The sequence below is a fragment of the Barbatula barbatula genome, assembly GCF_947034865.1.
Source record: "Barbatula barbatula genome assembly, chromosome: 3".
Classification (NCBI taxonomy): Eukaryota; Metazoa; Chordata; class Actinopteri; order Cypriniformes; family Nemacheilidae; genus Barbatula; species Barbatula barbatula.
Genome location: NC_136764.1, coordinates 8,439,708 through 8,511,796, shown reverse-complemented (window position 1 = coordinate 8,511,796; position 72,089 = coordinate 8,439,708). Strand labels below are relative to the sequence as shown.

The window sequence follows — 72,089 nt, the reverse complement described above, 5'->3', positions numbered from 1 at the left end:
TTTTGAAAGGGGGAGGAGGGTGTTGATGTTGATATTTTCTATGGCCATGAAAGCATTTGGTTTGTTATGAGGACAACAAGTTTGCGCTTAATATTAAAAGGTTTAGAGGTCGACCGATTTATCGCTTTTGCCGATTAATCGGCACAGATAATCATAATGTTTGAAGATCGGCAATAATCCTAACCGGTAGTTTTTCCTGGTTGCGTTTGATCCAGATGCAGCAGGGAAAGCTCTACTGTGATAAGCGGGTGGAGAGTTCTGAGTATAGTGTAAAACAGCAGCCTCTAGAGGTGGAAATAAAACTGACAGCCTGTCTGGTTTGGGAGCGGAATACATCAAATGAAGGTTTAAAGGTTTCACAACGACAAGGCAGAGCCAGTTGCAGTAAACATGATGTTAAAAAGAAATGAATATATAGACTATATGCTGCATTTAATGGGGAAAAGCAGTATTTTTGCCGACAGGGCTGAGTGCGCGCAACCATTAGTAGCATATTAACATTAGCTTAAGAAGTTATAACATGGTGACAAAAATACGCACAGAAATGTTAAAATTGTATTATTGTCACTATGGATAGGCATTTGTCAGTATTGTGTGTGTGTGTGTGTGTGCCTCCAAAATAGAAAACAGATGACAGAGACAGCACAAACGGCTAATGTTAATAATATTTGTTTTAATGTAAACAAACATGCATGTGAACACGATAGTATGTATTGTAAAATATTACAATGGATCCGTCCTTCTGCTAGTTTGATGCCAAGAAAGTTTTAAATTATTAAAATTGTAGAAATGACCTACTTACAGTTTTGTTTAAATCATACACTGGAGTTTAATATTTACTAATGTAGTTAATATGTATGTGTTTTATTTAAAAGTACAACACAGTTTAGTGGTTCAAGCAACTAGTTAATTGATGTAATACACTTCATTGCTAATTTACCTTGTGTTTTTTTATTTAATTGAAATAAACCATGAAAAAAAAACTATCCGTAATTAAACGTTATCAGTAGGTACTGACCACCTTAGTTATCGTCAAAATCCAATATCGGTCGACCTCTAAAAGGGGTCATAGGCCGCGAATATGGGTTTTTCTGTGTGTTTGGTATGTTTATAAGTAACCTCCATGCGTGTATCAGACACGTAAAATTGCAAAAATTTTAGTGTTGGAACAAAAGATGCATTCTATCTAAAAGAATGTTCACCCAGACCTACCTGAAACGCCTCGTGTAACCACATCCCCACAAATCTACGTCAGTTCGTGGTATAATTTGATTTAGACCGCCCAAATGTATACGCAGTAAGGTGGGCGTACCTATCAGTACACTTGCTTTGAAACCTGATGTTCCAAATATGGTAAGAGGCGTTACATTTCCGTCACACGCTTGCAGAATGAGACCAATCGCTAAGCACTGGTAAACTGGCCAATCATAGCACACCTCGCTTTTCAGTGCGATGAGCTTTGTCAATAATCTGTGCGTTTCAGAGAGGCGGGGCAAAGAGGAGATACAAACATGGACGGTATGTCGAAAATACAGTGTTTTTAACCTTAAATCATGTATACACATTGCATTACATCTAAAACAAACTATAATATTCGTTTTAGCCATGTCATATGACCCCTGACATTTTCCTCCACAACCTTTAATTGTTTGTAATGTTTCCCAATAATCTTTATAATATTACACTTTCGAAATGTTAAATAACCTACCATGTACATCAGGATATCTCTAATCATGACCATGGCCGTCTGGTGATCATTCCACGCCTGATTTAACGTTTGCAGGAAATTGTTGTTTAATGAGTGTAGTACGTCTTCTCTTACCTTAAAACAGTTAAAAAAATTGATATTATTGCAAAGAGATAACTTTGAACGTCCTGCACTTGTGTGATGGTCACATCACCGTGAGAACATCTTCCCCAGGACCAGGCAGGAAGATCTGCATCTGTGACAATATCCACAAAGAGATAACTCCCCAGAGACTTCATTAAGACTGTATCTATACATAAATAGGCAGTATAATGTATATCTGAGAGCTTTACTGTGTAAAATATGTACATACATAAATAGAAGCAGTGCTCGAAGTTTAATATAGCTGTAACACCACACGTGTCTTCTCCAGATCAGATCTACCTAAACCACACAGAGCTGAGGATGAAAATCAAGATGTGAGTGTAAAATAGGAGCTCATACTTTGTTGATGAGGTGTTCAGTGACCACCTCCCTCAGGCCTGTGTAGAGCTTCTCCCCATGTTTGTGTAACACCATGGTATACGCATTCCTGTAGAGCTCCTCGAAGCTAAGCCCGCTGTTGTTTTTCCTCTGGATCTCCTGTATGGCGTTCTTCAGAAGATCCCAGATGTTATTGACGTACTTCTCATCCATGGTCATCTACAAAACAATAAATCATACAATCAGCCAAAATCTGAATCTGTCATTTAGGCAGTAACAAGTGAGCGGGTACAAAATAAACAATTTCTGCACAATTCCAAGCAGGGCTGTTCATCACGATTAATAGTATCAACTATAAAAGTTTGTGTTTAAATAATATTTGTCTGTGTACTGTGCATATTTGTTATAGACTCATACACATTCATGTTGGAAATATTTGCATGTATGTATTAATATTTATATATTATTTACATTACATATAAACATTTATTCATTTTGTCATATTTTTATAATTATATGTGTTTATAATTGAATGTGTTTATGTTAGGAATTTCAAAATACACAGACATATTATGTAAACACAAATTTTTCCTGGATGTTATTAATCGCAATTAATTGTTTACATTTAGTCATTTAGCAGACTCTTTTATCCAAAGCGACTTACAAAGAATTCAGGGAGCAATAAGCGATATGTCATAAAAGAGCAATAGTACAATAGGTGCTAACACAAAGTTTATAGTTTCAACAAAAGCCAGACAACTACCTTTGAGAGAAGAGTGAGGGTTAGTGTACTTTTTATTTTCTTCTTTCATTTGTCTGTCAAGTATTCTACCTCCGACTAGTATACATTTTGAATGTATACTTCTTTATATATTTGATTTTAAGAATTTAAGAAGAGATTAAGAATGATCTAAATGTCATAAGATCCCAAAATGAATTGAAAGCAGAATTGAGCAACAATTCTGAAAAGTTATTTAATTCCAGTAATTGATTACATAATAATGCATCACACCCACACTGCCCATTTAGGGAAGAAGTTTGATACAAGAATGTCCGCCTGTCAGACTTTATGACTCTAGTATTAAAGGGATAATGTACAGGCAGGCGGTTGTTATTGCAGAAATAAGTCCCAATAGTGTGATCAAGAGCCCACGCGAAGCGGAGGGTCTTGGATCACACTGAGGGGGCTTATTTTGCAATAACAGCCGCCTGGTTGTACATTATCACGCTTATTACACGGCTACTTGCCACATGAGGAAAAAAAACTGTATAAAATAATATTCTATTAGCTAATTTTAACCGAATGCAGACCTTTTACTTTAATCATTTGTAAATATAAAATCATATCTGTTATTAAAAGACATATTTATATTTGATTTGCAAAAATAAATCAAAAAGATTTGCTGCATCTGGGTCACCGTGTGTTATTAGTTTTGAGAGGTTGGGATCGGGGAATAACAAACCTGCAAATGTCAGAACCTAGGCTGGCCAATCAGAATCTAGCATTCCAACGAGCAGTGAAATAATGACTTTGTTCACAATAAAATATCACAATGTTCAAACTGGTGTTTTGTGTGAGCCGTAGCACAGTTTACTCTTCATCACTTACCCTTAGCAGATGCCAGGATAAAATAATCTTGACTACAGGGCTCGTGATACAGTAGTTCAAAAAGACTCAATACTTCACCATAAACTAGTCGGACTGGCACTTCACAGCTAATTATATTGTGAATTACATTTTTCAACATCTGTGACCAATTATGCATGTCAAAACATTACACTTCGCCAGAGCTCGACTTCATTATGATGCTCGCAAACCCGGCTCCCGGCTCCAGAGGACAGGTAGAATGGGTCAAACGTCGCTCACTGTATGACTTTTTCTTTCGAGCAGATCTTGAAAACAACAGACCGGTGCAGACTAGCTTTTGTCTGATCAAAGACAAAACGGGCTGAGCCATTAACAAGGGCAGAACTGTTCACAGAGATCTGCTTATGTGCTATAACCGAGTATTTAGGGCTGATCGATTATGACACAAATCATAATCCCGATTATTTTGGCCAATATTGAGACCCCGATTATTTAACACGATTACTCATTATCCTTATTTTTACATAGAAAAAAATACTTGGCTTTTTAACTCTGAATTTAACTGAAAGATAAATGTAAAGAAATAGCACTGCTGAACCACTGTAAAGGAAAGGTGTGCGCTGTGGATTTATACTACAAGAAAAGAGAGGATGCTTGACAACAATGCACCCAGACAACAATGCTTGGTAAATTCCTTCACCAAAATTATGTGATAGAAAAAATCTGTCCAATCAGGTGGTGACCTTATGCAAAGGTTCGGTATTTTTAGATTTTGACCGCAGTCAAAACAACACAACACGTATTGCATTCGACAAACAATAACAATAGAAAAGGATTAACCGCACCTATACTTAAATACGATCTAAAATAATCATGGGAAGGTGTCCAAGTATAAGTGGCTTTATGAGTTTCATGTGCTTTCCATCCTGACATTAGCTGGACCTGTATGAACAGCATGTCTAAACATTTGGTTTACTTTGTGGTATATCAAGCCAGGGTGGGACGTTATGAGTCAAGGCAAACAAATGTGTTACAGTTTATGATTCAATAATTCAACGATTATTAAGCAGGAATGTAAACCAATGAGAGATAAAAGAGGTGCAGAGTTTTCCCACAAATGTTTTAAAAGATTATGCTTATATTGGATTCATACAACATTAAGGATCGATTTGGGCAGCAAAAGCAAGAATTTTACATTCCTGTTCATAACCGGGGGATCATTACACAAAGTAGATTTCGTAAAACGTTAAACTGACCAAAAAAAGAACCAGTTTTTCAATAAACAGAAACCCCTGCAGCTAAATGTATGCAAAAGAAAATATGCACATACACACTATGTAGTTGGTTTCTCAGGGATAGATCACCCAAAAAGATAAATTCATCATTATACAGCCATCCATGTTGCTTAAAACCTGTTTACAACTTCCTTCCATTAAACACAAAAAACGACCCAATTAAATGAAATGTCCCATACCATAGAGCTCAATGGGAGGCAATGCTCTTACAAACAAAGAAGTGCCACAACCAACACTAATGCATTAATAAATTAGTCTGTGAGCTAACGGACACAACGGTGGCGGAAAATTTAACTTCAAAGCGAAATGCAAAAGCACCTATTTGGAATAAATGCCAACAGGGAACCAGTAAACTTCGCTTGATGAAGGTGGCAGCATCCGGAGGTCACACTTTGAATGTACACGCACACATTCAAGCGCACCACAAAAATTAGGCGTCCAAAATGGGCCCAGAGGCAAAACATCAGCCGCAAAACCCCGAAACACACAAATACAACAATCGATTCGTGGTGCGTTTGGGAAATGTGCAAAAACATGAGGATGGTCATCCCAAAAGCTCTGCTTCTTCAGACGAGTTATTACTTTTTCCCCATATGGGATTTCCTACGTGTACAGCTTTTTCCCCACAATGGGAGTTAAAGTCTAAACCACTCACATGTACATTGTGGATAAAACATTTTAGACATTTTAACAAAACACCTTAACGTGGAGTTTTTATATTCGTTTTTTATTTGTTTGTCGCACAATGTGTGCAGTGATTATTCATCTTGTTGATAAAGGCACCTTATTTAACATTAAAAGTTTTAGTTAAAAGTTTTTAATATTCGTTTGTTTCATATTTGATGGTTGCAGGATGTGTGGAGTGATTTTACGTTTTGTTGATAAATGCACATTTTTTAACATGAACGTTTTAAATATATATATTTGGCATGGTGTGTGTGATTATTGGTTTTGCAATAAAAGTGTATGTAATATAAGCGAGGGTCGCGCTGTTTTCTGTATTTTTATTTAAAAAAAAATAATTAACCCATCATGAATTCCAGGAAATGCAGCTGAATTGCTGCTAATGAAGTAAATCGAGACGTGAGCACATCCACATTTTCAGCCACCCGGAAAGCCCCGACACGCAACCCCGGGTAGACCGGTACCACTGTTGTTTTTACACCTCTATTAACCGGTGAGAAGATTCCGTCATTGCAACATCCATAGTGAGCATGCACTAAATGCTACATTCCTAGCAACATTCTAAAAATACGAATAATCTAAATGATGAGATGAACTTGTGCCTAAATGCAACTGAATAAAAAAGCCATTAAATGCAGTGACGCTATAGAGCTGCACTGTAAAATACTGAGAACAGGTGGTCCATCAGCACAGACCACATGGAGGAAGTTAGGAGGAGGCGATACCACAAAAAAAGATCATAATGCTGCTGTGAGATGTTTAATGAATCCCTCTGACACGTCACATCTGAACAAGAACAACATATTTTTCAGCGTTTCTGATCATGAATGACACTTGTCAAGCCATGTTGACTTTCTGGGATGGGAAAGGGGTTTTCCAGACCCTCAACATAAAACGGACACAACTGAAAATAACTAGAGCACTGAAAACGGTTTAGTTTCTGAGAACACAAATCAATAACAAATACACCATAAATAAAACAAAACGCTAAGCGAAACATCACAACCATCCCTGTGGTGACAAATAGACAAACCAACATCCCTGAAAAACTCAATAATATCCATTGGGCTAAAACTACTAATACTACACCCTCTCCTAAAAACAGCAAAATAGCAATCATCAGAGAACTTTGTATACTAGCTTTGTATACTGTGCTAGGCTTTAATGGACTAGTTTTGATGCACTTATGTATTTTGTTGCCTATGTTGTTATAATTGTTTCCTCATCTGTAAGTCGCTTTGGATAAAAGCGTCTGACTAAATGTAATGTAAAATGTAGAACAGGTCCTGATAACAGTACGGGCTTGTTTTGCTGGCCCAGTCAGCCCAGATTTTGACTTGCCCTGTAAGTTATATTTACCATGCAAAACTGGTTATATGTGGCAGGTTTCATTTTCTAAACCAAAACTCTCTTCTTCTGGCCATGCTTTTGTCCGATAACAGCCCTTTGGACTACACAAGTAGACTACACAACTTCTACCATCAGTGGCACAATGAACCACACAACATCAACAACAGCCACCGGCATAACAAAACAATAGTAGACCCTAAACATATCAACACACTGCGAGAGAACAAGATCAAAAGACAACATATTTTCCGCAAGACCTGGGTTGCTACAGTTAAATGAGCAACATATACAGTTTGTGTACATACACTATACTAACTACTAACGTTATACTTCATAGACTGAACGTTTCTGTGTTCAACACTTTTCTATTACAGCTCAAACCACCCCCTCTCTTTTTGCGAATCCATTTACATACACGCTTACAATCTACACACGAAAGCCATTATTATCATTTCACGCGATTTACTCCAGAACTTCCGCAGATCTGTTTTAACTCGTTTTACGAACATCTCAATCCGACGTGGCCTGCTTTTCTGCCCGACCCCGGCCCTCGAGTGATTGTCGCCGCCGCTGGAGGCGCACTCATTCCGGCCGATACTCACGGGGAAGGCGCGGATCCGCATCTTGGTGTCCTTCTTGGGTTTGAGGTTGGACATGTTTGGGTTAGGGAGCGATGCCATCAACAGACGTTAGGACGGGTTTGCTGAGGGCAAACGCGGACAGATTTCGCCCTCTTTCCCCCCGGGTTTGAGTCCCTCTATCTCACTCACGGGCTCTACAGCGATGGCGGATGGCGAGTTCTCGCGAGAATGCAGCATGCGCGCACTGTATCGTTCCCACTATCGCGAGAGCGGAGGCCAGCTGGCGTTGACATGTGGTAAACAGCGGAGCGGCGGTGAGATGTTTATGGATCGAAGGAAATCTTCATATAAACTTTATAACGTGAAGTTTAAACGTCACATTGTGATGCTTTAGCATCGCATGGGAGTTTTTTTTATTTGTGCGGAGCTGTTTGTTTATTCTTTATTACTTTTATTAAAGGAACGATGTGCGTTTGACAGGTAAATTCCTCTGTGAGTGTTGCTTGTTTAAATGCAACAGGGTTGTTGACAGCAGAAAATGCAAGTAACTAAACTCGATTTATTTCGCCTGCAGGTCACCATTCGTATCTGCTTTGGAATGGAAAAGGAAACAGGATGCTGGATTGTTTGTAAGTACTGTACCCAATGCGCAAAAACATTAATGTGGTCATACAACTAAGATGACATTTTAATCACCACTAGGTTTGTAGTAAAGCATCGCTTGCTCAAACACGCTCATTTCAGTCCATTGTCGCATAGCAACCAATTTGATACGTCTATAAAAGTGCTGAAACTGCAAACCTGACCCACACTGGGGCAGAGATTGTGGTCTGGTTTTGGGAATCATGGGAAATGATTTAGCTCACATCCTTGTACCTTATCAGACATGTATGTGATTTGGCTCATATGTGTTGATATTTTTTAATATGTAGGCGAGTGCTGATTCATTTTCATATACCACAAACTGGCTGCCCAAAAATGAAAATTCTCACCCACCCGCCATGCAAAAACTCACATTACTTTCTTTTCTTTTGTGGCACATTAAAGGAAGATTTTATGATTGACAGGCCAAATTCATTTTTATTATATGTTATTGCGTTCTTGGGTTCCATAGTTAAGACTGTCATAATGGTTTTGAATAAAAAATGTCATTGATGAGTGAACCTTTTATACCTCGAGCTGCTTTTTTATTCACTAAACAATAAACATTTGATTCATGCAGTGCTTTAATGTTTTTATTTCTGCACTAGGCTTGCTTGTCTATAAATATGCAAATCTAAAACATTTGAATAGTCGTTGATGTTAGACTTGTTTGCTGGGCAGAGATCAGCGGACTAAAGTTTGTTTAATCCAGTTTCCTCAAATTACACATTAAACGTTCAACAGCTCATTGTTTGATCCGTTGCCTAAATTGAGATTGCTTTATTATGATTCCTACCTAATTTGCATATTGATATAAAACAACAAAGCCTTTACTACCTAAATGTATATTAACGGAATTGTAAGTACCCACAAGGAGCACCAGTATAAATAGTTATGTTTGTAAAAAAATATATAATACATTAGATTTTAGAAAGGTGCGTTGCAGGTCCAGAAATGGCATTCTGATGCCAATGTCAAACAGCAGGTGGCAGTGTAGTAGTTTAATGGCTATTGGTGTGACAAGTATGCAAATGTTGATGCAAATCAGTTGGATGGATATCTTAAAGGCTAGGCTTCTATTTGATATAATTAAATATATGTGTAGTCGTAATATAAGTTTTTCCACCAACACATGCATAAGCGGTTACTTTGATTTATTCTGGTGGATCTGAGCTTCTGCTTGAACACCTCTATGCACAAGCTAACACATAAGCATATTACCCGCTGGTGCATTACTAAAATGGCGTGAAGCTAACTTAAATAGATTAAAAGTAAGAACCCAGTGGCTGTAATGTACTGTCAGCACTGAACTGTTATCGTAACAATGTACAATACGCATCATTTCATAACTTATTTTTAAGTGCTATTAGTTTTTAATTGCTTTCTTTTATAAGTGTGATAACAAATAAATGGTGAACGGTGAACAGTGTAAATGTGATGCGGTTGAAATTTACCATAGGCTGTAGTCTAGGCCTACACTATATTTCCCAGCATTCAATGCATTTAATCAATTATGTGAACTGCGGTTTATTGCTTGCTGGTTTTATTTGCGCGGTTGTTGCTGTTGTGTTTCTTATTACTCACATGTGGTCATTATTTAGTGCTTGCCTTTTTTACACCATTGCTGTGATATTATGTTACAGGTAGGTGTTGGCATTTGTGTGTCTATTCTTTTATTTTATCGGTCTAATGATCAGATGATAGTCTGTCAGTTTTAAAGAGGAGTTTACTTTGCTGTTTGTATAAACTGCCCTGTAAAACATAAAGGGAGGGAATGGGATCATACAATATATAATGTGAGGCCATTTATGAAGTAATAACTCTGTAGTCAGTAAATTGTTTTTGTTATGTAATGTGCATGTTCATTTAACTAGAAATATGTGGAAATAACAAAGCAGGCCACGCAAATAACGTCTGATAAGTCATTTGATATTTGGTTAGTGTGTTATTCATTTGTTGTTCAACACACATTGCTAAGTTAAAAGAGCAAATATCTTTTTGAGCAACACAGAAACGATACAAAATCTGCTTTATGATATGAAGATTGATGTGACATTTTAAGAAAGACAGCTATTTAGATTTTGGGGTGAGACGGATACGCCTGCTTGCAGTTCTAGCTAATGAACTTAATAAACATATTTTGCGCAGCACTTGGTGCATTGGTGTGATCTTTTGGAAACCTCACGTTCAGGTGTGAAATTGTTGTTGCTCAAGAGACACAAACGAAACAGACAAAGACAAAGCGGCGATCGGGGTGTGGCTGCATGGGCTTCTGTACTGTCTGATACATGTGTCAGCAGAAGGGGATTTTCATGTGGTCATTGCTAGATATACAAACTTACATTGGTCAGCTACATGTATTTTTGGAGTTGGTCGTGGCGCTTGGCTTGCTGCGTAACCAGCCGTCTTGCATTTCTGTGTGTGGAAGATTAGATCGGTTTTCTCTAGAAAATGCTCAGTAGACGCACAATTATGTACAGTAATGAGAAATTCATCAGTTTAGAAACAGTCAAAAGACGCGTGGGTTTACACATGGTTTACAGGAGGAGGAGATAAACCTGATGACAACTCTCAAAGAAATATCCTTGATCTCTTGACAGTCCCCTCGGGCTGACAAATCTTTTATTGTTTCACTTTAGCACGATGAGGAAAAAGTACATTCTCTCAGTGCATTTCATAGTCCAAAAGTTTTGATCCGTTGTGAGGAAATCACTCGAAAGATGTTTTCCATTCCTTTAGCTTAACGAAACAAATCATCACCACAATGGATAAAGTCTGGACACGCACAGATTAAATGCACTCAGTTATTCATTATAACTCATTCAAAATTTATATTTCAAAAGGATTTCTGTCCTGTTTTAAATGATCACGTCCCTAAGTATGGTCTGCCTTTGGAGAAATTAGTATTTCCAAGATTATTTATGTGTTTTATCACGATGGCGCTAATAGTGACTATGAACTATATTTTTAGATGTTACGTTGAAAGCAACTGAGATGGAAATTAATATTGGTTATAAATTCTAAATATAGTCCTTTGACTGCATCAGCATTTCTATGCAGGGGTCAGCATCATACAACATTGGACGCTAATGAAGGAATGTATCAGCACATTGCTGTTTATTTTTTCTTTTGCAACCTGCAAGTGCTTTGATGCCATTTTTTCACATTTACATTTTACATTCACATCTCAGTATGCTAGGACCCAGACAATTGCCCTAGAATAATGTATGGTGATGTATCCTGCCAAGAAAGATTAGGATTGGGAACACGTGATGATAGACATACATCTGCACACGCATTTTGTCTATACAAAGACACAGCTTTGGTAGATTTTAGCAAGCAGTTTTAGATCTTCATGCAACACAATAGCTTAGATCTCTGTACCTTTGTTTAAAATAGATGATAAATATCACGTTACATAAAAAACTGAAAAGCTTGTAGAAAGATTTTTCGAATTTCACTTTATTTGGTCTTAGCAACAGTAAGTTTCATGACCCTGGAATAAGAAACGGGTGCAATGTGGGATCCAGGCGGCTGTTCCAGCTTGCTTGAACTCGAAGACCATCTGTGAATTTAAACAACACTTTCCACAAATAATCAATCATGTTTAAGGCAAAATCAAAGAGAGAGCAGTCACGAACCAGACTGCATGGTTCCTCGCACATCATCTCTCTATCTCGCTCTCGCTCTCTCTCTCAGATCCTCTTCTGCTGAGCCCACGGCCTTCGATCCATGTAAAATTGTGCTCTTTGCAGAACCAGGCAAGCCTGATTTTATTTTTGTGAGGCTTGTTCATCCGTCAGCGTTATCAGTCGTCAGGTTGTCTCGTCTGATTGACGGCCTGCTCGCTGCATCACTCCACTTGATTCTGCAAATGAGCAATAATATCAGACAGAACTTGGACCTAAAACCCACCTCAGCATTCAGTTTGAGTAAACCGAATCTTAACACGCTTTTCTTAGTGTAATGAGAATTAACTTCATTTTATTTTACTGGGTAACTACTTACTAGACAAAGCTTTAACATAATTTAGAATCATCTCATGCTAAATGAAAGCTAACCAGTAAAACTACAGTGAAAATAAAAAAATATATCAAGTATTACAGTATGCATAACCTGTTTGAGATCCCAGAAAAAAAGGGGCCTCAAAAGCTGTGCTTAAAGTGGATAAATGTTATTAGATATCGCAAAATTCTAAAGACCGATCAAAGCATACTTTCAAGCCAAACAATAGAAAAAAATGCTGTTCTGAGCCTTAAGAAGGTTGGATTTAATGCTGGCTTCTCATGCTTAACACGGTCAACTTGTCAAAAAACGAGTTGGACATATCAAGTACTATTTCTGTGCTCGAGACACTCCCTCAAGGTTTGTATCAGTTTGGGAACGTTTTTTTCGAACATGAAAAACCGTCACGGAACAACTTTTCCTTTCTTGGGCAATTCTCCCAGAAAAGCACACCCAGAGCAAGGCAAAAGAAATAGCCCACCCATGTGTCAACCGACAAGCGATAGGAAGACCCACCTACCATCAAGATTGGCTGGGCCTGCAGCTGCAGCTAGTTACTCTTGAGATAGTGAGAGAAGTTTAGGTGTGTTTGTTTGTTCACGGCATTTCAGTGATGGATGTTATATAAACGGTAGATATAACGCTGGATTTGCAGATCGTTTGAAACATGAACCGCACAAGGAAAGTGAAACTATGTCATATGTCTGTGTTTTGTTGGCAATTGGCACATAATTGCATAATGTAAACAACACAAACTTTTGGATTAAAACAGTTATGCAGGGATAGTGCGATGATGCATAAACTGTATGTACAGCTTTTCTGTAGCTCAGTGGTAAGGTTGTGGGTTCGATCCCAGGTGATTGCACACACCTATGTATAAATGTATAGGATAATGCAATGAAAGTCGCTTTGGATAAAAGCGTCTTTAAAATGTAAATGTATCTATCTTTTTCAAATGTGATCTAACTAAATACTCTTCAAAGACACAAAGTATGCAGCACTACTCTATAGTTACTCAAGATTAATATGAGATTGGCAGAAACTGCCTGTTCAACTGGACCTTTAAAGCAACACTTTGTAGTTGTTCGACCTTCAAATAATGTCTCTAAAAAATTTTCAGTGGTAGAACAACTCTTATCCGGACTAATTCTATGGCCGCTGCTACCTGAGCAGCCTTAGGAACCGTTTACACGAGACCATTTTCAAGTGAAAGCGCAAAACATTTAATGCGATTTGGCTGTCCGTTTACACGGAAACAGCGTTTTAGGGGACTGATAACTCATTCACGGCGACCGAGGGTTTTTAAACGATGCTTTTGGATCAGACCCGACAGGACGAGTAGATGGTGGTACAACTTTGTGGATGGCGGTGTTGACGAGCTTCAATGGAAGGAAACCTTTCGAATGTCCAAACCTTTCGCCATCTTGTTTATGTGCGCACGCTTCTCTTCACTATGAATGAGGAGAAATGCAGCGCTCTGTATTATGGTCTCTTTAGCGACGGAGGTCCGCCTTCCAATAAACTGTCAATCAATCATCAGGGAGTCTGTTATTTTTTCTTTACAAAGTGATGTCGTAATACAGCGTTTTAGTAAATTTTGCGGATTGTTTAAATAACGTTGTTGTGTGTACGTGAAACTTTTCAAAACTGTTTTTCATCGTGTAAACGTGGCCTTATACTGCAGGTTCTGTGTTCGGGTCGGTACACACAGCCCCGCCCATCCCCTGAATGCGATATGGTTTCCAAACATCGTTTCTGCATTCGTCGGTTCCATCAGCTTAGTATACAAATTCACGTGTATTGTGCTGCCCATGGGGAAGCTTACACAGCGACATTATTTAGAACACTGGTAACGGAAAATTGCACTGATCAACCGTGAGCAGAGTTCTATAGCGTCGCTTAAGACTAAAGGTACTTTTTTAGACATTACTGGAACATGTTCTTAATTCATTTCATTTCATTCTTGTGATTCCTCTCCTAGGAGACCTGTGGGGAACTACTTCATGAACCCATTTAAATGAGGTTCAGATAACGTATCTTAAAGTAATTTCTAAGATTTAAGCTAGCTGAAGTTTTCAAACATCATTTGTTTTGCAAAGGGAACTAGGTTTGATGATATTTTGTTTGCTAATGCTTGCGTGCCAACATACTCCTATACCAGTCATTCTGGATAAACAACATTTAATGAGGTAGGCTTATTATAAAAACTGTAATTTTGCACCCACAGTTCAAACATTGGCGTAAAATGAACACTTCTTGCAGAATATATATACTTTGTGTTGAAAAATAAAATAAAAATTTTAAGACACGAGGGTGATCTTACACTTACTGTATAAATAAAGATTCTTCATGGTTATTATAGCATCTTAAATTTAGCGTAGAACTCTATTTTTATCAAGAACCACCCACAGGAGTGACAAATGATAAATGAGATCAGCATTGATCAGCATTGAGATTAAATGGAGAGAAATGAGACTTAATGAAGTCATCTGTTTCACAGATTCTTCCACATGTGTCTTGTACTTATCGAACAACTCGCAAATGCTCAGGTTTGCCCAGACCTGTGAACTGATTTCTCATCAGAATCATTCAAGATTAAATTACATTTATAGCTCCATTCTCTCGCAGTGACACATCATTTATGTCTTCATTTTCAGCGAGTTTTATAAAAAACAGATGCAGTAAAGTTGATGTAAATGAAAAACAAAAGACTCATTAGCCATGACAAGAGACCTTTGTGCATTCTAATTTTCCTCTGGGATTTTTACTGTATGAAGCGAGCCTATGAGTTTGTTGACATGACATTATGGCTTCTTCAAATAAATAAAATGGTTTCTACACCAGTACATTTTTCAAAGTACGAAATCGTAGAACATGATACGGTTCTGGTTTTAAAATCCAATAAACGGTGTAATTGGAACTGGATTGGAGTGCTAAAACTAGACCTAACCTTACATGGGTCTTTTATGTGGGTTGACCTCATGGCCCTGTGGAGTGGATGATAACAGCAGAAATTTCACACGTTACATCATCTGATCACACAGGTGATGTGACTGCGTTATTAAACCCGTGGTGCATTTGGACACCGAGTGATGAAGCCTGTGTGTGGGTTGTGCAAATGACTGTCTTTAGCTCAGCTATTTTGTGGGCTGTTGCTTTCCTCTTATTTTTGCTTCTCTCCCTCTCTCGCCCCTCGTGCACCTAGACCGAGAGGCGCGACAACCAGATTGCTCCCGTTATGATCAACAACATTGTTTATACCCAAGCCAGAGACTCCTTAGAGGTTATCAATGTGAAATAGTGAGGCGTTTGCCGTCTGTGTTTTACGGTCTCTGTAGAATGCTGAAGCTGAACAGTACGTCAAATGTCTGCGACTGCACGGTGCATGAATTTTTAATAAGTCAAGCTTTGGGGCGGTTTATTGTTTGTATGAATAAGTATGAATTATGAATAATGGTGGTAAATTGTTCAGATATCTATAGCATGAAACTTTGAAAATCTGTAATTGAATATATAATTGAATCTAAACCAAATACATTAAGCAATGCATTGTAAATATATTAAGTGTGTGGATCGTAAAATTAATGCCAAATTCATGCCAAAGTGTTTCTGTCTCTCCTTTGGTCTTACTCTCTCTACATCCCACAATGAGTCAAATCTCTGGAGTTTGTTTTTCCCCTTTACGTCTTTTAGTGAACGAATCCTATAAGCAGATAATGACATCCCAATAGAAGGCGTTTGTTGGTTTAGCCTGGGCGTGGCCCTCTGCTATTTTCAGATGCTGTCATGTGATTGGCTCAATGAGGGTATAATTATGTTCAATGCCTGAGAGAGTTCTCTCTCTCTTTCCCTCGCTCTCCATATCTCTCTCTTTTCGTCTTGTTTTTTGCTCATGGTGATGTTGTATCTTACGGTTGCCAGGCTACAAAGTGGCAACTCCTTTGGCATATGAGTGAATAATGTTGTGGCCTTGTTACTGTTTGTTTTGATCAATACATGTGATCTGCAGTTCACTATGAGAACATCTAAACTTTGAATCGATACACATCACCATTATTTCAGGGTTATCACTTTCACTATAATAGCAATGTGTTCCTTTTTCCAAAATTAAAAGTCATGTCATGGTTCTGGTTCCTTTTGTCTTGATTTTCTAGCCTAGTGGCTGAATCATGACAGAGCCACGTGTTTTGTGTGGAGAGAGACATATTATTGTCAGTCATGACATAATATGTGTTCTCTCCGGTTGAGGTTTTTTCTTGTTATCCTGCTTCTTGCTTTTGCCCCATTGTGGGAAGTTTTTGTTTCTTGTTTATACTCAGTTCGTTCCTGTTTTTTTTCCCCCATCGTGGGTTTTTATTTTATAAAGTTCTTGCGTGTTTCCCTACTGCTGCGTGCGTTTGGGTTCTTCTCCCCCTCAACATTCGTGACAGTACAATTCCGGACAGACCCTGACAATTTGCAATGGCCAATTTTAAAGATGGTTTCTTCGAACACATGCACCTGGCTTGAAGTTACCTTTTGGTTTGTGTTTGGTTATAAAATATCAATTTATTTTATCATTTATATTTAAAAAACGAAATGACCCCATTTTATTCACTCTCAAGGCATCCTAGGTGTTTATGACTTTTGTCTTTCAGATGAATACAGTCGGAGTTATAATACCGTTTATCCTTGCTCTTTCAAGCTTTATAATGGCAGTGAATTACAAACAGCTTTATAATGGCAGTGATTACAAACCCAACCACTCCACCCCCATAGCCACAGATGCCGTCTTCCTGAACGAGCTTAATGACTTTTATGCTCGCTTTGAGAGAGACAACAAGGAAACAGCTACCAAGCTCACACCCTCTGCTGACCATTTCTCTACTCCCTTTTCACACTCGACTGCAGGCCTGTGAACGGATCTAACTCCTTCATCAAGTTTGCAGACGATATGACGGTGATTGGTCTCATCAGCAACAACGACGAGACTGCATACATGGATGAGGTCCGGCACCTGGCTACATGGTGCTCAGACAACAACCTGCTCCTTAACACCTCCAAGACAAAGGAGATCATCGTGGACTTCAGGAAGGCGAAAGGAGGCACACACTACCCCATCCACATTAATAGGATGGCTGTTGAACGTGTTTCCAGTTTTAAGTTCCTGGGGACTCACATTTCGGAGGACCTGTCCTGGACCACCAACACCTCATGCCTGGTCAAGAAGGCTCACCAGCGTCTCTTCTTTCTGAGGACACTAAAGAAGAACCAACTGTCTTCAACTAGCCTGGTGAACTTCTATCGCTGCACGATAGAGAGCATCCTGACCAACTGTGTCACTGTCTGGTACGGGAACTGTTCTGTTGCTGAACGCAAGGCACTGCAGCGGGTGGTGAAAACAGCCCAGCGCATCACAGGGACTACACTTTCTGCCATTGAGGACATCCAGAAGAAATGCTGTCTGCATCGAGCTCGCAGCATTCTCAAGGACTCCTCTCACCCCGCTCATAGACTGTTTACTCTCCTGCCTTCCGGTAGGCGCTTCCAGCGCCTCCGGACAAGAACCAGCAGACTAAGAAACAGCTTTTTTCCCAGAGCTGTTTCATTATTGAACTCTGCCCCCCACTGATTCCACTACCTCTCATACCTTTAACTCCAATGCTGCATGACTGAACTGTACACACCAGTACTTCATGGTATCTGCTCTACTGGACTGTTTACACACACACAGCATCATTTGCACTCTATACTGCTCACTTGCACACCAGGAATATTTAACTGAATGCTCATTTGCACTAATGGACCACTTCCATAACTGCACTAACCTATCTACTGCACTGTAATTCTATTAACTGCATCTACTCATCTATTGCACGGTAACTTCAATGACTGCATTAACTAATCTACTGCATGGTAACTCTATCAACTGCATCTACTCATCTATTGCACTGTAACTTCAATAACTGCATTAACTAATCTACTGCTCTGTAACCTATTAACTGCATTAACTTGTATACTCCACCGTAACTTTAATAACTGCATTAACTCATCCATTGCACTGTAACTTCAACAACTGCATTAACTCACCTATTGCACTGCAACTTTAATAGCCAATGTCAATAATGTATGCATACCTAAGTCACTTGCACTATTTTAGTCCAAATTATTATCTGTTCATATCCACCTGTACATTAATGCTCATAGTATATAGTCATCTGTATATATTGTTCATAGTACATACCTACTGTCATATTTTCATAGAACATTCCTACTGCAAAATATTTTTATAGTCCATGCCCACTGTATTATATTCTCTCATATTGTATTCTGTATTTATATAACTGTATATCCTGCACTTGCTAACTGCACTTCTGGTTAGACCTAAACTACATTTCGTTACACTGTATATGTGTAATGACAATAAAGTTTAATCTAATCTAATCTAATGGGGAATGAGATTTTGAAGCTCCAAAGAGTGTATCCATCGATCAAAGAACTGCTCCACACATTGAACACGCATGAGACTGTGGCATTCTGGTAAATGATGCAGGCGTGTCGTAAGTTCAGTTCTGGTGACGAAGTACACAGCGCTGGCAATCTTGCACACGGATAACGGATATTAGACATTACAAGTTGTAAATGTTTCTCTTAAACAATCTCATCAATTCAGTTCAGGAGGCCTTTATAAACCCATGGAGCAGTTTTTGGATTGATGGTTAAAATTTTTGGAGCATTCAATTCCCTATTTAAAGCTAGGAAGACTCAAGATAAATAGTATCAAAACTAAGAGTCTCCGATTGTATTCAGAGCTCATATACACCTAGAATGCCTCGAGGGTGAGATCGCTAAACTATCCCTTTAATATAAGTTTATACTCTTATGTCATTGTATATTAATTGTGTTAAATTTAATTAGAACTACTCAATAGCTCGCGTCGGTCTACCGGAAGTTAAGTTTGGACCACATAACGTTTGTTTGTTGCTGCTGAAACGGTCTATATGCTTCTGTATTAGATATTGTTGATGTGTTTGTTGGGACCTGTATATTGATTCCTCTATTATTTCTTTATCATTTCAACACTAACAAAGGAAGACAAGATCCACATTCATTGCATACATTTGAATACAAAACATTCTCACTGTCCAGACTTGTCAATTTGCATAACGTCTCATCCTCTTTCTAAGCAGCCCACTTTATTTTTACAGTGTGCAAGGACTCGCTAAAGTTAAAATTGTATTGAATTTTTGCGTAAAAAGACCACTGAGAACATAAATGAAAGTGTACAGTATATTCAGTGTTCAGTCTGACTGCCTCTAATCTGATTGGCCGAGCACAAATCGCATTATTTCCTAATTGTATAGTTAGGACAATCATAACTTTAAGGAGAAAGAGGGGTGATTGTGTGAAAACAGTAGAGCATGAAGAATATGATTATGTTTGAATGAAATGGGGGAAAAGCATATCCTCAAGACAGCTTAGTGCTGTCTGAAATCACTTCTCACTGATTCCCTTTCTCCCGTCTAATCCATTTTTATATTTACACGGGATTATATTCATAATCAAATGCATCCTAACAGCTGAGATGCGTCAGTCAGCCATCTGGAGCTCTGAGGATTTTGTGTGTTATGATAATTCAACATTCAATCAGTTCTGGAACTAATTAGAAAGAAACAAATTGCGTTTTTATGCAGTTGTGTCTGATTTTACAGATACTGTTTTTGTTTATCAATATAAAATATATTGCAATGTTTCATAAAGACTTTTGCAAACACAAACACTTGTTATTGCTGTAGTCAACCTATATTATTGTAGGTTTTTATAAATATTGGGGAGGAGCTATTTTCATTTTAGAAAAAATGTAATTGTACAGACATTTTATATGTAAAGACACATTTTAATAAGTTTTTGTCAACTTTTCTTATTTTTTCACAAACCCCACTTAGGATCTTTAATTTATTTGAGTGATAACTTAAAGATATTAAGAGAAGAAAATGTACTTTTTATTACTGCTTAGGTATCACCAAGACCTAGATATCTGCTGATGTATCATAATGATTCTGTTTATGTAGATTACGACAAACAATGAAAAAAAATACATTATGCGATTAATTTGTGCTTTTATAGATCGAGACTCTGATTGGCTGATCAGGATCTGCTGACCTCACGTTCACAATATTAGAGGATTTGTACAGTATGTTCTTACCCTGTGGTCTCTCTCTCTCTCTCTCTCTCTCTCTCTCTCTCTCTCTCTCTCTCTCTCTCTACCTCTTTCTTCATTCGCCTGATCTGTCTCTCATCTCCTCTCCTTTCCTCTTTTCTCCTCTATCTCTCCTCTCTCGATCAGCTGAGACAGGAATGCACCAGCTGTGAGTCGTGCTGCAGTGCCAGGGGACTGTAAATAGGAACGTACCAAACGAGCTTTCTGCCGGCAGACAGCAGAGAGGACTGAAGTCAGGTAAGACCGCAGACTTTGCTTGTGCGTTATTGAGGGCTCGACGCCGATTTCCTTTCGGCCATTGGATATTTCACAGGCTGAGGATATTTGGCATCCTGACATTCGATGTGCCAACTTAGAACTGAGCAGCCAGAGGTCTGAAATCAGGTCTTGAAATGACAGTCTCTTTCTCTCTATTATGCATTTTTCTTTAAGTGTAGTTTTTCATTGCATGCCACATTTTCCATTTCTCTCTGTGCCTCTTTGTTACTCTAAAAAAGGTTCTTCAAAAGGTCCACAAATGAAGAACCTTTTCATATGAAACCTTCACATTTGACTTTCCTGATGTTGCATTTAAAAAGCTTCTCTTACGGCCTCTTTTATAAGTTTTCTTGTGGCTTTTCAAGAACTGTTTATTTTTGTTCGTATTCTTCTGTGCATGTCATTGCAATGAAATAATTATTTGTTTTTGTTATCTTAACTCGAATGACACAGACTTGCCCAGCCTCTAAAATACCTTTCCTTTCGGCTGATGTAACCAAGTCCATTAATGGTTAATGTTTACCAGGAGTCAAAAAGCTGCTTGTACTTTGTATTTGACTACTGTAAGATGTACAGTTATACAGCCTGGCCAGCGTGGTGACACGCTTTGGTAAAAATAAATCCTTAAAGTAGAAGCCGGAGAAATTAAGTGAACGACTGCAAGCTTATTTACATCTGGCTGTTTGCTCGGGTAAAAAATGGCCACATTGCACAACCCAATTGCTTTCAACATTTGTATGTTTCTTTTTGGTTTGAAGAAATTGTTTGAGGTAGAAAATGTCATATTATGGAACTTAAATGGGTTGTGGATGCCGTTTCATGTTTACAAAAAATAGCTGTATGGCATCATAGGAAGGTCAGGTTGTAAAACCTTGACATGTGTTTCTCTCAGAGGTGTTAATAACTCACAAGGGGTTAAGTACGTGAGATGTGTGTGTTTTTGTAGCAGGTGAGCGTCTAGAAGACAAACTCTAAGATCAACCCAGTCATGTGGAAAGTCTGAGCTAACACACCTGGCATGACTAAACTGCAGACCTCAAGTGACCTCTCTCACACACACAGAAATGCATGCATACTTATTCAAATGCAAACGCCGTTTCATTCCCTGCTTGAAAATTCTTGTAACCATCTATGTTGTTTTGTTGGTACCTAAAAGTAAAAGTTTTGTTTATTTATTTTTTGAATGTGGTAGCTTATCAGATTTCTGTCTGGTTGAAGACAGCGCGGTTGAGACGTGGAGTTGCGACACCGGATGTCAAATATTTTGTTCCCGTGTTACGTGAATCCTGGAGCCTTCAGATAGTTCCAGGATTCAAGTAATGTTTTCTCTTTTCATTCTTTATTTCTTTCATCTTCTATTCATTAAATGACTTGCGTCTTTAAATGGGTTAAAAGTTCACCCCAGTCGGCCTGTTTTGCTGTGGCTCAATGTTGCTAGTAATTTCTGGGGACTGTTGAAAGGCTCCATGAACCACAATTGCTGTGAAAAAATGGTTCCATTGGCATCTATAGAGTTGACGCGACTCTCTCTCTCAATGCCTCTGGTTGAAGACAGCTACCATTTTAAGATGAATTTTCCAGCAGGTCTCACACACATACAGCACACAAAACCGTCTTCTGTTGCAAGGTGCTCTGCTATGTTATCTTAACCGTGTATGACAGCTGTTTCCTCTTTTTGGCGCTTTTACATAAGTGCCGTATATTTGTATGAGTTTCTGATCAGTTCTGAGATTACGCAATGTTTTCGCCAGGGGAAACGTGTGTGAATCGAGTGTGCATGTGGTACCAGACTTCAGAACTCTCTGACAGGGGCATTTTCTGGGGTGAAAATGACAGCTCTCTGCGGCTCATACACCCAGATGCAAATAAGATAAAACAGGTTGCTATGGTGATAGAGAGAATGATCGGCGAATGCACACACATAGTTGCCTGTCTGGGCTTTATCATGTGATCACACATTGAAACCATAAACACACGCGCACGTAAGCCTCTTGATGCAGTTTTGCATCTTTCTGTTCTATGTGTGCTCGTGCACTGCGACACAGTTTGGGCGTACTGTAACATCTGACCCAGAATGCATTGCGGTGAGCCACATTGCCTGCTGACCTATGTGTAAGTTCCTGTCACACTTGCAGTGGAGATACAGCTCTTGCACCACGCGCGGGTAAGAACGAACTTAACGCAAATAGGCGCAAATGCACACGTTTACCAAATATATTCTGCTTAGTACATTCTTGCTCTTAAATAAATGATTCCGGGGGAAATTTCTTGACTGGTATTGTGTGTGTCATGTAAATAAGCATTTAGTTATTCTTTAGCTTGTATTAGAAAAGCAAAAAGTTGCACTTTGTGAAGTGGACTTATAGATTTGGTTATTTTTACTTGTGGGTTGTTTGCCGTTTGATGACCAACTTGGGATTCTTTTTGTTTGTGCAGGAAATTTGGAAGTTGTGAAGAAATAGACCTTTCACTGACTTTGTAGAGAATTAAAAATCTTAAAATCAGTTGGATATATAATCTTGCATACAATGCTAAAAAATATTTTAAATGAAGGCTCGAAAACTGGTGATGTTCCTGTGGTTGAATACACTTACAGTGTGAATGAAAATACTACAGGATGTACATTTTAAAGATCGTAGACTTTATGGTTTATAACCACAGACATGTTTTATATTAATACATTTAGTACCAAGTAATACAGTTAAATATAAGTTTTGTTGTTTAATGTTAACTATTGAAAACTAACAGTTTTAAAGCTTGTATTCTGAGATGCATACCTTTCAGTTTCTTTGTCTCTTTGTGAACATGTAGTTTCCGGTATGAACCATTTACATGCTTTTTACGTTCATGTTTTTGCCACCTTGTTCATTTTATTTTATGAGGTGATTGGCTATGTAGAGTCTTAATAGCTATGGATCGTTTTCTGTTTCACCACAACGTATTTGTTTGTATTCAAAGCAAAGCTGAAGAATCAGTGATGTGTATTGTCTGCCAAATGCCATTGGCCTTGTGAACCACAGCAGGGCATCGAAATGCAATTTATTTCATTATAATATCATTGTAATAGCATTAAACTCTATTCTTCCTGATACCTGGGAGAGAAATTGTGATGTCGAACAGCTTCTTTGAATTGTAGTTTTCTTTCCTGCGATACATCTGTAGCCGGTGATAATATTTGGCGGGAGGGTGCGAAGTAGTCGTCCTTTAGTCATATTGAGCTGTATTTAGTTTTCCTTTTTCTCTCAATGTGAAGTGAAATGCTTCTTGCCTAACACACATTAGGTCAAACGGCATTCGAGTGTGTTAGGTTTTGCAAGGCTGTTTTGCAAAAGGAGAACTTCTCAATCGTTGTTGCTCATACGCTTCCTGTTAATTTGCGCTGTTTAAAAAATGTGTCAAGTTTAGTTTCCTAAATTTTGTGTAGATGTAGCAGATATAGTTTTTAACATGCTTAATTGGATGAAATGTAAAATATAATTTGTGTAGCTGGTAACAGCATATGTTTGCAAAAATACTAAGCTGGTTATCATTTTTCTTTATAAACAGCTGCTTGCTAAAGATGGAAATACGTGTCTTAGACCTTGCTACAGACTAAATATGTGTGTACATAGTTCAGAGGTTTAAACAAAAGTATTTAACTTTAAAAATAATTCTTCCCACAGGCATGAGTGATATTTCAAATTGTGCATCTTATTTAGGGGGATAGTTTTTGTTCTTTTCTCGGGGCATTGGAGTTCATTTCATATATATGATGCTAATCATACCAATAGAACAGAGATTTTTAAATTTAGCAGAACATATAATTTTACAGCGATTAGGTTAGTAATTATTAATCTACTGTACAACACCTTATTCACCACCTAGCAACCACATAGCGGTATACTTGAAACCATTTTTCACAAGCAGACAGTGGTTACATTTTCTTCAGAAATGGATTTAGCAAATAAACCTGTTCGAAACCATAACACCCCTTCAAAGGAATAGTTCACTCAAAAAAGAAAATCCTCATAATTTATTCTGAATAATAATTCTGAGTAGTTTATACACCCTGCCATTCCAGATGTAAATGTACATTTATTCATTCAGCAGACGTTTTAATGCAACATGAGACAAATGAGAGAGCACGTGATAGATATGGCTTTCTTTCTTCAGTCAAACCAAATGTTTTTATAAAAATATCTAAGCCGCAAAAGGTTGAAAGTCCAAAAAGCATCCATCATGAAAGTAATCGAAATGACTCATGTGGGTTATGAAATGTCTTCAATAGACGTGTGAGGGAAAATTATACATATATTTTTTAACTCATTTAGCAAACTTAACCCAAAACAGGTGCTAATTCAAATATGGCGAGATAACTTGTAATGTCGTTGGTTCTTGCATCTCTTGAGACGGCCTTTCAAAGTCCCAGTCATTTTAGTTTAAAAAAAGTATGTTCGTCTGAAGAAAGTAAGTTATATATTGTGATGGCATAAGGGTGATGAAATGATTAAAGCCTTATGATTTTTTTCATGAACTTACAAAACAAATGTAGAGTTAAATAGGAAAAAGGATTTTGAGATTTTGTTAAATAAATAGGCTTTTCCTAAACTCCTACCATCAGGATTCAACCGTTCTGAATGAAAGATGAGTTCAAGCTCACTGGGTGATGAAGACATCAAAGTTTCAAGAGTTGGCTGGAAGATTTTGTGTGTTGGGAAACAACCGTCATGGTCACACTGCCCCAAAACACACCAAGAGGGTTAAACACACTGTTTAACCAACAAAACTGTTGAAATTTGAACTTTGACATTCATCTTCCCTGCAATTGGTTATGTATTGCTTAATGACATGCCCACAAATCCTAAAGAACTGTTCTGACATCCGTGTACAGAGTATTTTCAGAGTGAATGCTGTTAGAAGGGCGGTTCTTGACTCAGCTCTGAACATTGATGTAGGGCAGCGCCGGAAACTGTGAATGTGGTAACTCAAGGCCTACTGGTCTCAATGCCTTCCATAAATCAGTAAAGTAGGGCAGCACAATGCTGCTTCTATCAAGGGCATTCGAGACGTAACCGGTGACTTTCAGCCCAACAGTTTGTTGGATTTGTCCAGTCCTGAACCCTGAGCCTCATTTCGGGTCCCGATTGGTCACATACTGAATCTTTCGGGTTATACTAAAGTGTTGTTTAACCTTTACTGCACGTTTTGAGAAACCTCAAAATATTCACAAAAACAGAAATCTTATGAATAATTGAACGGATTGTTTTGCGTCCAGTAGCTCTGTCCAGGTAATGTCATAAATATAAAAGATAAGAGGGACAGGGACAGTTTTTTAAGGTTATACCGAGTCGAGTGACGTGCAGAGTAGCGAAAATCTAGCGAGTTCACACACAGCAGCCGGCGCAATTTACAGCATCCTGACACATACTGATGCTCAGCCGAGAGAGAGAGAGAGATGTTAAACACTAAGATGTTTTTGCACGGTAAAAATTAACCCAGTCTCATTCAGCATATCCTTACTCTTCGAGTACCAAACAGGGCCATTGTGTAATAACCCACAATGAAAAGGTCGATAAAGGTGCTTTGTCCACGCATGCTTTTCATTTCCTCTTCAAAAAGCAAACTTCCTGTTTGCGCTCTATGTTCAGGTGTGATTTTCCTATTTTGCATGACTCCAAATAACCCCATATTTTTTATTCTGGTCTTGGTTCACAAAAGCCGCATGAGTAATACTAAGTGTTTTTTAAGCCCTTTAGGGGAATTTATCTTAAAGTCCACTTTCACTTCACACATTTCAGATCACTGTTATTTAAAGTTAAGGACCGAGAGGCAGCCCGCATCAGAGACACCCTAGTACAATTTAGTATTTACTGGAGTAACTGTAACACTATTATGGCAAGGTTAAAAACACCATAGAGTTTAAAGTACAGTACAGTATTTGTTCATGTTTGAGTTTTTATTCAGATCTAGTTCTATTAAAAATAAATTTTTTCATACATGATTAGCTTTTGAATGTCTGCTTTTTGTGGCTGTAGACAGATCATCATACTGAAATACTCTAACAGGGTTTCCTACCGCACAGGAAATGACAACGTGTCGTTGAAAATACGCTTTGAGAAAAATGTTTCCTTTAAAAGTACTTTAATATGACAACAAAGCTGCAGTTTTTTGCAGGCATGTGAAGATGTGCGGTCGAGGGAGTGTGTGAGAGAGAGAGAGAGAGAGAGGCACAATACTCTGTTCGCAGCAGAGAGTGGAAAGAAAATTCCTTCTGAATGTGTTTGACGTTCATGTGCGCGTCTAGATGTCTGTTCGGTGAGTCAGTGTATTTGGAGTAGAGGATGAAAAAACTGTAAAAAATCTGATGTCCAAGCAACATAATCCAGCAGCAACATAAATCATTTCAATTCAGTTAGTTCTGGGTTCAACTGACATCTCTGTTTTTCATAATATATTAATAGCATAAATAGACATACATACGGTGTAAGCTACTGCAAAATGACGTCCTGTGCATTCTACGGGGAATGGTGGATAAAAAAGGATAAAAAATGATGTTCCAGCTGTTACAGAACCGAATTTAAACTGTAGATGTATTATCAATAAGAATGTTATTATATTTGGCAATTTACATCGAACAAATTAACTTCTTCTCTATTTCGACATTTGTTCTCCATTCAGACGATTACCATTTTTATAGTGCATCAGTCGCCACAAATAAGCACAATGTGTGCATGCTTGCACGTGTCTGCTTGTTTGCACACACGCATACACACCCATTTCAGAAATGCATGTGTTCAACAATGAGGATGCAAAACTCGCCCATTTTCAAAACTTCAGCGAGAGTGGTCGGCCATTTTAACAATCTGCTAATAGATTTTCATTTGAAACACAGACAGAGAAAGAGAGAGAGAGAAAGAGAGAGAGAGAGAGAGAGAGAGAGAGAGAGTAGTGTTTCTGTGGAAAGTATGAACATTTGCAGAGTGACTAAACTCTTTTTGCCACTATCGTCACTCCTAATATTAAAAACAACCTTTCAGAAATATGAGGCTATGAAAAAGCAGAAAGGAAAAGGACAGAAATGATTTGAAGATGGTTGAGACATATTTTCCCCATGTGTGAACGAGTTGGTCAGTTTAAAGAAAAGTGTGTGTGTGTGTGCGCAGTATGTGTGTCCGTGTGTGTGCGTGCTTGCTAATATAAACCAGGGTTGAACTGCATCGGATGCATAAATTATCATACACTCATCGCCAATGCGATGCCAACTGAAGAGTACCTGAACAGGCTAACCAACTGTATACCTGCCATCCTGTAGTTCATATTGCTGTACTATAATTTTTTGAATCTTTTGTAATAATTGGAAGTAGAAAATAAACTGTACTTTTTTGTTGTTAAATGGGCCATGACCAACACCCTGCTGTCTAGACAGACATTCCAGTTGTGCTGTTCATTAATACTACAGTATTATGTATTTTAGTATTATTAAGTTATGGTTGGCTTTTTATTGTTGGTTTGTACGTAAAGCTAACGCAACGGTAGATGATGAGGATATGCATAATGCATAATAGATTTAGTATTGTGATATTTCTGTTGCAATAAATGTATATTTCCCTTATGAAAAATAGGTCATGGTTTATTATAGTAAAAGTGAGCTTGTTTTGTGGTGGATTTTTGATTAAAAGTACAGTGTGTAATTATTTGAAGGATCTATTGACAGAAATGCAATATAATATAAATAAATATGTCTTCAGAGGTGCATAAAGACCTTACATAATGAAGCATTATGCTTTTATTACTTTAGAATGGGCCATTTCCATCTACATACACCACGGGTCCCCTTACATAGAATTCCCCATGTTGTTTCTACAGACCCCCTAAATGGAAAAACTGCTTATAGCGCGTTTTGAAAATACGTTATCTCCTTCGGCAAAGAAGCAAAAAAGTGACGACATATTAGTACCGTGTCATCCACCGTAGTGCTTTGAATGGTCAGGGTGGAGTGGAGTGAGCTGTTGGTTGCAATTCGCAACCTTACTGCTAGATGCCACTAAATTTCATACACCGATCAGAGTGGGCTGACAGATAATAGACAGATGAATCGCCGAACTAATTATTTGACAGTCAGAGCGTCAACTTTTTATTAGAAAATGAAAGTGGTTTTACACCGTGTGTAAGAAAACTTGTTGTTGGACACTCCATAAACCAAAATATTTTTTCTCCTTAACATTTGTATAACCACAGTTAAATTATGGTTACTGTAGTAAAACATAATTGCTATGGTTTTAAAACAAAGAACAACTATGGCTACAATAGTGAAACCATGGTTAATTTTTACAAGGGTGAAACGGCAATCCATTACGTTTGCCTCTATATCGCCCTCTCAGTTTCAAATGTGAAAGTGCAGGTTGGGTTTTATACTTACATTGTCAATATATGCTTTTCTTGTGTCAGACAGCTCAAATAATAGATAATTATCATAAACTTACAGTTGCCATTCAGGGTAAGGTAACATTTGTTTATTTTTAACCAAAAAAAGTTATAGATTCCGTCATTTACAGAAGCAATATCTTAAAGCAAAGACCTTGAAGGCTCGGCATAGTGGTTAGAGTCTAACTGGCAACATTTCTCTGTAATTCCCTTCTGTTCTCCATGATATTTCCTGATTTCTTCTTAATAAATGGCAGTAGATTAACTGTGGATATAGTCTAGCTGTGCGAACTACATTTAGCAAAAAGAAACCCATCTGGAACATCTGTCAACCGAATACATAAATCGTTTTTTAACATTATTCTGCTGGAAACTAAATTTCTACCAAATAGAGCTTTTTTGATGATACCAGTGTGAGCAACAGACTGATTGCTATTATCTCGTTCTTTGCACTTCAGCACAAAATATCTAATATTCATGTTTTATTACAATTATATTTATTCCATTGTGAGGAGTGAGAAACTGAATCGTTTTTCCACCAGTCGGATAGCCATAACCGCAGTCGTTGCTGGGAGAGACTCAAACATGCAATAATGCAGCAAAGTATTTCTCACAGGGTAATGAATTGATATTGTCAATTCCTCATTTGATTGCCCTACGGGAAAATGATGTGTAAAGTTTAGAGGAAATCAGAATTCCTGCTCATGTGGGAGTTTCTTCGCACTAATATCCATGAAATAAAGTGTGCACAACATTGTTAAAGGGATATTTCATAGACAAAATTAAATTTCCCATGTTTTACTCACCCTCAAGGCATCCAAACTGAATATGACTTTCTTCTTGAAGAATAATGCATTTAAAGTTATAACGTATCATTTTACTTCTAAGCGGTAGAATGGGAGTGAATGGGCGTCAACTCTTTGAAGCTCCAAAAAGTGCATCCATCAATCAAAGAACTGATCGACTTGGCTCCATGGTTTTTAACAAAGGTCTTTTGAAGCAAATCGATGCGTTTGTTTAAGAGAAATATCCACATCGACAGCGCTATTAACATCGATGTCTAGAGTCCGTTATGCCTCAGATGCGCATGAACCAGACGAGTGTTCTGTTAAAAAAAATCTCATTTTAAATGCGAACAATTGCCAATAAGACGGTTGTATGACATATTACTCTATGAAAGCTTAAAAATCTAAACTGGCCAGAAATCTCACTTATTCTAGCATACTTACTGTATATAACACTTTTTAATAAGTTTGTATTTGTAAATATTGTTAGTTCATGCTAGCTAATGCATTAACCAATGAGCAAAATTTTTTCCTGATCTTATCGGAATTTGTAGCTATTTTACCAGGTGGCTAATTCGTATAAATTTGTACTTTGTGAATTGTAAAAAAACGATTACTAGAAAAAAGCCATACTCTAACCCCGCCCTTAAACGTCGCTGGTGTGAAAGCAAATCGTACTTGAATGTTACGAGTGAGATCTTGTGAGCCTTGCCTTCTTGTAAAATAGTTACTTGAATATTTCTGTAGGATTTAATATCATCTTAGTTCATGTTCATTTTAGCGTTTAGTAATAACATTTTAAACAGAATTTGTAACTATTTAAATCAGCTAATGCACAATGACAAATCATGAGTTTTGACATTTACTAACATTACCAAATATTAAAAAATGAAAAACGAATATACTTATTGTTAGTTCATGTAAGTTTGACTAATGTCAACAAATACAACCTTATTGTAAAGTATTTACCATTTTTGTTGCAGTGTAAATTGCTGCGGATAAAGTACCGTAAATCCTAAATGTAAACAATCCTACTGAAGTATTTTGTCCCATAAAATGTTGATGCATTTAGTGAAGATGTTGTACATGTAACTTAAGTGTTATTTGTTTAAAACAAATTGTAAAATGTTAGCTATGCCCCTTCTGTTTCTTTAAAGGGATTATGGCGTGTCATTGAGAGCCTCTGCAATGATCATTTCGCTCCTCTAAATGTCGAAACTCAGATAGTGTTACGATTGGGAGTTGAAGACTAAATCCTTCGTTTCTAGCAGCAGATAATGTTGCCGCACAATGCACCAGGTGAGCAGAAATACCCAGCTGTGTGTGTGTGTGTGTGTGTGTGTGTCCCACTGCAGTCTGGTGTTAAAGGCAAACTGCCTCATGGGAAAAGCACGATGTAATCTCACAGGCACACTCGTTTTCTTTATCTTTACTTCACTTTCCTTCCTTTTCTTCCCTCCCCTTCTCATTTTCCTAATTTGCACCCTTTCTCTCTCTCTCTCTCTCCGAGTGAGGAACTCCAAGCAGCAGCACTTCCTGGTTGTGCTGGTGGGCGGTGCCAGCCAGCGTGATTGGCGCTTGAGTTCCGTGCTCTGCGCAGTGCTGCTGTTTCTGCTTGCACACTCTCTTGCAGACACACACACACACCTCACACACAGTGGCGCAACCAGAAGCCACACACGCAGCTCTCTCTTTCTTCCTCTCTCTCCCTCTCTCTCTCTCTCTCTTCTCTGAGAATGGTCCACCCGGTGCCTGGGGCTCTGCTGTCGCGGCCTGCCGCCTGCATCTGATCTCACACACAGACAGACACACAGTGAGACGGGCTCATTATTAATCATAATGTGAGAGGTAAGACTTGCCGTTTCTTCTAAAGTAACACCAGCTGTAGATTTTCCTGCCGAGCTGTAGGCAATGCAGGACTTTGTATGCTTTCCCCATATGTGGGCATGAGCTGCGGGGGTTTGTTAAGTGCGTGTGGGTTGTCTCGATTTTGTAGGGTGCCATTGCGGTGAACTGCAGTTTGTTATGTCTAGGCGGTCCAGAGTCACCGGGCATGGCGGGAAAACTCTGCATGTTTTTTTTCTCATCTGCATCGTTGTGAAAAGTTGTGCCCCTGTATCAACGCTGCGAGGTTGCATCTGTGTGTGTGCGCGTGTGTTTGTGCGTCTCGCACAGGTACCCCCCTCCTCGCCCCTCCTCAACCGGCTACTTGTTTAGACAGTGGCGGCTTGTGATTGGTTAACTGTTGAACCCAAGAGCACTTCTCCCTTTTTAAGCCCCCTCATGGTCTCACTTCCTGTTTGTTTTATGTTTTATACACGCACCAGTGTGTGCGCGCATGGTTTTTTGCATATGCTGTTAAATCTCTGTCGTAAGGGCCGTGCTCTCCACCCCCAGCATGTAAATTACGTGTGACATGCTTTACTGCCGTTTCCTAATATGGCTCGTGCTAGATTTGAGAGCGGTAGGACCCAGTCAGGCACCCTGGGACTGCACAGGGGCGTGTGTGAGAGAGCGTAACTATCTGCCAGAGAGAAAAAACACAGGAGAGAGGGAGATGTTGACGCAGGTTTTCACTTCTGTCCGAGTGCGTCACTCTTCCATTCAGTCATGTAAGTAAACGTTGAAGGCGCTTTCACTGCAGCGAGAAACATATGGATTCAACCTCTCGTGGGTTTGCTCTTCAGCTGCGCAGGGGACTGCGTTCAAGGTTTCCTGCTTAGAAACATGTAAGAAACTAGATTGTTAACCTGGTTTTTCTCAGTTATAGCGCACTTACTGGTTAATGTTTTACCAGCTCTGACAGTCTGCAGATTGTTGGGAACTGTGGGTTATTGGTTGAGATAAAAGTATGTCGTCGCATGTTATGTGTCTTTAAAACTTGGCGTGTGATGCAATAAGTTTGTTTTTATATTGTTGTTTAGATGTACTTTGTTTTCCTGTAAGTTTAACCGCCTATAGGTTTGTTAGGGTGGTCTGGCGGGAAGACTTTGGGTTTTGTCGCTGGCGTGCTGTAAGTGAGAAAGTGAAAGTAGTTTAAAGCAGCGTAGAGGAAATAAGCACATGGAAGCTTTAATAGGAAAGCGCAGTTCGATTCGCTTTCTTTATAATTCACATCTCTATTCATTTCTGTTCGCTTTTGTGAATGTTATTAGCAAAATAATTTCTTACGTTTTAGTCAACATGGCTTATAACTGATAACGTAAAAATGAATATTCACTGTTGGATATAACCTCACATGTTAGCTGTAAAGCAACTCCTAAGATGATAAATGTGTTGCACCTGTGTTACGTATCGCAGTACCACATCTGGTTGTTTGCACCATCTTGAATCTCCTCCCGATCGTGTCCAAGCGCTAGCATAGCACTGCGCTCTTTAATGTTGTGTCCTTCTGTCTCACTACTTTGCTGCATTTCTGTTCTCACATCCTAGTGCGCTGTTTGTCAAAGGATGTGTTTGAATATATGGTTTTGCATATGACTGATACCTGCTGTCTTCAGTGTCAATAATTAAACATGTCTGATGAAGACCCAATCTTGCAGCCTGAACATGTCGAGACAGTTTTGCGTTTAACCTCTAGAGGGTGCAGCAGAGAAAATACACAAAAACATTTAAATTATGCTTTAGCGAGACGCTCTTATACAAAATTACTCACCGTACATTCAAGCTATATGATTTATCAACATACTTTATGTATGTTCAATAGCTGTATATGACTCTTTCTTCGAGGATATTTTGAGAAATGTCTCTGGTTTGTGTCCATACGATTGAAGTCAATGGGGGACTATGTTGTTTGATTGCCAACATTCTTTAAAATATATTCTGCTGTGTTCTGCAAAAGAAATAAAGCCATACAGGTTTGAAATGGCAAGAATTTTAATTTTGGGGTGAACTATCCTTTTAAAGCTCTTATGCATTGATCCCTAAAATCATTTGACTATATATCATATAGAAATCATTGACCTTTGTGATTAGGACAGATCTGCAAAAAGCGATTGTAGATTGATAAAGCTTATTTTCTGAGTTACTGGGTAGAAGGGCTTCAGCTTCAAGCTTTGTACTGTGTAACCATGGTGATGGTACTATTTTCAACCCTTTCCAACATGGCAATCATCACCTACACACATCTGAGTCAAACCATGTAATGCTGGCGTTTAGATAACCATCTCGGCTGCCCGTACACCTTTCTCACTCCACCCATACTGAGTCCACTTACTTTGTGTATCTAAGCTTGAACCGCTGATCTGGGTTCAGCCCAACTCACTGCAGCTACTATCGATATTATAGAGTGTTCACATGGGGCCCAGATTCCAGATCAGAAGCATTTTGGTTATGAATTATAGAGTTAAATCATAGACACGATGTGTTCTTTACATAAAAAAAATTGTTTTTGAGACAGTACCTTGAACCTTTTTCAAAACCGTGGAGGCTTAGTTTCAGTTGTGTAGTTTCTGTCATGGATCTAAAAAAAAGTTTTTAAAAAGCATCCTGCCAATTTTTCCCTTTTATAAATGCGAATGAAGTCATAAAATGACTCAAAGTACCATAAAAGTGGTACCAATATAATACAAAAGTACATTTCATTTGTTCGTCATGAAGCTACTTCACAGCTTGAATTTTTTTTTACAGCTTTAAAACTATAGTTGAGTAAATAATGAATATTCCTCTTTGAGTGAGCTATGTCTTTAATATCCCATTCATGTGCATCATCGAAATAGTTTCCATTTCTTAAAAGAGAACATAACATCCAGTTCTCCTCCCAGTGGCAAAAATGCTTGACTTTTAATGGGCTTTGATTGGCATGCTTCCAGATCATTCCCATTCCCTCACTCGCTATCGTTCTTATTTTCTCTCCTTCTTTGACCTTGCTGGAACTTCTAACAATGTTGTTGTTGTGCTGCAAGGCATTGTGGGACATATACAGTGATCTAATAGCCACATCATTAAAGAAAAAGAAAACCTCAAGAAATTCCATTATTGTGACCAAGTGAAGACAAATATCTTGTAGAAGCCAAGTCTGAGCATGAATTTTATTTAATAGTCATGGTGATGGGTTTTTTGTTTGGAAAGACGGATAACACAGGCATGAGCCTGTTAAATGTGGAATCAAAATCATGCTGCAACGCTCATGGGCTCATTTCACCTGGTGTTATCCTTTTACCTCCCAAAACCTTTGATTGTTTCTAGTTTAGGATCCAGTGTACCTACGGTCTAAAAGTCACATCTGTTATTTCGTAAACAGGACTGTTTGGTGTGTGGGTTTCTTGTTTGTATTTGTGCATGTGTTGAAACTGTGTGGGACTTTTGTTGATAGTAAGGGTGCCTATTTTGGTTTGATTGGGTTTGAGTGTTTTTAAAGTGTACACGTGGCCCTACATTCTCCCTGGTAACCCTATTTCTCCCAGAAGTTATTGTGGTTACAACTACTGTAAATTTTGAGGTAAGCTAAGTTTAAAGTAGAGCTGTTCAACGGTTAAACGTGATTAATCTCATCCAGAATAAAAAAAATGTTTGTTTACATAGTAATATATGTCTGTGCACTGTGCAAATAATTGTTTTATTTATAAAACATGCATATATTTAAGAATAATTTCCTAAATATAAACATGTTTGTGTTTCTAAATACAAATTGCACAGATTCAAAAACTTTTATTCTGGATGCGATTAATCGAGAATAATTGTTAAACAGCCCTAGTTTAAAGTATTTTTATTTTTAATGCCAAATTTTCCATAGTCCCCATAAGGGTTCGTATTTCTCATAAATGGCCACATTTTCTATTTTAGCTTTTGGTTTTAGCTTTTTCATGCACAGAATTTTACAACGTGTGTTGTCTCTCAAAACTTGTATTTTGTCCGTAAAGCATGTACAGTATAGGCCTTAAGTTCTTCCACTATGATTGGCTTAGTGGATCATGCATTGCTTTACATAATGGGGAACTGACCCCCGTGTTCACTTCCTGCCCTTTCTCGCTTTGTTAAATGATACCTAACAGATATTAGCTTTACCCTCGTGTGCTATTTCATTCTTAACTCGGACCGAAATGGTTAAAGTTGTGAAGGGTTGCTTTGTATGTGTTTTGTATGCGTGTGTTTGTTTGCACAAGAAAGAGCTCAGTGTGTGTGTTTCAGCGAGAAGGATGTGTGCATGTTTGTCCAGGAATGTGTGTGACAATGTTTTATTTGCTCAGACTGACAGTATTTTGCAGACTTCAGTGCATTTCTGGCATTTTTAAGGGGTGTGAAGGATTTATACAGCTGGTGAGAGTCTAATGGAGAAGAAGTGAGAAATACAGGGTGAGGGCTGTGAGAAAGAGATAATGATAGGTGGAAGATGTGTTTTGAACCAAACTGCATACTATCTGTATCTATATTGTTATGAAATATTGAAGTACAATATAATTAAGATGTCTATCATAGTTGCATCTGAGTTAGATGATAGTCATGAAATGACTTCTGCTAATCCTATTGGTTGAGCTGCCAGCATGTGAAATGTGTCAACGGATAGTGTATACTGTATATGTTGGTTTTTAGGATTTTTTTGCGTTTTCTGTGTTTAGAAGTTCTCTTTTTAGTATTACTTTACTTCATTTTAATTTTATATTAAATACCTGTATTCAGTTTAAATCATTTGCATACAATACAAGCTTCAACTAAACCTTAAATGTTGTTGATTCTTTAATGAAGTTACAATAAAATATAATTTTGAATACATGACGTTTTTACTCTAGGACTCACCTGGACAGGTATAATCTTTCTTTGGACCCTTAAAAATATGTTAAAATTAAACATCAATACACATAAATTCTCTGTTAGTAGAGCATCGATTGTATTTGTTGGCATAAGTTTAATTTCTCTCCCTTACATAAGATATCAAAAAACGTTGTCACTATCATAAATTGAACTTGAACATTCACCGCAACAGCCAAATGACTTGACCCACCTTACCCACTGTACGACCTACTATGCATAAAAACTGAAATATCTCTCCCTCTCTCTTTCTCTGTTATAGGTGGGTACTGAGTATTTCGCCCTCTCTCGCATCTGCCGCTGCTTGGACCTGCTTATAGTACCAGCCACAGCTTCCTGCCTGCTTGCTGCCCCACAAAAGACTACCGCCCAACCCTTCAGTCCTGCTGGTGACCCTATACGACCCTTACCGCTCACACACAGACAGACAGAGCTGAAGTGTGCACCATTGAATCTGTCAACCACAGCCTGAGGATTTTTGCTTCTGGATCCATTACAGCAATTCTCCTTTTTTCCTCACAACATTCTTTTTGCCTGCCGTCTTAAAGGAAAGGGAAGCTTAATGATCTAAGTACGAGAGGAACGCTCCTAGAAGGACAAAAGGGAAGTCTTTTTCTAACAGACGCAAACACACTCAGAGTAGGTTGGGAATTTAGCTAAAGATCACACACTCGCCGCTAAAGCGCGCTTTCGGCATAGCGATGATGAACATGGCTCACATGAGGGACACGAAATGGCTGACGCTGGAGGTGTGTCGCGAGTTTCAGAGGGGCACGTGCTCTCGCTCCGACGCCGAGTGCAAATTCGCTCATCCCGCCAAGAGTTGCCAGGTGGAGAACGGGCGAGTCATCGCTTGCTTTGATTCGCTGAAGGTAAGAAGCACACGCCTGACTCTGCCTTTTACTGTTGTGTACACAGGCACAGACGCACACACAAACCTCCAACTCAACCGAGGTAAAAAAACGCCTTATCAGCAAAACAAAGCTTACACGAAAAACTCCATGTTTTCCCAGAGATTTCACTGAGGAGATGTATTCAGAGCATGCTGGCTGAATTCAGACTGTAGGTCATAGTTCATCGGTAAAACCTCAAAACCTAGTCACCTGCCTAGGGTCATTCCAAACACATGACTTTGCATGTAAGGCAGAGACAGCTTTCTTTGAAGTTTGAAGAAGCTAAAATCGTGGTTTAGTTAATTTGAGAATTACTTCAAATGGATGACGCCCAAAATGGCGTTTAGGCCGACAGTTGTCTATGTTTTCGTTCAAACTTTTCAGAAAGACTTTCCCTTGATGCATGGTAGAGCTGTCTGTTTTGGCAGGATATTTAAAACAACCACATTCTTTCTACACAACTGCAAAATAATGATAACACCTACATATATGTAGTAAAAGTCTTCAATTTTACTTTTGGAGTTTATTTTCTCCTTTTGCAGTACGTTTTAGAAAAGTGATACTCATATTTAAAGATAAAGGACGTCCGCTTATAGTTAGCAGCAGTTTAGATACAAGTTGCATATATTTGGGTTATGGCAGACAATCGATTTTCTTTCATACTAGTTTATTTTAACTAGATGTGATTCTACCATTCAGACAACAAGACAAACCATGGTCACATGACTTTTCGTTCTTTATATTTTTGTCATTGTGCTTCACACCATGTGATGAGATTTTGCAAACATTTATTACAAAGTACAAGTCAAACTGCATTTTATTACACCAAAGTTTAGTAATTTTGCTTCACAAGCCTTAAAGAGGCCGGGTTTGTTTGCATATTATCTGACTGTATAAATGGGCCAGTCTTCTACCTCAGAATCACACGACTGAGTCTAGTCCTGAATCCTGCTTCGGATGCTAACACGTGCATTCCAGGCAACATATTAAAAAAATGTATGTAAATAACCTGCACTGTAAAGCAAGACTTTTTATATGGCAGCCGTAGTTGACTTCTAGACCTCATGACGACTATTGGGAGGACTTCTTCGCTATAGCAACACGATAGTGCTATTGATGTGCTTGTTATTGAAGCTGTGATGACTGCCAGTGCCAAGTCATTGGCAACTTCAAATATTATTTATTTCTTACTGTTTGAGGTGATTTTGAGATCTTTAAAAAGCGCTCCTTGTACTTACATATACAGTATATGTGAAGTACTGCAATACATTTTGGATTACACGTGCCATTAAATAAATATTGATTTTGTTACACTTTTAATGTACATTTTTAAAACCTACTTTATATTCAGATATAAAACTTTCTTTGGTGCTTCAATTATCAGAAATAGTATAAGTATTCCAGTTCTGAAACAATTTATTTCATACTTTCTTAAGCACGATTTTAAGAGACAAGAATGTGTAAAAAATTGCAAGAATATAATTAAAAACATTTTATTATATAATTGCAAAAAAATTCATGTATTGTTGTTTTTCCACTTTTAATTCAGTTTTATTTATATAAATTTTTTCAACAATTTTGCTTCGTTACAAAGCAGCTTTACGCACATTAAGGCATTAGTTACTGAAGGTTTTATACATGACTTTTCTTATTTCTGTATTATTTTTTCGCAAAAAATCGTATAGTATGCACGCATTGTTTTGTAATGTGTTGTTACAAGATGTTCTACATACTCAATTTATCAACGACAAACAAATTAGAGGTTTTGACTTCAGTTATTATTTACGGTATGGCCTAGAAGAACAGTAGTATAGTCAAGCCATGATCCTCTGACTCGTGGGGTTTCCATGCAGCGTGCAACATAAAGGATCGTGAAAATGACCAGAAAAGTGATTTGGAGGGCATACTGTCACCAAGAAAAGCTTAAATATGTTAAGGGCGGTCGATCTTAGAAGTTTATGACACTTTTTTCTGTAAGGTTCAGGCCTTAAGCTTTGATAAATGAATTATAGCATATGTTCCAAACTGCGCTATTATAAAGTTTCACCAAACCATGAAACTGGTTTGTATGTTTAGTGTAGAGCTTATAAATTATTAAAACAAGCACGTATACACTACAATATTAAAAATGAAAAAGTAAATGTAATGAATTATTAACAATGTAAATGTGCTCAAATATTAATAGCATTAGTTTTGAGATGCATGTGTGTGTGTGTGTGTGTGTGTGTGTGTGTGTGTGTGACCACTTCCTCTCAGAGCAGGTAGGAACACCACTATTTTTACATGGCAGGAGAAATACACATATACATATAGACTCTCATTGGCAGGGGGGTTCAGCCTAAGTCCCGGGTCTGCTGTGGGACCCTTGGTAACGTTTTAGGTGTTCCCTTTAGAAAACACAGATGTATAAATGACAACATAGTTTCCATGCAAGTTCATTGGAATGACTGTATATTACCCCTGAACTACCCATTACAATTCCTCAACAAGGATCCTTTTTTTAGAATTTGCAGAATTTATACCCAAATAGTCGTGTGGGGCTTTTTTATGTTGGGTGGTTTTGTGTTGTTCCGGCCTGGGTCAGTCTCACATACAGTTAAAATAATGCACCCCTTCCCCCATCCCACATCTGCCCCGCTTCTAAGTTACCACAGCCCAACTCATTCTAAAATCCAGTTACTTGTGGTGGTTTGGACTTTTTGGGGAATATTTTTTAGCGCTGGAAACTTGGTGCATTTCTTTGGTAAAATAAAGGTTTTTACATGTTATTTTATCTTGCATTTTGATGAAATAGCGATAACAGACTTGAATTAAACGGATATTACAATTCTGTCATAATTTACTCCAAATCCAAATCTGTATACATTTCTTTGTTCTGATGAACACCAAGAAAGATATTTGGAAGAATGTTAGCAACTGAAATGTCTGGGAAATCATTGACCACCATAGTAGGAAAAAATATTGTATCATCTTTTTGTTCTGCTGTTGCTGTCAAAATGAGATATTTTGAAGAGTTTGGGAAAGGAATCAGTTCTGGGGCACCTTTGACTACCATTTTTATTTCTCCTACTATGGTGCTCAATGATGTCCCCGAAATCAGTTGTTAACATTTATCCAAATATCTTCGTTGTGTTCAACCGAACCAAGAAATGTATAAAGGTTTGGAACAATTTGGGCTGATGGACTGATTCAGGGAGTTGATGGGTGGACTATGTACATTTGTGACCAGAAGAGATGTCCAACTTTGAATAATTGACAAATTTTGGCTTTAAAGACGCATTAAAATACATAATATTGAAAAATACATTAATTGCGTTTAAAACAACAAGAAGCTGCAAAGCTTACTCAGATCAAGACCCAGTAGAATGACAACTTGCATAAAAAATTTGAGAAAATCAAAGATAAAAGATAAAATTGTTGTCAATCTTTGCCTTTTTCCCCGTGTTCTTTAAGTTTTTCTATGTATTCTATTTATATTTTGTGTTTATGTGCTTATTTGAAAAAAAACAATATGTACTGTCGTTTGCCTTTTTTGCCAGATACGTTTGTTAAAAAATAATTCTGTCCATTTTGTACAGTACTCCATATTTTATGGTTTAACCTTAACCGAGGCGGCAATAAAAGTAAATGTTATACAAATATGCCCTCTGGACATCACGTTTGGCCACTGCTCTATGTATTACTAACATTTATTCTAACATTGATTCTTAAAACTGTTAAATGATTTTGAATGTACTTTATATATCAGAGATGTACATTGGGTCATTTTTAGCGCGCATGGTATATGAATATGGTAATCACAACATAATACTGTTATAAGTTATTATTTATTGACCATGAAACATTAATGTATTTAATAACCATTTGTCATATAGCCCTGTATACACTGTCCTACCACACGGCCCTGGTACATCCACAGTCCTTTTTTTAGGAAGGGTTGTAGGGTGAAAATAGATGAAACTATAAACAAGTGCTTCGTGTCAGTCTGCTTCAGATGACTTTAATTTCATTTCTGTGAGCAAAGACCCACAGAATGTGATTAAATCCAGAGAGTCGTGAATATAGCGTCGGCCTCGTGTTTTTGTGTTTACTGTATATGAGGGAGAGAGCAGAAGGATTTAAATGGTTTCTGTGCAGATGTGAACAGAGGAACATTGTCTAAAGTGGATCGACGCACACATAGCGTGTTTCTGAATGTGTGACGGCTCTCTTGGCCACGTTAGGTCCGCCTGAAGAAAAGCACACTGTGAGGCTGCTGACGCTGTCTTCTGTGGGCCAAAGTCCAGACACACACACACACACTGCGCCGCTTTTTCTATCATCCATCCATCTGACAGTATGATGATCTGTTATCTGTGACTATATAATAAATAACACCCGACTGAGATAGAGAAAGAGGGGGAGGAAAATGAGCCAACAAACGAAGTAAATAAAACTGACAGAAAAGGAGAACTTTGATACGGTGGAAAAAATAAGCCATAAAAAATAACCGTGATTTTGCGGGAGCGGTTATGAATACGGTGTTGTTTTACACTTTCACTCCGGGCATAATGGAAGACCATAGAGTGGAAAAGTGGCTTGTGAGGGAAGCTGACGTGGGTGAGAGATGTTTCAGCCGACTGGCCAGTTTCCTCATCTCTAATGAGAAACAGACCAACCATACGCGTCGCAGAGCCAAGATGGCCACTTTTGATAGTTTTGGTAGGAACAGAGAAAAAAGAAGATCAAGTATGGGTCACAACAGACCAAAAAGCTGTAAGGATGTTTTAACAATGAAAAAACACCTATTCAAATGGGCCAGTTGAAAAACATTTCATGTTAAAACCTACATGACATATTTATTGACTGATTCATCCTCACCGTGAATATGAGCAATAATGACCCATCTTTTCCTGCTGAAAATTCACTCATGGTTTCATGCTTTTACAAATACTCAGTACTTTATTTTTTTATGTCACCGCTTTATGAGAGCAGCTCCCAGCTTAATGATAAGAGCGGGCAGACGATGGCCTTCTTTCAGACGATATTATTAGAACAGATATCACATGACCAGGCATCTGAGCGCACACACATGCACATACAGCTGCACAACCACTACACAACTACAAAGAGATGGCGTCCTTTATGTATTGTATGTCATGTTTATTTGCATATTATGCAAAGCCGTCACCAACGGCTGATTCTGCTTTGTCTACTTTTCTTTACTTGTTCCAGGAAAACAGTTGAATTGGCTTTTTCATACTGTATATGTTTACGTTTACATCCATTTGGCAGTCACTTTTATCCAAATCCAAGGTCTTTGTTTTGCCAATGCAATGCTCCACCAATATTTGTTATTGGCTATTTTGTGTATACATGTGTATGTTACTGTTGTTTTTTAACATGTTTCATTCTTCACACTGGACCAAATTCTGGGTTATCTTAATTTGAGACCTTGCTCTCGGCCCCACGTATACTATAGCAGTGTTTAACACTCTTTAACATATTTTTGGAAAGGGGTTGGTTTTGGACCTCATTACTATGCAAATAAGAATGATAACACAGTGTTTATCACTATGTCAGAGAACACGAATATCCAGTATTATATTTTAACCCAGCATTGTAAAACATGAAACAACTTAGAATTATGTTTTTCCAGGGATACACTCTTAAAAAGGGTCCTACATATGGTTCTTGCCATGGAAAAAAAAAAATTTTGGTTCCCCAAAGAACCTTTCAGTCATAGGTTAAATAAAAGAACGAGTTCAAATTGCCTAAATAACTAACTACAAATAACCTTTTGTAAAAAAAGAAAGGATCTTAATGGCTTTTTTTGTGGAACCTTTTTGTCAAAATAGTTCATCTATGGCATCGTGTAACTTTTCTTTTTAAGAGTTAGTGTAAGAATGGCCCTAGTATCATTGCTTTAAAATATTTGAACAATAAATAAACAATGTTTTTACATTTTTAAATTAGTTTTTTGCCACAATATGCAAGTTAAAACCCAAACATCCAGGGTTTACAAATATACGATGTTAAATTATAGAATGTGAATAATCAGGATAAATAAGTAACCCATGAACATTACAATTTTCCCAGGGTTAAGAATGAGCCAGAGCTAACTTAAATAAAAATGATGTAAAAAGCTATATTTGTGCTTCAGAGAAAAAATGCCACAGCCAGGACCGGTGAGTTTACTCAATGTGCTGTAAACCTGATCCTGTTTGGTTGCTACGACCTTTCTAAACCTTCATTCGTCAAGCATGAACCTGCCTCTCTCTGATGGTCATCCAAAGAATGAGATCATATAGACTTAACACGAAGATATCTAAAGAATGAGATGTTGAAAACAGTTTGTTTCAACAGAGTATTTCAACAGAGTGAAATACTGATCCTCTGCCTAGTGCTACTGCGCTACTTTAGTGTCACAGCTTGACATTAACACAGATGCTTAATTCATTATCCAGGCCGGTCATCAGCTCCTATTAGTGTGACTATAACATTACAGCTATTTTTGACAAGAACCTGATATTAATTCCCTCTTAAGTGCAAATATAGCACTACATTGTTATGTATAACTTTACCCGCTTCAGAATTGCCATCTGGAAATCCATTAGCAATGACTTCTCAAAGCTCATGAACTTAATCTGGGCAACAAATGTTTGAATCTGAATTCTCCTGAAGGATATATCGGCACTGTTGGCAGGATATATCGGCCCTGATAATCGGCTGTTTTTAAACTATCACCCAATAGTGTGAAAAATTGCATCTCTATTGAATCTCTAATTCAAACAATGTATATATATATATATATATATATATATATATATATATATATATATATATATATATATATATATATATATATTATTTATTTTTAAATGTTTCTTCTGTATTAGCAGAAGTTGATGATTTTAGGATCCAGTGGAAAACAACAATTGGCAGACTCAGTCATGAACTGAATGAATAACTCTAGAAAATAGTTGTTTTAACTCATATTTGGGAAAAATATGGACAAACCCAACCGTTGGTTTAAATGAACCTGGAAAGCATCCATATTTTAACCAAAACATTGAGTAAATGAACAGCATGTACAGGCAAATCCAAAACCTTTGCTCGCTGTACTTTGAATTTGTTGTTTGCAAATTTAGAAATTTAGGATAGTATATTTTCAACAGTCCTATGCTTCTAAATATTACGGTACACCATCAACATTCAACATTCCTCAGCCTCCAAATACCAGTATCGTCTTGTTTATATCAGTTGATCTTCTCCATCTAAAGACATCAGTGGTTTTGGAATACAGCCCTCGGCTCTCCAGTGAACCCAGCCAGAGAAGCCATGACAGTGGCCCGGCCACTCATGTTGCACACAGTCACGTTTTTTAAAGCTCACGTCATCTCTGAGCGTAGTCGCTTTCTCTCTATATGGCTGTTTTGGAGACAAAGCTGACAATCCAAAGTCACTGAGACTGATTCTGTTGAGGTTGTGTGTGTGTGTGTGTGTGTGTGTGTGTCCTTGCTGTATTTACACTTTGTTGGGTAATGACATAAAAACTTGCATTCTTCAATGTCTAGATTTAGAATAAATAAATGAATACCAATGAAACATTGTTCTGGTTCTCAAGACCATATATGACCTGATAATTCCTATACATTATTTATGAGGTGCCTACATTGTCTTGCATATTTCAGTTGTTTCATTTAGAAATGCAGATGTTTTCTCACTGATTTTTGTATTTGTCTCCTGAGAGAAAGGCCCCAGTAATCTCACATTTGTGTGATAACAAAGCTAAAGTCTCATATTTAAATCACAAGAGTTTGAGCATCGAAGTACCCTTACGAAACCAAAATATATAGTAATATACTAACAAAATAATGTAATATGTTAAATATTCATATAATGAAACCAACTTATATATAATTGGTTTATATACTCTACGAAAAGATAAAATTTCTTATGTATTATCGAAATTTGTCATATTAACAAGATGCGCCACTGCCGTTACAATGAATGCCGAGGAATGCAATCAATATGACGCTTTAGTGAAGGAAGTCCCACCTTCCGGTTAAAAACGAGCCAATGGTCAATCAATAAAGATTGACGATTCTCTGGCGAAATCACAAAAAGTGACTTTAGCTGGGTTTTCACAGGCAGGGTCACATTTGTCTGATCTAGTTTAGAGGAGATTAGAACAATATCACAAACTCTATGACCTGTATGAACGGTTTTGATTGTTATAAAAAATTACTTTTATTATGAATTTCATCCAAGACCAAAATGTCTGGATTCCAGATGATTATCTACATTAATTGTATAGATTTACAGTATACTTTTTATTTCTTCCCAAGACGTCATGACAAGTCTAGTGAAAGAATGACAGATGGCGTTTCAGATATAGTCGGAAAAGTTACTATAGTATACAGCGAGCGTTCCAGCTGAACAAGCTCAGCAGGCGCTGGAGTGAAGAACTGAACCAGTCTCACCATGTATGGCGACGGTACACCGAATGCCCTACTGGTGCTGAAGCTCTGTTAGCAGCACAGTCATGGAATGTGTATACACACACACACTGGGCATTCATTACAAAATAAATGACTGTTTGAAAGCACAAACATGAGCTCAGTAAATCCACAGAGGACGTCTTCATTCCTCAATCACGCCATCGAGACAAACACAAACACACACACACACAGAGAGAGCGTGAACTCAACTGAGAAAAACTGTTTATCTGACACACTGTCCCAGTATTTCATAACAAAATGATCTAACTCCTGATATCTCTTTCTTTCTCATATATTTTTTATGAATTCAATAAAATAAGAAATAATTAAGTGCGAAACCAGAATGTTAAACTAAAACATGTGTTTTAAGAACATAGTGTGAATTAAAATAAAAAGTCACAAATATAATAATACAAATTCTATGATATTTACATTGGAAAGTTTTTGATGGTCATACATTTATTCATCTTTATTTTGGTTAGTTAAAATGTTAAATGCATTTCACCACAGTAAATCGTTTAAGGAGGAAGATACGTTAAGAATGTCCTGTAGGGTTTCCTCTTTGAAATTTTGGATTCGTAACAAAATTACTTTTTGCACATCATACACTGCAATATCCTATCCCATGGCGATAAATAATGTTTTCTCTACTGTATTCCACTCTTGGAATGTTGTGTGCACTGAAATATCAGTTTTCAGAAGTTAATACCAGAATTAGCCTCTGAGAGGACACGGATAGACTTTATCAGGAACACCCTGACCCTGGCCTATTTCAAAAACACACATGCACACCGAGTGGGTGTGTATGTACCATTGGCCCTGGCGTCTGTGTCTCTGCGAGAGAGAGATTTCGGCGCTGCGTGACTCAGCTTCCACAGAACTCTGGGAGTAAACCCTGCACTTCCGGTAGAGCCGCACGAGCTGAGTCATCAACCCTCTGACTGACAGGAAGCACATCATCAATCTAGATGTGTCAGTCATACAGAAGGGAGGGGTCACACAGCTGCATTATTTATAAGAGAATAATTAGCACGCAATTATGCATGCATTTATGAGTGTGTTTGGTGTGCGTGGGTTCATTTGCAAGTCATCATATCATACTTGAAATGCATGTAACGGCACCTTTTTGCCGTTGTTTGTTGATCTTGTTCTTCGCACGAAACACACACACGCATTCAATAATACAGATGTGACTGGCTCTTCACAGACTGTTTGCGCAATCGTCGTGTCTGTCGGGGTCATTGTATCCTAGCAACAAAGCCCCCGTCTAAGCCAAGCTCATTCTGATGTGCATTTGTAAAGAAGGTTCGAAAAGACTCTGAATTCAATTATCAAAGCACTGAAAGAAATGAAGGCTAATTTTTGCCCCTTAATTCATTATATTTTGAAAAATAAATTGTATTCTGAATATTATATAGTAACATATTTTTGGAAGTGACACATTACACTACTTGCACAGGACCTGAAAGAGATCTCCCGCACTCTGCGGGTAAGTGAGAACAGAAAGTAATCCGATGGAGACTATAGGAATTATCCAGGGATTATAATCCAAATCCGGTGTCACACTGGGCAGCTAACATCACTGTTAATCGGGTGTAGTGCCGTAAAGCCAAAATGAGCACCGCTAATCCTGTTATGTACATCCACATAATCGTACTATGTGTGTGTGTGTGTGTGTGTGTGTTTGTGAAACATTGGCTTCTTCGATAAAACGTAATGTATAGCAAACAATCTGAACTATAGCAAAGTTTGTGGTAAAATTAGATTTAGCTCATTAAAAACAATGGAAGTTAATGTAAGAGTCTGTGTGTGTGAAAGTACACATTTCTGAATGACATGCATTACTACAGACAGCTCTGTGACCTTTGACCCCACCTTTTCGGTCCTGATGAGTCAGGCATGTGATTATGTGAAATGTGTACGTAAACCTTGACAGGCGTAAAACAACGACACCAAACGCGCACGGGAATGGCCCTCTGAATGGGGGGCGGGTTGTACAGCTAGAGAAGTAAAGCAACTGTTAATGAGAAAAGATTTGGCAGAGAGACTGGCATGCAGCACGACAGCTGACCCAACTCTGACTCTTATCTAATTCTCTCTCTTTCTCTCCTGCCAACAGTAAAACAGTAGTATAAGGGGGCTGATGGAGACACGAAAGCACACGCCAAAAATGCATCTTAACATTCGATAAAGCTAGCGTGAGGGTATGTGCTCCTGGAATGATGCTGTGTCTGGTTGCCAGGGTTGTGTTACGTGATTGCTAAGGCATTCTTAATGTTTTTAAGTGTGTTGCTATGTGGTTTTACATGCAGGTTTATGATGTTCTCGCACCGAATGTTGTTCATGTTGTTCCTTAAATACAAATCTATACAATTAAGGGATGAAAATCCCGTCGATGTACTCTTGCTTTCAAGTTTAACACCCAATTCTAATCATTAACCCTTATTATAAATAACTGTAATATTGATACTTGCCTTAGAAAGCACCAAAAACACAAAGATTAGATGAAAGAAGGGCGGCTTGTAAATGAAGAGCCTGACTCATTTTACTAATAATGCATGAAAATGATGAAGGAAAATTAGTGTTAAGCACAGACACACACACACACACTTGAAGATGTGTGTAACTCGGGCACCACAAGTACAAAGAGACTCTGTTCCAAAGGGACATCGGTGGCTGACACTACAGACAAACATGTGACCTTCTTCTAATCTCTTAAACTCACACGCACACCATCGTCGAAACATTTAATCTATTCTAATAATTATATTCACAACATTTCAGAAATGCTGCAGTGATACGGAAAGCTGGACATTGTATGTGTACAGAGGAAAACATGTAGCCTTTACAAAAATATGTACACTTCACGAGTTCACCTCACATATAATAACTACAGATGGGGAGGGATGCGTATTTGACGTGCTGTCCAAGGAAGAGAAAGGGGGTTTCACCATGTTTTTTCTACGGTAGCCCTAAACGGACAAACTTTTCTACATAGAGCGTTTCATAAATACGTTGTCTCCTTCGGCAAAGTGCTTGTCAACTTTGACTATTGTATTTAATCATTTAAAAGGTTCGGTATTTTGGGAAATTCAAGGTTTTGGAAGGTTATGTGAATTTCAACTCAATGGATGGGTTTGTCCCTTGGGAGCCCCCTTTGGATAGCTTGATGGAGTTCTAGATCTAGTTTTGCCATGTGTCACCGCTTGCTTTCAGTGTAAATGGAAGTAGCCATTTTTTCAAACCCTTATGACTTGTGGAATTCTCTCACAGATACATTTTGTATTAATAGTATTCCATCGTATACAACTAGGCCTCAAATGTTGCCATATGCAAGTCATGACCAAAATTACCTGTCACATTAATGCTGGAGAGGGCACATCTCTCTCTCTCTCTCAGCTGTTAGGAGGCAGAGTGACGGTCAGGCATGACTTTCCCTGTAGCCTCTCTGATTTCACTGACCGGGCTGTCTGTAGTGCACTTCTTCTGAGGATCCTGTTTCAAATGCATTTCCTACCATGCGCAGCTGAAAGTTTTTCACCCCTGCGAAAAAACAACTAAAACAACACAAGCAAAAAGAAAGAGGTTCACGTTACCATTCGTGGCAGGTGGCCACTACGGGCTAGACAGCACTAGATTTACAACTGAACGCAAAATTGTATTATAGTTCTATTATTTTAGGGCTTTTCAATTTTCCCAAAATGTTCCAATGTAGAACAGACGAGATATCATGAAATATCAAAATTTAGCTGAGCAACAACAAAATATATTAAATTAAATAGAATAAATGATACATTTATACATATTTCCCAATCATTTTAAGAACGTGTCATTCTTACTCATTTTTAATTGTCTAATTGTTTATTTTTCCATTGATTAATAAAAATAATTTACTTCCTGATTTGGGCATGAAAATAGACCAATGACAAATGAAGATGCAAATAGATCTAGATATTAATAGATCTTGGTGGTTTGCTTTGACTTTGCAAGTTCTGCAATAATAATTTACCCTGTTTTGCACATTTTGATCATAAAATACTTGAGAGCGAAAGTATAGCATTACAAAAATGTAACCCCTAAGGAGACCGGAAATTCTTAATGGTACACTTAAAGTTAACTTAGAATATCATACAGTGAACCTATATTTCCCGTCTTTAATATACTGTAGGTTAGATTTAATTGTTGGTAAATAATCGCCAAAAATTTAGGACACAGATAAATGTAGGTTCGAAAAAAGTAATTTAACCCAGAAAAGCTTTTTAATGTAGGCATCTTTAAGGCACATTACATTCTGCATGTTCTTACACGTTTGATTCATGTGACCTCGCCCGGTGCTGCTTTACTGCAGAGGTTTACAGGAAGGGGCGAGCGGGGTTAGTTGGGGTGAGTGCAATTTGACTCCTTCACCCCAAACACACGGCTCACCCCGTATCACCCACCTCTCATAAACACTTCTCTCTTTCATCCCCGATTCTCGCCTCATTCTTTCCCTTCCACCCTGCCGCTTCTCTCGCACATGCTCGGTGGAACCCGCAGGCCGTCACACCTTCATGAGTCGTATTCACCCCACACACCCATCTGCAAGCACAGGCCTGCTAAAACACACACAACCATTCGCTGTGTGCTTAGAGTACTCATGTCTTAGGTTTAACGTCAGGATTATCTTATCTTAGAATTCATGAGGGAATTTATAGATTTTAGATGCAGTTAAACCATTTTGAAAACTCTCCAACTAATGTAGGGTCATAAAACTGCATGTAAATAAAGCAGAAGTTTAAATGAAGTGCCGTTTGTTTTTGGGAATTGTATTTTGATATTCATTCTTGCACAAATCAATGTCTCCTCATAGAGGCAAGCGTCCCTAATGCCTTTAACAGATGGTAGAAACTTTAGCTTACAAATGCCAACTGAAGACTCTAATGGGTGTGTGCCACAGCATGACAAGACACATGAAGACTTTTCTTGAATACATGAACAAGTATTGCTATTGACGCATGTATGGCTTAAAGTGAATCTGAACATGTTTTCTTTACAGTGGTTGAGGTCTAAAAAAATACAGAGCATCTTTTCTCTTATTTTGACCTGTTTCTATTTTTGTTTGACACTTTGGAGAGATAATGTTCACAGAATTAAAACAAAAATTATTATTTACCTAAACACATACCCATAAATAGTAGACTCAGAAAACCTGAAAATGGTCTTTAAAATATTTTTTCTATTATTTTGTCAATGCTCAGCATTTTATACTCGCGAAAATATAGCTGCTACAATATGCAGCAATGGCACAGAAGAACCATTCTTGATTCATTGAAGAACCTTTTTCCGCACAACCAAAAAAGGTTATTTAATGGCATTGTTTAGCGCATTTTTTAGTAGGTTTTAGCATAAATATTAACCAATAATATGTTGGACAGCGATTTTGAGGTTGCATCATTGCAAGAATTCACACTGTGTAAGTGTCACAGCACACCACAACCCTGTTTTGCAGCATTGTGTCAATATATGGTCAGGGTGCCTAGACGGGGAGCATCCTGTTTTGAAGACAAAAGTATCCCAACATAGAATAGCTAGACAAATATAATTTTCCATTTTATGACGACTTTGAGTCGCTTAGAATATTTAGTAAGAGTTTAAATCCTCTTATTTCACACGCACTTTTAGTCCAATCCAGCCCTAAAAAGGACATGTGAAGCAAAGATTCTTGGTTTATTTGTGTCAGGAAAACCTCAGCGTGTTACTATTTGGAAGCCGGTGGAAGTTTCGATGCAGCTTGTGCCCACATGTTGACTTGTGATGTCATCCCTGACCAGGATGAACCGATCCCACCTGTCAACAAATAATATCGGGAGATCACAAACCCCAATAGGATTCAAATCAGTGACATGTCTGTGCGATATTGCAAGGACCTCCGCGGAGGAACTTGACCCTCTGCTATTTTCCCTGCACACAGCCGGCTTGACCCCTCTCTCACAATGTTTATCTAATGTTTTACTCTGAATATGCCCCCCAAATACACACACATACCAGGGCAAACCCTTCAGTACTTCACAGACTATATATTAGACTACATTATGATCCTGTCTTGGGAGGATACTAAGAGAAATGTGTCATACTTATGAAGCAGTTAGTAAGTCCATAGTTGTATTACTTATGGGCAGTTTCAACTTGTGATAGATATCAACATACAAAAGGGATTGTTCAAGAGAAATCATTTCAAAGCTGTATGACTTTCTTTCTTCTGCAAAACACAAATTAAGATATTTTAAAGAATGTTGGTAACCAAACAGTATTGGCCCCCATTCACTTCTACTGTCTGGACACAAAACCAATGAGACATTTCTCAAAATATCAGTAAAAGTAAATGATGCAATTTTAATCTTCCATGGTTGATGGCTTTGTCATTGTAAACTATATACACACTTTTTACATGATATAGCCAAGCAATATTTTGTGTGTGTGTATTATTCCATGTCGACTTTGGTGCTCTACTGATTCTAAATCGCTTCCTGTTTTTCCACTTTTAAGAAGTACATTTTTAATGATTTCACTTTAAAATGCAACACCTCAAAATATGTCATTTAAGGAGAATCAATGGCGCGTTTTACAGGAAAATTCTGGAAATAATATTGCGGGATGCCTCAAATAATATTGTGTATATTAATTATTAAAAAGATAATTTGTGTCATTTATAGAATGTAATTCATTAATGATTGGAACTTGAGGACATAGGAAATGTTGTGTTCTGTTTAGTGTTGATGTTTGTTTGTCTGAAGTCATCGCTATGGTGATTAGGTTGCTCACGTCTTTTTAAGCAACCGCAAATTTGTTGCAAAAAGCCAACATGTGTGGCAATGGAAGCACAGGGCAGACTAGCAAGTTATTTATAAAAAGTATAACTATAATAGAAAAATTATGTCTGAGATTTTTGACAGTTCTAACAAAGCTTTCAAAGTTTCTTAACATATTCTATTCCCTGGGAGTCAGATCAATACGGCCAATTTACAGGGCCACAGATGAAAAAACCTTCATAAAAAGAGAGTTGCTGTCATGAAACTAGCAAGTATACAAATAGTGCATGCGGCTTAGAGGGGGTCTGTTTTGAGGCACAACAGACAGACAGACAGGGCAGATGAAGTGCACTGGCGACAGGCATCAGATGAGAGCAGGTCCATGACCGGCTGCTTTGGTAAGGACAGTGACCTGATATACTCTCGCTAGCACAGCCCAAATAAAGACACTCGTCGTCTCAGTGTGTGAGGCCGGCCCGGGTCATGCAGGGTTACTGTAGATCCATTAACTCGTCAGTGGAATTTCTCCCGCACCGTCGTGCTTCATGAATCAATACTTCACTGATCAATAGTGCAATGGTCTGTCAGTCTAGATTCCATATGGGCTGAAAGCAGCTGCCGAGGCCGGGAGCAGTCAGACGCATTAGAGCAGAGGGCTTTCCCGTACGCTCAATACCGTCAGATGGACGGGGAACAGGATGTTCATTTCCGATGCTAAATCTGTCATTTTGGTGCCTCTTTCATAACCAGACAGAATTGCGGAAGACATTTCTATTTCTAAACAGGTTTCTAGTAAGCTCTGCCTGTCTGCCATTGGTAAATTACATTAAAATGAGCTGTACTACATAACTATATACACAGCGGGTCCCATTGCTTGGACTTCGCTGTGTTGTTTCTAAGGTAGCACTGAACAGACAAACTGCTCTTCAGAGCCAGTTTCATTAAAAACGTAATCTCCTTCCGCAAAGAAGCGAAAACGCGAAGCAACATTATGTCCTGTAAGAGCCACCGTAGTGCTTTGAAAGGGAGGAGTGCAGTGAGCCGTTGGTTGCAGTTCACAGCCTGACCACCTAAATTTCATACACTGGACCTTTAAGTGAGTAGAAAGTAGATTAACATAAAGAGCCCTTTAAAAAAGAAGTATACTTCAAGTTAATTTTTAAGTATACTTAAATTACGTAAATAAAGTGTACTTAAATAGTTAAATTCAAATATATTTATACATATTGTACACTTGATCAGGATTCTAATATCAACATATTGGTAGTATACTTGAAAGTATACTGTTTCAATACTACGTTTGACTAAATTGGAAAAGATTTCAGCTTACATTACTAAACTTGAATTACACAGCTAGTTCACAACCATGTTTTTCGTTTTTATTGCAACTATAGTACATGTTAACTTATAGTTACATTGATAGTTACTTGCAGCACAAATGTAAGTTGATAAAAGTACACTTTTAAAATATACTCTCAGAATAAAACCCCCTACAAGCCAATGGTACTTAGAATGCTTAGTTATAGTTTTAAGTATTACCCGATCATATACTGTGTATGTACTCTATATAAACATGCTTGTCAGCATTAGTCAGTATACACAAGTATTAAAAATAAAGTACATATAAACTAACCTGAAGATATACTTTCTTTAGTGTTACTGTTAGAAGTATGCTGATAGCATGCTTGAAATAAACCTTTATGTAAAGGAGGGCATGCCAGGTGCTTGCTGTTTATCGTGTAGCATTAATCAGCAGCTTGATTTTTCATGTTGGTCCAAGCTGGATTGTGTTGACTTTGTTGAAGCGGTTGAAAACAAAACAGGTTAATAATGTATTTTCTTTTGTCTTTAAGGGCCGCTGTTCCAGAGAGAACTGTAAGTACTTGCACCCTCCTCCTCACCTGAAGACACAGCTGGAGATAAACGGCCGTAACAATCTGATCCAGCAAAAGAACATGGCAATGCTCGCTCAGCAGATGCAGCTAGCCAATGCCATCATGCCTGGAAGTCAGCTTCAGCCAATGGTGAGGCTTTGTTCTTGTACAAATCAAAACAGTACCCAACATTCCTGAAAATATAGATAGACATCTTCTAGCTGTGGGAGGCGGCAAAATGCAACGCGGTTGATGTCTAGTCTGATGTATACAGTAACAGGCTAAAGGCTGGTTCAGTGAATCTGTGTCAGAATCTGTCAGACAACGCATCAGTATGAAGTTCTCTTTTGTGCTTGAATGAACAAAACCACACAAGATTATACCAGAAAGCCTGTCTTTTGTCTAGCATTTTTTTAATACCTCAACATGTTAAATAAAATCTTAAATTAATATATAACAGATGTCAGATCTGCATAGAGCATCGGCTCTTAAAGGGGGCGCATTCTTAAACCTGCTGCTGTGACTCCTGTCACTAATGTTAATCAAAGAACAAAAGAAAAGAGAAATTCAATGTGTTTTTTAGCTTAAATTATAATTCTTCTGTATTTAATGTAGAATTTAGCATTAAAGACTGTTAAGTGTTTGAGAACTTCATTCAATTTCTGTATATTTCCTACTTTTTATACATGATAGTTCTCAATCATTCTGTTGAAAGGCTGTTAAAATAAATACAAAAATATATCCATTTAATAGAGACATCAGTTGCAGTACTAATATCAAAATGTTAGTTGAATGGCTATAAATAATAAATAAATGTTGCCTTTCATTCATAAAATGCTAAATCAACTGGAGATTTAATGTGAAATGATTTCCTGTAGAGCATTGCGTTAGAGAGGATTGCGTTAACAACGCAAGGTTGTGGGTTACCTATGTGCAGATACCTATGTAACGTAAAGGATTATTAGGAACACCATACTAATACTGTGTTTGACCCCCTTTCGCCTTCAGAACTGCCTTAATTCTACGTGGCATTGATTCAACAAGGTGCTGAAAGCATTCTTTGGAAATGCTGGCCCAAAATGATAGGATAGCATCTTGCAGTTGATGGAGATTTGTGGGATGCACATCCAGGGCACGAAGCTCCCGTTCCACCGCATCCCAAAGATGCTCTATTGGGTTGAGATCTGGTGACTGTGGGGGCCGTTTTAGTACAGTGAACTCATTGTCATGTTCAAGAAACCAATTTGAAATTATTCAAGCTTTGTGACATGGTGCATTATCCTGCTGGAAGTAGCCATCAGAGGATGGGTAAATGGTGGTCATAAAGGGATGGACATGGTCAGAAAAAATGCTCAGTTAGGCGTGGCATTTAAATCATGCCCAATTGGCACTAAGGGGCCTAAAGTGTGCCAAGAAAACATCCCCCACACCATTACACCACCACCACCAGCCTGCACAGTGGTAACAAGGCATGATGGATCCATGTTCTTATCTGTTTACACCAAATTCTGACTCTACCATCTGAATGTCTCAACAGAACTCGAGACTCATCAGCCAAGGCAACAATTTTCCAGTCTTCAACTGTCCAATTTTGGTGAGCTTGTGCAAATTGTAGCCTCTTTTTCCTATTTGTAGTGGAGATGAGTGATACCCGGTGGGGTCTTCTGCTGTTGTAGCCCACCCACCTCAAGGTTGTGCGTGTTGTTGCTTCACAAATGCTTTGCTGCATACCTCGGTTGTAACGAGTGGATTCTTCAGTCAAAGGTGCTCTTCTATCAGCTTGAATCAGTCGGCCCATTCTCCTCTGACCTCTAGCATCAACAAGGCATTTTCACCGACAGGACTGCTGCATACTGGATGTTTTTCCCTTTTCACACCATTCTTTGAAAATCCCAGTAACTGAGCAGATTGTGAAATACTCAGACCGGCCCGTCTGGCACCAACAACCATGCCACGCTCAAAATTGCTTAAATCACCTTTCTTTCCCATTCTGACGTTCAGTTTGGAGTTCGGGAGATTGTCTTGACCAGGACCACACCCCTAAATGCATTGAAGCAACTGCCATGTGATTGGTTGATTAGATAATTGCATTAATGAGAAATTGAACAGGTGTTCCTAATAATTCTTTAAGTGAGTGGATAGGATAATGCTATGTAAGTCACTTTGGATAAAATCGTCTGCCAAATGCCTAAATGTAAATGATTAAAATGTAGAAATATATTTTAAACCTTAATGTTGTTTAATACAGACAATAGAATCGATTTTTTAATCGATTGACAGCACTAATACACACATATATAAATATATTTTTCTTTGCTGTTTTGAGTAAAGACAGACATAAATAAAGCCAATATAAGTTGAATTTCCTTTTTTTACAGCCTATGTTTTCAGTCGCGCCAGGACTTGCAACCAACGCCAGTGCGGCTGCAGCAGCAGCCGCTGCGGCTGCGTTTAATCCTTACCTGGGTCCAGTGTCACCCGGCCTAATGCCCACAGATATCCATCCCAGCGCACCTGTGATGATGGCGGGCAACCCATCGATCTCATCCGTGCCCTCCAACGCTTCAGCAGTGGCCGCCCAGAAACTCCTCAGAACAGACCGCCTTGAGGTAATAAGGTGATCGGAGAGCCATGACATCACACATACTGGAACACCTAAAACACAGTTTTTTGTCGTTTTAGAGCTTATAAATTATAGAAAGTGTCTTAAGTTGTGCTTATGTGATAAATATAGTATATATGAATCTTTCACTCTCGGGCTCTCTTTTTTCCTATATATGCACTTGTACTGAGATATCTTAGCATGAGTTCACCTCATAAAATAAATTTATTTAATTTTTTACTCAGAATATTTTCTATTCAATTTGCAGAACACAACAGAAGGAATTTTAAAGAATGTTATTAAACAAACAACACTGGCCCTCATTTTGACATGAGACATTTAAAAAAAAATTATCTTCCAAAGAAAGAGTCATATAAAGGTTTTAACCAACCTGACACTCAAAAAATAATGACAGGACTTTTATTTTTGAGTGAACGTTCCCTGTAAATGTTCTCCATACAGGGTTAGAGTTTCCGTGGGTAGTTGTTGCCCCCTGGTGTCCCACCAAGCACTCCTGTATATCACGAGCGGTTTACAATAGAACGATAAACAATTTAACTGCACAATGCTGTAGTATTGTCACAATATTCCCTAACAGTGTGTTGCTGTTTATTTTAGCATCTGACAATTCAGCTTGGTACAGTATCATATTATAAATTAAAATGGTCAAATATGATACAGGAAAAATATGGTCATATGCCTTTTTGACTTTCGGTAGTTTATATAATATAAGTTAACATAGCCTGAATGAATTGTACGTCACTTTGGTGTGAAGCGTCTGCCAAATGCGTAAATGTAAACATTGTGACATTTACTATCGCTTCTGTTTAATTTATTAATCTGGAAATGAAAAGTCAAGTCAAGCACATTGCACTGCATCTACTGGCTATAAAAGTGCTCTCCAGTCATCCAATCATTGCTTACTATATGCTTTGTTTCTAAAACTGTAGGATTGCCATTCTGAACATTCTAAATTACATAAAACAAAAAGCTTTTATATTTAATAGTTGCATGTATTGCACTTTCAAACAAACACAAAAATGTTTATTGTATAAACACCACATATAAAAAACACAAGTATACTGTACGTCCAACACAATCTCTACATCTGTGAATGTGACACCTCAAGTTTGTGTGTTCTCAGGTGTGTCGTGAGTACCAGCGCGGCAACTGCTCTCGCGGAGAGACGGACTGCAGGTTTGCCCACCCTGCCGACAGCACAATGATCGACCCCAACGATAACACAGTGACCGTGTGCATGGATTACATAAAGGGCCGCTGCTCCAGAGACAAGTGCAAATACTTTCACCCTCCTGCGCACCTGCAGGCCAAGATCAAAGCGGCCCAGCACCAGGTGAATCAAGCCACGGCAGCGGCAGCCATGGTGAGTAAACTCTCTACGACACGCACTGTTCTTATGCAACATTTTTATTAATGCATATATATATATAGATATTTTATATCTATTGTGTACTTGTATGGCAATTTGAAACTATTTATGGTTTTTAATGTGGGTTTCATCACATTTACAAGCATTTATGAGCATTAATATATATTTATCATTGTTTGCTATGTTTCTTATTTCTATAAAAATGTGTATTTTCGCAATTCTGTCCTGCAGAGGGCAGAGTTTATTTTATGCAGTAGACTAGATGATAACGTATTAATGCACACTACCCACTGCTGGTAAAGATTAACCAATGTTGACATAATAAGAAAGAAATGTTTACAAACATTGAAACCCCTTTTAATGTTACCGTAACGTACTTCTTAAAACCTTTTTCTAAAAACAGAATGGATTCTGCATGCATTAGTCCTGATATCCCCCTGTGTACTGCATTCCAATGATTTGTTTTTATTTGTTTTTTTTCTCACCTACCCAAAATGCACTGCTGCCCCCATGATGCACCTCTGCTTGCTGTTTATGTTAATGCGCTTGAACCCCATTGGCCCATTGCCATCATGTGCTCGCTGCCTGCTAATTAAGACTCAGTCGGCTGTCAAATCACTGAAGCGACCCCTCGAAGCCACCTTTGACCTGGTACTATGACCTTTCACCTTTTTGCTTGGCATGTTGCTTTGTTGTAGTGTCTTAACAGCAAGATAATTTGCAAGCATAGTTCTTTCGTTATCTGTTTATTTGAGTGCTTTATGTTGTTGATGTTGTTAGTGTTTTCCTGATGCTGGGTTATCATGTTGCGTGATCGGCTGACTGTGGCGACGATATAAGCGAAATAAAAGTATATGAGCTCGCCACAATCAGATCATCATGCGCGTCTTATTCCAGGGCGTAAAGACAGGACTTAACTTTTTAGTGACATGGCTTCTGTGTGTCTGTACAGCATTTGTGTTCAGTGTCTTAGTAGGGTGCATGTATAGTAGCTCTGTAGTGCATGTCTCTATGGGGGGGGGGGTAACGCATAAGAACGCTAGAGCTCCACCACCAAAACAAGTAGTACTAGTGTCTTCTCACACTTATCATGGAGTGAGCAGTGCAGTTTATTATTTTGATTTTCGCTTTCTTTTTTGTCACGAAACACTGTAATAGTGCAACGTTTGCTTCATTCGCATCGAGTTAGCATTATGGGTGTCGTACTGTAACGTAATGAATCCTCTCCTGTTATACACGACTAATGCTAATTTTAAGTGTAGCGAAGAAACTGGCTTCTGCTTGTGGCGTAGACGTGTGTTAGCTGCCGCTTGCTTGCTTGTTTGTCAGAATCAAGCCCTGCGTTGTTTTTGCCCTCTGATGATAATTCTGTCTTTTTCTTGTTCTGTTCCCGTTGTACTCTCTTCCACACGTCCCACCCCGTTTCCCCCGTTCCTCCACTCCTTCTGTTGTTATATCGGAGCAGGGGATTCCTCATAGCATCATGCCGCCTTTACCAAAGCGACCTGCGCTTGAGAAAGCCAACGGCGCCACAAGCATGTTCAGTGCTGGCATGCTCCAGTACCAACAGGCACTGGCCAACATGCAGTTTCAGCAGCAGGCTGCCTTTTTTCCATCAGGTAGGGATTCTCATCGACCCCGATCGGCGCTTGATCTCACCTTTGACCTTTCTTAACCGCAAGGGATGCATAAAAAACACGAGAGGGCTTTTTGTTTTGACAGACACAGGGTTCCCAAAAGTTTTTTTCAACCCAGGAAAAGGATTTGTGGAACTTGAGCAGAACACTTTTGGGGTGAATCGTTTAAAGAACAGTGAAATTAAATTTTTACTTAGTATTTTGTCTTGTTTTCTACTACAAACATAAAAAATATATGTATATATACAGCCACGGGAAACGTTAAGAGACCATTCCAGATTTTCACTTAATCAGCATTTCTAGATGTATCGTGGCCATTCCAGTCGAGTTTCTGTTGAATTTCAACAAAAATCTAACTTAAAGACATGACATAAAGACACATGAACACTGTAATAAAAATCGAGGTTATCACTTTTTTTTCTAAATACATGCACAAACATTACTGTTGCACTGCTTAAAAGTGAAAATGAACTTTGAGGTCTGATCTTTTCTGTTATTTTGACCTGTTTCTCCAGTTTTCTTTTCCTGCAAATAGAAACAGTTTTTATTGGAAAGGCATAGTGTTAGTGGTTCACAGAATGAAGCAAAAATACAAATATTATCATATACCTATAAATAGTAAATTAAGGAAAATATTTAAATAATTTTGGAAATGTTCTCTAAAAATTATATTTAGTGGGGTAAGGAAAATAAACATATTTAAAAGAACATTCTGCTTAGCACATTGACAAATATCATAAACCCACTTTATTTTCATTTGTCAATGTTTAGATATTTGTACTGGAAAACAGGAGTGAGAAATTAATTTTCACACACGTGCTATAAATAATAAATTCAAGAAGGATTATCAAATAATTAGCTCCAAAATTTGTTCTGCTTCTGTTCTATGAAATCTTATAGGGATAGAAAAAAATGAAAATTCTATCATAATTCGCTCACCCTTATGTCATTTCAAACCGGTATGACTTTCTTCTGCGAAAGAAGGTATTTTAAAGATTGTTGGTAACCGAGCAACATTGGACTCAATTGACTTTCATTGTACACTTTCCTGGACACAAAACCACTTCATTTCTCAAAATATCTTATGTTGTGTTTCACAGAAGAAAGTGTCAGATACAGGTTTTGAACGACATGAGAGTGAATAAAAGACAGAAATTTTGTTTTGAGTTATCTGTCCCATTAAAGGATGATGTAAATAAAGGTGTATATGTGTGTATATCCTAATTTAGAATGCAAACTATAAATCATTCAAAGGATGATTCCCTCAAAACATGAAACACCTTTAAAAGTGAAATTTTCTCAAGTGAATTTGGAAATGCATTGGTCAGAGGTGTGGGAACCCTGCAGACGTGTGTATACGCTGATATGAGAAATGGCTGTCTATCCTGTCTGTTTTCCTGTGTCATCTCATCATTATATCACATTAACTCTGGTGCACAGTAGAACACATTTCTTACACTTTAAAAGAAAGTTTCCAGTAACCCTGAGATGCCCCTCAGTTATACTAACTGCTATAGTGACGGTCACATGAACACACAAGTTAAACACACACATGTTCTCTTATTTCTTCCTCAGTTCACAGTTTGATCTAATACGAGACATCATGCTGTATCACTGTAATGATTATTGTCTTCATTTAACTATGATTTCTTCACTCTAACCAACCTTTTGATGGGCTGTTGTGATTCTTCTCCCTTTCCAATCCACTTCCTGTTGCAATGCATGATGGGCAGGCTCAATATTGTGCATGACCCCTGCAGCGAGCTTGGGTAGGTTTCTAGACTTCCTCCTCTTAGATGTTCTTTCGCTTTCAAAATCCACACAGTCAACAATCTGACACAGAAAACTGGGCAGCTTTGGAAATTAAGCTTTAATGTATTATGTTTATATATGTGTATTTTAAGGTAAAGTCAATGTGAAACGACCTTTGTAACCCATTTTACTTCCATTATGTGACAAATTACAGGATGAAAATGGATGTAAAAAGAATAAATGTAGGGCAGGACTTGAAAGGAAAGTCCTGAGTTTGGCCGATGCATTTATCTAAAGCAGTGGTTCTCAAACTGTGGTACCTGTACTGTTAGTGTTACCTGAAGAGACCCCTGGTGGTACGTGACATGACAGAAAATGTAAAACTATATATTCATTTACATTTAGGGTTTTTAAATTTAATTTAAAACACTAAATTCTTCTTTAACTTCTGTTTTGAATATTTTCTCCACATTGCCTGTCTTTAATATAGGTTTGTAGTCTTTCTACAAGTCCCCACAAAGTTAAAACATCCACATTAAAAGTCATCTGCAGAGCCCTGTTTACAGTGCTCTACAGAAAAGTGTTTTGTGTCTACTATTACTGCTGACTAGCTTGAAAAACATGGAAAAAACATGTTCTTTAGTTTAAAAACAGCTGGTAAATACAAAAGTGTTTGTATTATTAATAAAACATGGGAATTGGAGGACGAGGTGTAAAGAGAAAGATTCACAGCTCTACTATTAATTTGAGTTTTTCTTCATATGATTTTCAACAACTCATTTTATTAAAGGTGGTACTTGATCTGAAAAGTTTGAGAACCACTGATCTAAAGCATTTTACAGTATAATTTGGTCAATATGCATGTTCCCAATTTAATAATGTGTGTAATGGAAGTGTATTGGGTCAATTTGGTTTTCATGTTGACTTTAAAGTTTCAAAAATAAATGTGATTCGTTTTTCTTGTGAGAAGCTTCCCCACACTTACGTTAACACTAGACTTAAGCTATAGTTTTTCTGGTTACATATCACGTAACAGAAAATATGACAAGGGTGAGATGTGTTTACAGTACATGGAAGCGGAGCGTTTATAAAATGCCTTTTCTCCTTGTAGCTCTTGATGATTTGGCTGGTATGAAACTTCTCCCACCCTTGTCTCCTTTAGAAAAATCTCTCTCGCCACAACATTTTGTTTGCCGTTTGTCACTCTCAAAGCTCACTTTTCTTTCCATACCCCTGTGTGTTCACTCACTCATCATGTGCACCTGTTGGCCACACTCCCTGTATGTGAGCTTATACCATTTTCCCTCTGAAAAGTTCCCATGATGCACGCCGCTTCCCCGGCCGCTGTGTCCGCAGCAACCACATCCGCCACAAGTGTTCCCTTCGCATCTGCATCAGCCAATCAGGTTTGCTCTTTTATGGCTTTACTCTCTCTCACACACACTTTCTGTGTCTAAATAAGGAATGTTTCTGAGTGCTGGGGGTGCTTTGGAAGTGACCTCTCCCCCTTGTTGGCCTACACAGGTTTTTGGATAAATGTCTACATTTTGATCTGGTACTTCAAACAACAAACTGTATTCCATGTCATTGCACCGGATTGACAGGGATGTTTTGATATTGGTTGAGCGAAGTCAAAAGGAGAACTAAATTAAAACTATTATGAGTTGTTTGAAGTATCTGTTGTTGTAGAAATTAAACTATCACCTTTTCAAGACCTAAAAATATATAAAATAATTAAATCAATTAAACATGAATCGTTTATAGTTTTAAATAGCATTTTAATATCCTTGTTTTTGTCCTTTTGTATTTTGAGGACTCTTCTCTATCAAAGCTGACTACCAACGAATACATGCAATTGGTATGTATGAGGTAGTTTTATGACTTAGTTTTAATTGCAGGTACATTTTTCTCAGCTTTAAGAGTATTATATGTCTTTTTAAATGATTTTTTATATTATACTTTATTTAATTTCATTATTTGCTGCTCAAGAGTTTGTATTTAAAAAAAAGCAAAGCCTTTGTTGTTGGTTTACAGTCTTAAATTATAAACGTAAGTGCTATCATTTTTCTTTGTAATCAGTACAAAGCACCAATAATGGCTGCCAGTTTCAAACATTATGAGGGAATACTTTGTTCTCAATCATTTTTTGCAAATATGACAGATAACAAAATTCGTGCCCGTTTTGGCAAAGTTCAAGTGTGGTACAGAATTTACCTTAAATATTTGAAATGGTGAAGGTCAACAAGCTGGAAATATGGAATGTGCATGGGAAATGATTGACTTCTCCCTGCCTCACTTGAGCCGGTTTTATACTAATAAGCGATTGTTTGCTTAATTTGTGTTTTTGTTTGACTCACTTTTTTCTTGTGACTTTAGTATTAGTAAATGTTACTGTAAATCTTGTTTCATGAAATTTTCTGTGTTGTATCTTTAGATTCCAATAATATCTGCAGAGCATCTGACTAGCCACAAGTACTTGACGCAGATGTAGTTCCAGTTCAACAGTGAGTTAATCTCAGTTTACTTTGTTTCTAGAGATTGTCGGCTGCTTTGAATGATTTGAAGTGGTTTAAAGGGATTGTTCTCCACAAAAAAATTATTTATTCCCCCTCATGTCATTTAAAACTATACATTATATGAAAGAATATAATAATATTTTGAAAAATGTCTCAGTGGTTTTGTGTCCATTCAATTGAAGTCAATAGGGTCCAATGTTTACCAACGTTCTGCAGATGAAAGTTTGGAATAACATGAGTATGGGGACAATAAATGATGAATAAATTGTCATCTTTGGATGAACTATCCCTTTTTATATTGATGCTCAATAATACTAAAACTTTTCTTTTTTTTTTACTTGTTTTCCAGATCAAAGGAATGTCCTGTTTTCCCAGTCAAAAGGCAAACGGGATAAATAGTACATTTTAATGTCAAGAACACACGTCGGATAAGATAAACTATGAAGATTAGATTTTGATCATACGTCAGGTTGATGTAGGCTTGTACAACACGGGGTGAAACTGTGTCCATCTGCATGATATGTAGAATAACTACATAACTATGTTCGACGGGGCAAAACCTTTCAACTCTCAAATATAACCCACAATTTGTCGTTTTCATCCTGTCTGATCCAACACAGTTTTGGCATGTTTGTAGACCAAGAGATTTCTTTTTTTTATTCACTTTTCTTTCTCTAAATTTGTATGATGGTTTACAAAGGGTTACCTTCTAAAAACAGAATCGAAAGTATACGGCACAAATCATCCAGTGAAATTCAACGTATGTACGTTTTCTTAAGTTTCTAGTCAAACTAGATTGTAAACGCGGGATCGGACGTGGCGGATGAATGTTTCGGGCGGAAAAGCAATACCCGAGACCGAAAAGCACATCCTCGCAAGCTTCACGTACCATAACCACAAGCCGAATACCATACACCAACCTAGAGTGTTATATCAACAGTGTTATTATGTTTACTAGAGATTAATGTTTTTTACGGCGCTTGTTTTTATACATAATTTCACAAGTGTGTGGGTTTTTTATGAGACGTGCCATTTTTATTTAGTTAGCCGATCATCCGTTAGGCCTTGTAGAACTATGAAGCCTTTTTGACTCCTACGAGAACAGGGTCGCCTTGTTCCTAATGCCCTGTTTCTTTATATTGCCTTGATCGATAGAATGTCCTGATAAAACTGCGAAATCAAAACGATTGTGTCTTTAGGAGGTTGTTGTGGAAGTAGCTTGGAACAGAGCGATGTCGCTCAAGTCTTCATGTGAGGACTCTAAAACTGATGCTGGAGAAAGCACTGCGAGCTTTACGACTTGTCTAGGTACATGATGGGTTAGAGATGGGTCAGGGTTTATCTTCAGTTCTCGTGTTTGTTGATTTTGATTTGTTTTTGGACTTAATTTAAAACCTGCTGTTTAACAGAAAGAGAGTAAATGAGAGGTTTTTACCATAATTTCGTGTGCCAAAGTCTTTTTTTTATTTTATTTAAATGTGTTTTAACTGGGTATGTTGATTACGAAAGGTGAATAGTTTGTATAGCCTGATTTTACATACAAAGCTGCTTGCGTACGCCGGCCAAAGGCAGATATAGTAAACCAGGAAACAGATCACTCACATTAGGGTTCACTTTTGCGGACTTCCTGTTAGCGCACCGTAAACAGGAAGTGCCCCTCAAGGATTTGGCTCCACGGTCCTGGTTTAGGTGCGCAGATTCAAAAGGACACACGCCATTGCAGTTTCTCACTAAAGCCTTATATTTCAGTGTTTGAACCCACACAAACATTCTTTCAATCACATATTATATTTTATCGTTCACTCTTGTTTTGTCTTTTTTTTAATCATGTTACACTTAACGTTCACTTTTTTGTTTCAAAACCTTTGTTAGAAATATATTGTTATTGTTTGCATATAAAGTTCTGAAATACTTTTTTGTATTTGACAATATTGTCATAGAGCTGTTTTAGAATGTAGGAAATGAGATGTTTTTTTTCTTACTGTCACTTCTTTTACATCATGTTCAGTTCATGTTTAGCTACAGTAGTGTTGTATACTTAATTCTTCACGTTATATTTCATGGTAGAACGTTTGACATTTTGATTTCCAATATGTTGAACAAAATGTTTTGTTTCATGTTGTCTTAAAAAACGAGTGAATAGAAAGAAAAAAAGGTTTATTTGTAGGTAGCGCAACAAATATGAACGACAATTGATATTTTAACCCTTCGTGTCAAATCAAGACCACGTTTGCAATTGTTTCGTTAAAGTATCAATTGTACGTCCTAAAGGATGTTATTTTCTACTGTATTCATTTCTGAATTTGAAACCGTGTTGTGATATTTCAGAAAAATAAGAAAACGAGAAAAAAAAACATCCCTCAATATATCAGGCCAAACAAGAGCAGCAACATTTCTGAATATTTAAATATATATAACATGATGGAGGTCACATGGCCTCCGGCTGCAAATGAAATAGAGAGAGAGCCATAACTTAAGGGACGATGGTTGACTTTTTGCACTTCCTGTACATAGTCAAAATAAAGAAAAGAAAAGGAACATGTATAATATTGAGATCTTATTTTGAATAATAAAAGATTCTATAACTATAAGAAATTTTCTTAGGATAATTTAAGAATTAGAGTAATAGTCCAGCTAACAGATGACGCTTGCAGAAATGGCACAGCTGTTTTATTATAATTTACGGCCAGAATCACATTCAAATCAAGCTCAGCGTTGCCTGCACGGTACACACACACACACACACAATGAGATTCAACAGAATTGGCAGTGCACTCCGTCTCAACTTAATTTTTACTGTGGGAAATTTGGTTTTGTTTACAAATAGATCTTCAGGAACACAGTATTTGTCATATGATGGACATAAGTAACTGCATGAAGAATAAAAATGAACAGTAAATTGCTCATAATAGATAAGAGTAGGTAGATAAGAATAATTTCTCACAGTATCGTAACTCTCATTGCCACAGCATATAGTGTAGATCAAGTACACAACAGTAAATATCTGAGGCACATTGACTGATAATCCATCTCAGTGTAACAGCGAAACGATTTTAAAAGGCCTTCAAATCGACTCCAGACGTAAAACACGTCCACATAACACACAAGAGAAAGTTGTTTTGTGTCTTGAAAACGTGCCTTCAGCAGGGAAAGGACACCGACCACAGAGTAAACGAAACAAACAAACAAACAAAATGAATGTAGTTGCCAAATCCTCCACTGAGGTCAGCGTTTTACTCATTCGAGGCTGCTGCACAAGAGCTATGAAACCAAAGCATCACTTTCCCTCACTAAACACAACACCTGAAAACTGCTCACCACAGGTGATCCTACCTGCTGAAAGCACCTGCTCGGATGCTTAACGCCCTCCATCAAATCTGACACCTGCCCTTTGCTTATAGTTGCTGTAAGATATTGTGCTGCATTCTAAATGACTTGTTTTATGCACATTTATTATTGTTAGAATTGACTCTTACTGTTATGATTAAAACCCTTAATAAACAAAAATGGATTTGCTCAAGAGGTGTCACTGAGTGAAATGTTTCAAGTTATTTTCCCTGCTAAATCATATGTGTATTGCAAGTATGATCTTTCAAGGGTTACGATAATAAAATTCCCTGGTTCATATTTTAAGTCGGGCATATAGAACATTTTTTATTGACTAAATACGTAATTTTTTATAAGCAATAGAAATTATTTTGTTGTATGGGACGATCAAAACCCATGCGTATGCAAAAATTACTTTAAATAGCTTTTGTCAAAAAAGGTAAATTAGTATATTCATCTGTATTATTGGCTTTTAAGAAGTTGGTACATATTGTAACGTTCAACAATGTGGATGAGAGACTGTACACATGAAACTTTATATTATTCTTATAAGGTATAATCTATGTTTGACACATACCATTAAACACGATGCATGATTAACATTGACTATATTAATATTTAATGTCACACTTGGGTATTTAAATAAAAATGTAAACCATTATATTGTCATATGAGCTTCACCGTAGAGCTCTCATCTAACCAAAACCCAGGATAGAGAGGTTGAGTGAATGTGGTGTGGACTCTGTGTATGAGGGTCATTGTGTCAGAGACGCTGTAGAAGGACAGAATTCCTGCACTGTGATCCACATACACTCCTATTCTAGAAGAACTGTACACTGCTGGGAGTTCAGTCTCTGTGTTATTGTGCCAGAATGAACATTCAGAGGGAGAACACTCCAAACTCCAGGACTGATCATTCCATCCAAATGAACACTCATCTGTTTCTCCCTTTCTGTTGATGCTCTTATACGACACTGATATATCCACCGAATCTCCACTCCACTCAACCTCCCAGTAACAGCGTCCACACACACTCCCTCTACACAACACCTGACGATAATGATCAAATCTGTCTGGATGATCAGGATACTGCTGCTCTGTGTCAGTGTATGTAGCCGCTCTGTTCCCCTCAGACAGACAGAGATTCTTATGTGCTGTGTTTGGATCCAGAGAGAACATACGAGAATCTGAGTAATATAAAATACATCATATTTTAAAGTTTGTATGTATGTTTAAATTTATGTTTATTTTTATTCATGTTTACAACTCTGTTTGCCTATACGTGAAAAGGTTATCTCATATAAGCAATATGATATTATTTATTAATTTAAAGCTGTAAAGTAATTCATGCAACTAACATTGACCTAATATGACTTTACAAATATGTATCTGTGTGATTTCTAAAGACAAAGTTAATCACACACAACAATAAATCAACTCTAATATTATTTAATAATTTATATAGTTAAAAAGCTAAAATATTAGATATTTAAAACCAAACTCTACTTTATTTATACCAGACAACTTTCTCAGACCTTCACTCGTAGTATGCTATGGTTTTGTTTGCTGAAACATTTTAAGCATATTTCAAATATTTTTTTAAAATAACATGTTTTATGCCGGTTTCACAGAGAAGGTTTAAGACTATTTTAGTCCCAGATGAAAATGCTAATTTGAGCTGTTTTACCAGAACATAATTTGCAAAAGACATGTTAATATATTTCAGTATCATTGATATGTCTGAAGATGCCCATCAGTAATATTTTACTAATATTTAAAAAAAAGAAGCGTTCATATACAAATCTACATCTACAACCTAAAGTCCTGGTTTAAGATAAACCCTGTCTGTGAAACCGGGCCATAGTGTTTTATATTATGTTGATATGTAATTGAGAAAACGTGTCTTACATTGTAAGAACTCCATCCTGGTATTGGGTTCATTGGTGGAAATAATGTCAATGTACGAAACTAGAGAAAAAAGTTACTTTAAATTATGATTGTCATGTAAAAACAATAAATAAGTCAAATACTAATTTATTATGCTTTGCATTTCCTGTTTTAAATTCTGTATGTTGGTGTTCTTTACCTTTGCCACATATATTGTCAGTCTCTTCTTTACAGAAATCCTCCACCTTTTCTTGTAGTATGGAAACAGATTTCCTCACATCATCAAACAAGAGAAGAGAACTGAAAGTGATGTTTTCTGTAGATCCAGATGATTCAGAGAGAGACTGAAAACTCTACATACAGAATAAAATTGAATGTTATGGACATTGACTGGTTACCAGACCCGAATTTTGACTCCCTGTCAGATTATGACTCTTCAATTGAGGCTGATAGTTCATTATCTAATCCTGTAACATATTGAGGAATGAAGGGAATAATAATCCAATAAACAGTTATTTTTAGAACTCAATACAATACAAATATGAAAAGATTAACAACTAAATAATAGAAGAACTAAGTAATATAAGTCAATTATTTCAAAGCCACCAGTACAAAAGCATCTAAAAATTAATAGAAAAATTTAAGGGTTTGAAACAGTTCATAAAGGCACTTTTCATTAATAAAATACACGACATTATTGATTTACCTGAAGGAAACTGATGTGATGTTCTGTGTGTGAAAGCTGCTCCATCTCATCATGTCTCCTCCTCAGATGATCGATCTCCTGCTCCAGTTCCTTCAAGAGTCCTTCAGCTCGACTCACTGCAGTCTTTTCCTGATCTCTGATCAGCTGTTTCACCTCAGAGCGTCTTCTCTCAATGGAGCGGATCAGCTCAGTAAAGATCCTCTCAGTGTCGTCCACTGCTGTCTGTGCAGAGCGCTGTTACCACACACACACAGACACACACACACACAGACACACATGCGAACGTGCACACACACACACACACACACACACACACACACACACACACCCACACACACACACAGACGCAAATACACACATACCATTAGAATCAGAGCCTAAGTGTGAAACAGCAGCAGCATTTATGCATTTAAGCATTTATTCTCAAAACTCACTTTGTGTGTCTTCACAGCCTCTCTGAGATCCTGAAGCTCCTTCTCTTTCTCCTGGATTCTCTGATGGGATTTTCTCTGGTTGTCCTCCAATAGTTTCTGTTGAACAGACAAAAACAGATCACTCTGGTGTTTGGATTCTCTAGATTTTCATTTTATTTGTTCAGACCTGTTTCTCTCTCCTCTCTGCTGCAGCTGAAACTGTCTTGTGATTTTTATGCTCATCCATCATACAAAGCAAACAGATACATTTCTGGTCAGTGCGACAGAAAACCTCCAGCAGTCTGTCGTGTTGAGAGCAGATCATCTCCTGAAGTCTTCCAGTGGCTTCAGTTACTTTGTGTCTTTTTCCCGATTGAAGTTCCTCATGACGTTCAAAGTGAGTTTGACAGTAAGAGTTCAGACACACCAGACAGGACTTGACAGCTTTGTGTTTTCTCCCAGTACAGATGTCACACTCCACATCTTCAGGTCCAGCATAACTGGGAGCAGGTCCATCAGAATGAACTTTAGTTTTCTTCATTTTCTCCACCATCTCAGCAAGAATCACATTCTTTCCTAAAGCAGGTCTTGGAGTGAAGGTCTGTCTGCACTGTGGGCAGCTATAAACTCTCTTCTGATCCTCCTGATTCCAGCAGTCTGTAATACAGCTCATACAAAAACTGTGTCCACAGTTAATAGACACTGGATCCTTCAGTAGATCCAGACATATCGAACAGCTGAACTGATCCTCAAACACTGAAATACTGGCTTCTGCCATTTCACCGACTGCACAAATACAAAAACAGTTTTGGTTTCTCTTTCCACCTTCATATTTCCTGGTTCTGTGTTTGAGAATCGTGTGCAAAAAGCTTTAGTGCATGTTCATATACTAATTGTCCACCAGGTGTCAGTATCACAAACAGAAAACAGAAAAGTTATCCTCAGTTCCCTTTCTGTCTGTCTCTCGACGTGTGTCGAACCGACAGATGGGGTTCGCCCCTGAGAACCTATCATCTTTTGACTATTTTGAAAAGGGCAATGAAATTGGTGAATTAAATATGCATGCCGGGCTCCGCCCCCGGATATCCGGGTATAAAAGGGGAGCCGGCGTGC

At 37.8% G+C, this 72,089-nt stretch overlaps 3 protein-coding genes across 53 annotated transcripts in view; 1 reads left to right on the top strand and 2 right to left on the bottom strand.

Moving 5' to 3' along the window:
* cul3a (cullin 3a) overlaps positions 1 to 7,903 on the bottom strand; it is a 13,520-nt gene extending 5,617 nt beyond the window's left edge. The window contains exons 1-3 of one of the 2 annotated variants that reach the window (XM_079453277.1): positions 7,690 to 7,903; positions 2,192 to 2,389; positions 1,709 to 1,822 (exon numbers count right to left, since the gene is read on the bottom strand). In XM_079453277.1, coding sequence (XP_079309403.1) covers positions 1,709 to 1,822; positions 2,192 to 2,389; positions 7,690 to 7,767 — 390 coding nt within the window. In that variant the 5' untranslated portion in view covers positions 7,768 to 7,903. Of the gene's footprint in view, positions 1 to 1,708; positions 1,823 to 2,060; positions 2,390 to 7,689 lie in introns of both variants that reach the window. The other variant, XM_079453278.1, reaches the window with a different exon arrangement.
* Positions 7,904 to 22,718: 14,815 nt separating this feature from the next.
* mbnl1 (muscleblind-like splicing regulator 1) lies at positions 22,719 to 68,163 on the top strand. 50 transcript variants are annotated; one of them, XM_079452056.1, is made up of 13 exons: positions 22,719 to 22,937; positions 36,971 to 37,580; positions 54,726 to 54,896; positions 56,284 to 56,340; positions 57,125 to 57,355; positions 58,493 to 58,732; positions 59,336 to 59,389; positions 60,204 to 60,357; positions 62,109 to 62,144; positions 63,442 to 63,533; positions 63,959 to 63,985; positions 64,562 to 64,631; positions 64,993 to 68,163. In XM_079452056.1, exons 2-12 carry the CDS (start codon positions 37,410 to 37,412, stop codon positions 64,616 to 64,618), a joined length of 1,290 nt encoding a protein of 429 aa, XP_079308182.1. In that variant the 5' UTR covers positions 22,719 to 22,937; positions 36,971 to 37,409; the 3' UTR covers positions 64,619 to 64,631; positions 64,993 to 68,163. The 50 variants fall into 50 exon arrangements, with proteins under 50 accessions (XP_079308182.1, XP_079308158.1, XP_079308149.1 ...); XM_079452032.1 differs by having other exon boundaries at positions 63,941 to 63,985; XM_079452021.1 differs by lacking the exon at positions 22,719 to 22,937 and adding an exon at positions 31,591 to 31,809 and having other exon boundaries at positions 63,941 to 63,985.
* LOC306891633 (tripartite motif-containing protein 16-like) lies at positions 67,298 to 71,863 on the bottom strand. The gene is made up of 6 exons (XM_079452007.1): positions 71,164 to 71,863; positions 70,998 to 71,093; positions 70,564 to 70,797; positions 70,057 to 70,210; positions 69,879 to 69,938; positions 67,298 to 69,157 (listed from the first exon to the last, which is right to left on the bottom strand). Exons 1-6 carry the CDS (start codon positions 71,752 to 71,754, stop codon positions 68,637 to 68,639), a joined length of 1,656 nt encoding a protein of 551 aa, XP_079308133.1. The 5' UTR covers positions 71,755 to 71,863; the 3' UTR covers positions 67,298 to 68,636.
* Positions 71,864 to 72,089: the final 226 nt, after the last annotated feature.

Excerpts from the sequence above, each read along its gene's own strand:
- mbnl1 (XM_079452032.1), top strand. The coding sequence starts at position 37,410 with ATGATGAACATGGCTCACATGAGGGACACGAAATGGCTGACGCTGGAG. Across the intron at positions 58,733-59,335 it reads CCACGGCAGCGGCAGCCATG|ACTCAGTCGGCTGTCAAATC; the intron begins GTGAGTAAACTC and ends CTGCTAATTAAG. Across the intron at positions 59,390-60,203 it reads TCGAAGCCACCTTTGACCTG|GGGATTCCTCATAGCATCAT; the intron begins GTACTATGACCT and ends ATATCGGAGCAG.
- LOC306891633 (XM_079452007.1), bottom strand. The coding sequence starts at position 71,754 with ATGGCAGAAGCCAGTATTTCAGTGTTTGAGGATCAGTTCAGCTGTTCG. Across the intron at positions 71,094-71,163 it reads CAGAGAGGAGAGAGAAACAG|AAACTATTGGAGGACAACCA; the intron begins GTCTGAACAAAT and ends TCTGTTCAACAG. Across the intron at positions 70,211-70,563 it reads ATCACATCAGTTTCCTTCAG|AGTTTTCAGTCTCTCTCTGA; the intron begins GTAAATCAATAA and ends TTCTGTATGTAG.